This window comes from Nelumbo lutea, chromosome 4 (genome assembly GCF_056320005.1).
Source record: "Nelumbo lutea isolate HS-2025 chromosome 4, American lotus-T2T, whole genome shotgun sequence".
Taxonomy (NCBI): domain Eukaryota; kingdom Viridiplantae; phylum Streptophyta; class Magnoliopsida; order Proteales; family Nelumbonaceae; genus Nelumbo; species Nelumbo lutea.
Window position 1 is genome coordinate 85,182,980 of NC_142687.1, and position 72,089 is coordinate 85,255,068.

The 72,089-nt window shown below is 37.3% G+C and overlaps 2 protein-coding genes and 2 long non-coding RNA genes across 13 annotated transcripts in view; 3 read left to right on the plus strand and 1 right to left on the minus strand.

The window, feature by feature from the left end:
- Positions 1–10,319: 10,319 nt before the first annotated feature.
- LOC148861467 (uncharacterized) lies at positions 10,320–31,834 on the plus strand. 9 transcript variants are annotated; one of them, XR_016095080.1, is made up of 8 exons: positions 10,320–10,502; positions 10,593–10,675; positions 10,804–11,060; positions 11,806–12,483; positions 27,360–27,453; positions 29,885–29,975; positions 30,157–30,528; positions 31,092–31,834. It is a non-coding gene; the product is annotated as an uncharacterized LOC148861467 (long non-coding RNA). The 9 variants fall into 9 exon arrangements; XR_016095078.1 differs by having other exon boundaries at positions 29,885–29,971; positions 30,046–30,528; XR_016095079.1 differs by having other exon boundaries at positions 29,885–29,971.
- Positions 31,835–38,669: 6,835 nt separating this feature from the next.
- Positions 38,670–39,810, plus strand: LOC148861468 (protein LURP-one-related 12-like). Of its 2 annotated transcripts, none has more exons than XM_088986600.1 (3): positions 38,670–38,990; positions 39,119–39,346; positions 39,462–39,810. In XM_088986600.1, exons 1-3 carry the CDS (start codon positions 38,790–38,792, stop codon positions 39,591–39,593), a joined length of 561 nt encoding a protein of 186 aa, XP_088842726.1. In that variant the 5' UTR covers positions 38,670–38,789; the 3' UTR covers positions 39,594–39,810. The 2 variants fall into 2 exon arrangements, with proteins under 2 accessions (XP_088842726.1, XP_088842727.1); XM_088986601.1 differs by having other exon boundaries at positions 39,465–39,810.
- Positions 39,811–55,468: 15,658 nt separating this feature from the next.
- Positions 55,469–57,006, minus strand: LOC148861469 (dormancy-associated protein homolog 3-like). Its single transcript, XM_088984008.1, has 3 exons — positions 56,783–57,006; positions 56,452–56,619; positions 55,469–56,027 (listed from the first exon to the last, which is right to left on the minus strand). The coding sequence occupies exons 1-3, from the start codon at positions 56,895–56,897 to the stop codon at positions 55,936–55,938; spliced, it is 375 nt and encodes a 124-aa protein (XP_088840134.1). The 5' UTR covers positions 56,898–57,006; the 3' UTR covers positions 55,469–55,935.
- A 13,911-nt stretch (positions 57,007–70,917) lies between these two features.
- Positions 70,918–72,089, plus strand: part of LOC148861470 (uncharacterized) — a 3,283-nt gene continuing 2,111 nt past the window's right edge. Inside the window, exon 1 of the long non-coding RNA XR_016113449.1 lies at positions 70,918–71,055. This is a non-coding gene — a long non-coding RNA (uncharacterized LOC148861470). The remainder of the gene's footprint in view (positions 71,056–72,089) is intronic.

Below are 72,089 nucleotides of genomic sequence, written 5' to 3' on the forward strand. Positions count from 1 at the left end.
ATTTTAAATAAAACATTCCTTGCCCTCATCCCAAAAAATAGGAACCCAAAGTCAATTAATAATTACAGGCCAATAAATTTGTGCAATACAATTTATAAGATCATCTCAAAGATTTTGGTCAATAGAATAAAGCCTTTCTCAGATAAAATTATATCCCCATACCAAAGTGCTTTTATCCTCAACAGACAAATAAATTAAACATTCTTGTTGTTCATGAGATGTTTCATTTAATAAGAAAGAAAAAAAAATAGAAAACCGGTATGGTGGCTTGTAAAATTGACATGGAGAAAGCTTGTGATAGATTAGAATGAGACTTCATAGAAAAGTCCTAAAAATTTTGGATCCCTTAAAAATTGGGTGGGATGGGTCATTGGGTGCATCAGAACAACACATCAAATCCTAATAAGTGGAACCCCCATATAGGAATTTAAGCCTACTAAGGGAATCAAACAAGGGGACCCCCTCTCCCCCTACATTTTTGTTTGTTGATGATTGCCTCATCTTTGTTGAAACCTCAATCAGATCTTTGTTGATGATTACAAAGTCCTCAGTCCAATTTTCAATTAACACTCTCAATAGATTTCAAAAACTTCTAGCTAGGATCTTGAGGATTCCAACCCATTCAAATTCAAACTATTATCTTGGTTCCCCTATAATAAATGGGCATGTTACAAAGAGTACTTTCATGAGTTTGAAAGAAAAAGTATATAATAAACTAGTTGGTTGGAAGAAAAGCACTCTATCCATTGCTAGAAGAGTAACCTTATTGAATGCTACCACCAGCATGATGTCTCAATTCCTCATGAGATCCTTTAAGTTCCCTAAAAATATCATTGAGGAATTAGAAAGATGTCAAAGAAATTTCCTTTGGACAAACTCAAGAGATAAGAAACCCCTTCATCTCGTTAATTGTAAGAGGGCTTGCTCCCCAAAATGCTAGAGTGGATTAGGTTTAAAAAACCTTCACTTGGTCAAAGAAGCCAATTTAGCAAAGCTAGGTTGGAAAATCATCAATGATAAAGAGAACCTTTGGGTCAAAGCCATCACTGGTAAATATTTGCAAAGAGAATATTTTTTGAATGAAAAGGAGAAAAAAATTACATCATGGGCATGGAGGGGAATCCTTAAAGCTAGAGAGCTCTTAAATAAAGGATTAGGATGGGAGGTTGGCAATGGTAGATTAATCAGATTTTGGAAACATAGATGGACTATGGATGAGCCTCTCTCTCTCTCTGAGTTCACCCCCTAGGACAAAATGCAACTTTATGCAGTCGGGTGTAAATAGTTGGAATTGGAATTCTGCTATTTGGAACTTAAATTGCCCTCAAAAGTTGAAGTCTACATGTACCTTTTTTTGAATGAGAAGCTTCCTAAGAAATCCCACCTTCGTAGTAGAGGTTTTTACATAGATGGGGAAGAAGTATGTGTGGAGAGGATGAAGATTTGTTTCACATTTTTAAGAATGTAAGCATTCAAACCAGATTCGGAGAATGGTTTCCCCCACTATTATTGGCCCAAGTGATTATGATTCTTCTATGTTTGAGTAGTGGGACAAAATCACTAAAAATAATGTTGATGGAGGTTTCAAAAACAAAGAAAAGTGTGCATTTATATTATGGAATATTGGAAGAGTAGAAACCAAAAAACATTCAACAATGAAACTACCCCTCTCCAAATAACTCTTGAAAGAACCTTAAAAGCCTACAAGGAATTTAATGAATTAAGCACCAAAAATTCTTTAGTGCCTTTAAATAAGACTAGAAAACTTATTATGTGTCACCCCCCAAATGAGAAAACTATCAAAGTAAACAAAGATGCATCTCGATCTACTAGTGGGATGTGTTCTATTGAAACCACTGCTAGGAATCACTTGGGCGTAGAGTAGTAGACTGTAAAACTTATAAGTTAGGTACTACTTCCATCAATCTGTCTAAAGTGTGGCTGGTTTGGGAGCAGTGAACTTCACCAACAACCCCATCACAACCTAGCAAGATCAAGGGCATCAAAACAAGTAAAACAGGTCCACAAATAAGCCATCTCTTATTTGTGAATGATGTCGTCCTCTTTTGCCAGGCAGATCACCAACAAGTTAGAACTCTCACTGAAATCCTAAAAAAAATTGAACTATTCTCAGGTGCACTCCTACTTTAATTAAAAACCACCGTTATGCTCCAAATACTTGGGATCCTATAATGGACAGAAAGACAAACACAATGTCTCACATCAGGAAATACATGAGAGAATGACTTCAAGAATTTCAACTTGGAGCTCCAAACTCCTTTCCCAATCTTGGAGAACAACCTTGATTAAATAAGTTCTTTTCTAGTCAATTCTTGTCTACTCTATATATGCTCACCACTATCTTGCCATCCAAGACTCACTCTACAATAGAAAAGATTTCTTGAGATTATTGGTGGCATGATGGACATCATGGCTCAAAGCACACCATTTCCTAGCCTAAGTTATGCTTACCAAAAGGCATGGGTGGGTTGGGCCTAAGAAGTAGTCTTCACATGAATAAAGATTTATTTAGTAAGAACATATGGAGAATGTTTGTTAACATGTCCAAATATATACTTTATGGAGCTTAGTCATGAGCTGTAAGTATTTCCCAAGGGGAAGTACTTTTGGAGCCAAGAAAGGCCAAAAAAAGTTCTTTTTTAGTGGAAACAAACCCATGGACTACTGAAAGAATTAAAATCAAGTATGCTTTCCACAACCCATGGGTTCCAACAAAGGTTGCAATAGAGCTATTCAATAGGATGGTTTTTAGAACCTCTTTCTACTTACCTAACTCATCAATCCTATACAACTAAACAATATATTAGATTTATAGGCAAACACATAACTATAGACTCGAATCAATTGATCTAGAAAAATTGCCTAGAGATCAACTTAAGGTTTCCTTAATGTACCACCAATTGGCACTAGAAAAACCAGGAGTCTCTTGTCATTGTTTTTACTGGAGCTATATATGAAAAACTAAGATCCCTCCATGATTCCAAATCTTCATGTGGAAGCTTATATGGGATGGAATTCTTACAAAATATAAACATGTCTACCTATCAGCTGAGAATACAAGATATCCACTATGTTAACAATCAAAGGAAACTACATAAGCACCACCCTATTTTGCTCATGCAATTTGGTGTCAAGGACAAGTTTGGTTTAATCCTAATAAGGTGATACATAAGCCAATTCATAAAATCATCACTCAACGGTTAAAGTCACTACAAGATACGGTGGACAAAGCAACATGTCTTCACTTGTTTGGGAAGGAACAAACTAATCTTCAAAAACTCATTACACTCATCCCAAGTAGTGCTAACTTGAGATAGCATCTTCATATTTGTTGGAACTGGGTTTCCCCCTCAGAGACCCTCAAATGCATAGGCTCACTCAACAAACACCTTGCAAATTGATGGCTCATTTGATACCATCTCAAGTACTGTAGGATGAGCTTTCATCCTCCAATGCCTCTTAGGAGAAACTATTGCTAAGGGAAAAGCTTGTTGGATGGCTTCATGGTATGATACTGAGATAAGAGCCCTAACTATAGGTCTAGAAGTAGCTTCATGTATTATGACATGTACAATATTACATTTTACAATGATTCTAGTAGCAAGCTAGTGGATCTTTTGAAGTCTAAAAGAAAACCTACTAAATGCATGGGTAAAGAATCTGCATTGGTGTCTCTCAAAGAACCATTTAACATAAAAGCTTAAGCTGTTAAATGAGGTCCTTGAATAGGTTTTGTTCTCTAGCATGCCTCCTTACACGAGGGCCCATTAGACTTGAAGCGTGGACAACACAGGCCCACCCATACTTTGTGCTAGAACTTAATCAATTATAATGGGGTCACAAGAATCGAACACTAGACCATTTGGTCAAAGTGGCTCTGATAACATCTCAAAGAACCACTCAACTTAAAAGGTTAATCTGTTAAGTGAGGTCCTTGAATAGGTTTTATTCTCTAATAGTGTCACATTCAACGTCTTCTACAATCTTTTGAGTGTGTTCTTTTTGTATTTGTAAATAGAACTCTTAACTAAGCTACTCATATTTTAGCCTACATGGCTTGTAAAGGCCAATTGGCCATATGAAACAAACATGCTACTACCTCTACTCTACAGTTTATATTTCCTGGCTAAGTAATGAAGCTTCTTCTCTCTTTTGTCACTCCCCAAAAAAATAAAAAAAAATCAAATCAAGTAGTGGATATTTCTAATCTAATTGACTTGGTTTGCCCAAGAATTTCTTTGCATTCTACTAAATTGCATGTAACTAAGTCTTTGGAAGGAGTACAAATACAAATATATACAATGCAAATACATGTAAAATAATACAAAATACAAGGTTTTGCACTCTACAAATTTGTATTTGTACTCCTTCCAAACTGAGCCTAAGCAAAAAAAAAATGGAGGATTGACTGGAATTTTGATAAAAAAAAAAGGCAGAAAACATGGCAATAATGGACCAGTTGGGATACTCTCCTCCAAACCAAAATACATGTTGGCTAGTGGTTGCCCAAATACATGCACCCTACAAATTTGTATAAGTAATGCTAATTTATTTATGCTCAGTTTGGAAGGAGTACAAATACAAATTTGTAGAAGGCAAAACCTTGTATTTTGTATTATTTTGTATGTATTTGCACATTACATATTTGTGTTTATGCTCCTTCCAAACTGAGCCTTAGGCTCCATTTGGAAGGAGTACGAATACAAATATGAAAACCTTATATTTTGTATTATTTTGTATGTATATGTACTATACATATTTGTATATATACTCCTTCCAAACTGAGCCTTAAAAAATGAATTTTTGACAATTAGTTAATGAATTTTACAAGCTATAAGCACCACGCAGTGTTTGAGACAAAAATGTATAGCACAAAACCTCAAATCCATATTTCTAAACCCTAATATTTGCACTATATGTATACATTTACATTCTTCCCAAATAGAGTCATAATAAAATACAATTTGGTGAAAGATCAATTTTATGTGTAGTTTGTCTTCTTGACCTAATGGATACTCGCGATCGAACCCACTTAAGCCCATTTCTCTAATCAAGAGGGTTACCCAGCCCATACTTGACTCGCTTCATAAATGGGTGTGGGTTTGAAGTGGGTAGATGAGAAATTGCCACCCCTGCTCGCTTGCGAGCCTGTGAATAATAATCACAAAATATTTAATTCATTCCTAAACAATAATAATCACAAATTAAAACAACACTAATACAACATTTTTGCCGATATGTAGTGATTTTAGCTTTTGATACCTGACATCCCTTCCAAGAGCTATATCAATTCTCTATTCCAAAAGCATGAATAGATATGAACATGCCAATTCCTAAGCTGATTCTAGGCATTCTTAATCTTAGTTGGTTGGTCTCTAACATCTTTCTCAAGATAGTAAAACATGCTTATAACTATCGCAAGTTTCTTTTGGATATTTAGATGGACTGATCTCCTACATTCTCTTTCAGTTTATGACTACTCTTGCAAGACTCTTATCCAAATATCCATGGCTGACATCTATAGGAAAGATTATGGGTTCGTTTTTTTTTTTTTTTTGAAAAGTTGTTTACTTGCGTACGTTTATAAGTTTGATTCTCAAGTAAATTATACAATGGTTCTTTTATTTATAAAAAGTTATTGTCAAAATGGACAAAATTGTCTCAACACGTTATGTAAATTTTTCTCAATGAAAAAATTACCTAGGAAAAGTGATCATTCCATGGATCTTACATAAATGTGAAAAACAAATATGGGAAAAGCGATCAATGGGAACCCCATTCCCATTGACGTTCCCCCCTTTCAAAATCCGAGAAACAAACGAGGCCATATGTGGTACAAGTTCAAGAAGAATATAGGGTTTTTCAAGACCCCTATATTTGTGTCATGGTCTTTTTCTATTTAATCCACTGCCTCAAGATCCCTTTTAACAAAAACAGAAGAAGAAGAAGAAGAAGAAGAAGAAGAAGAAGAAGAAAAAGAAGAAGGGCCCTAATATGATATTACAACATTCTTTCAAAATGATGTATTTGGTTTTAGGTATGGGTGCAGCTTGATCAGCACCAACCCGAGCCCCGATTGACGTAGCCCACAATTTTACATGGGTTGGACTTGGATTTCCAATCCTTGGGCTGAGCCTTGGCCCAAAAGTTTGAGTTTTTTATTTTTCAGGCAGGGACCAAATCTAGCCCTTAAGTAGCTTGAACACAATCCAAGCCCAGCCCTATCCTTGGCCCGACTATGTACATATATATATGCATCTAGGGGTGCAACTCAAGTGGATTGAGTTGGATTTAAGGTTAACCCAAGCCCAACCCTAAAAGGTGCAAACCTCGGCTTGGGCCTAGCTCAACCCAGGGTTAAGCACAAGCTTATTAATCCTAGTCCACTAGCAACACAAATTGAGATAGTTGGCCTTGTGTGAGTTGGTTAGATTTGAAAGAATTTATGTATATATTTTTATATTATCATTTTATTTGGCTTTATAGCCCAATTTAAGAATAGAATTGATTGAAAATATGTATATATAATTTATACACATATGCATGTATACATAATTAGAAAAAAAATATTGTATATAAATATAATAAGCATATGTATATATATTTTTTGGCCGGGCTCAGGCTACCCAAGCACAACCCAAGTTTAGGTCAGGCCCAGGCCCAGCCTGTGCAAAAACTTGGGTTGGGTCGAATTGGGTTTGGGTTGGACCTGCCCAAGTTACACCCCTGTATACATCTACAAACACATATTTGTAATGCATACAACATATACACATATTTGCATTTTTTTGTTAAATTATACATATATGCGTACATTTATATTGAATTTTAGTGAGGGATAATGATTGACTAACTCGAGCTCGGCCTGAGTTTGTACCTAACATGAGTGCATAAAATTTCAATTCAGGCTGGGTCCGGATTGGACAATTTGCACTTGAACTTGGGTTCGGTCCTTAGGCCCAATTCTTAGTGTTGGGCTTCGATTTGGTTGAACCTAAACCCAACTCAACTCGTCTGACTTCTGAATCGGTTTTCCACTTGCCCGAGACAGAAAATTTTCTGTCCCGTCCAATACTATTAGACCACGTCATATTCTTCCACTTATTTTGAAATTAAGGCTGTGTTTGGAAATGATGCAAATTGAGTGTAAATCCCGGTTTAGGGAAAATTTGCACTTTGGTTCACTTTTGCCTGTGTTTGGCAACATTACATTTATGCATTGACAAATGACGGAAACACATTTTCCAATGCATATTTACATTGACAATAAGATGTAAAAGTACATTAATAAAAAAGAAGTAAATTTGCATTCAAATGGGCTTTTGATAAAAAAAAAGGAATATGCTTTATTGGAATTTGTATTTGCATCCATTATAGCTAAAAGTCTATTTGGTAATAAGGTAAATTTGTCGGTACAAAACTAACCCAACTTTACAATTTATATGGACCATTTTATAATCTACATATTTGCATTTACACTTATTTGCATCGCTTCCAAACGCAACCTAACAGAATTAGGATGCTAACGGACGGTGTGGGCTTCAGATTTTATCAAATTTGTTTAATCCCTCCTCCCTTTTTCATTCTATCATTGGCCGTTCCCGAGTTCTCTTCTTCTCCCTCCCCTCTCCACCCACTGCCCCTTTATTGGAGATGAAGCTACATCTGAGCCACTACAAATCTCTCTCTCCATCTCTTCTCTCCTCCCTCCCCACCGACACGCTAGGTCGCAATGCGAATCGCAACCCTCTCCCATAGGGATCAATAACTGATGTGTTATCATCCAAGAAAGACATGGGTGACTTACAATTGAATGAAGTCTTGGGCTTGAAGGCTCTTGAGTTGATGCAAGATAGAGTAAGCTTAGGAATGGTGGATGAGCTTTCACAGTCGAGCTGAAATGCTGGTGTTTGATTCAGTTTTAGGAAGATTTCTATCAAACACTTGATCAGTTCTTCTGAGAGACTATTTGGCTTTTCTGTGTTGGTCTCCTCATCTTCTAGAAGGCTTTATTTTTTGCTTCTCGCATTGCATCTTCTGGTATTTCAGCAAACTCATATGTTCACATATGCAAGCAATCTTATAAGCAAATGGAAAGTTGGAAATATAACAGATGGTAATTAATCCTCCATAAACAAGATATGAAGATATAGCAACGTCAAGTTTGGGGGATCTCAGCTTCAGCTTGGGTTGGTTTTTTCATTTTTGGCATAAGATATCTGGTGGGTTCCACATCCACCTGTACGGTGGGCCCAAAGCTCTGAATGTCATTCGTGGTGCTTAAATATAACTTAGGCTCTGTTATTATAAGAGCTTACCATTTAAGCTCGTGGAGTTCATGGTCCGGAATTCTGAAGTAGGAGCTACAGAAGCTTTTAGTTGTTGGCTTCTATAATCTTTTGCATCATAGAGTGGAGGTATGGGTGATATTTCAATGTCTGCCAGTCCTTTTAGGCTTTCTAACCCACAAACCAAATGTTTCTCTTTTTAATCGTCTTCGTCAATGCTGCTATACCCGCCATAGTTCATATTCCCTATTCTGTTTCTTTTCCTTGCGATGCAAATCGTAACCCTCCCCCGTAGGGATCAACAACTGGTGTTATCATCCAGGAAAGACATGGGTTGTGATTCGCGTCGCGACACAGCATGTTAGTGGGGAGGGAGGAAAAGAGAAGAGAGAGAGATTTGTAGTGGCTCAGATGTAGCTTCGTCTCTGATGAAGGGGCGGTGGGTGGAGAGGGGAGGGAGAAGAAGAGAATTCGGGCGGGAATGACCAAACGATGGAATGAAAAGGGAAAAGGGGTTAAACAATTTTTTTTTTGTTGTTTTTGTTTTTTTTTTTTTGAAAAGAGAAAGTGTATTATACACAACGGGGGTAGTACGTCCCAAAAAATCTGCAGAAGAAATAAGAAGAAGGGAACGGGGGAGGGAGTTGATCAAAAAATATAGGGAAAGGGTAGAAGAAGAAAGAGCTTCATGAGCAAGCAAATTTGCCACCTGGTCAACTTCTCTCAAAAATGACTCTCCTCCTCAAGCAATAAGAAATGATAACTTTCAAATTCTAAAGAACTTTCACCTTTTTGTTGAGGCACGAGATGACCAATAATGAATCATCCTCAATTATAATAGGATGCTCCCTATAGTTTGTCGCTTGAAAGTTTGCTTCCCATGCAGCCCATGCTTCTGCTTGGTTGATGGTATAGGTGCCAAGTTTATATGCTTTAACCGTTAGCACCTGATCAAGATGGTCACGAACAATACTAGCCACAAAACATATTCTATCATTGTTACGAGAAGCATCAAAGTTTATTTTAATAGTGTCAAATTTTAGAGCACTCCAAATAATTAGTTTCCACACTAGTCCATTCAGGCAATGTCTTTATCTTTGCTCCCATCAAGAAACTCTAAAAACATATCTAGAGCCCGTTCCAAAATAACTGGAATGGGAGTTGAAACATTATTGAAAGTTTTCGAGTTTCTATTTTTCAAGACAACCCAAATAACAAAAACTTGTTTTTCCTTTACTAAAAAAATCTTGTTTTACTTTTTACTGCCGACCCTTGTCCACCAATCACTTAAATTTTAATTCTCATTTGGTTCCTCCAGGGGAGTGTTTAATGTAAGCCACATTTGCTTTGTGTGGGCACAATTTTTAAAAATATGATCAGTATACTCTCATCCCCACAAAAGCTATAAGAGCCATCGATGTTATATCCTCTTTTTCTTAGATGACATTTAGTAGGAAACCTACTGTTAATATGGAAAAAGAGAAAAGTCTTCATCTTTGGGAGGCATTTGATGTTTCGAATATTATCCAGCCAATTAAAGGTACCATTTAGGTCAAGAATAGAAGAGCAATTCAACAAATAAGTTGTTTTTATAGAGAAAATCATCTTAGCATTACACCCCCAAATAATTTTATACTCAGATAGAATTAAAATCAATAAAAATTGTCTTAATATCTTGCCAAATTTAATCAAATACCTCTACCTTTATTTTTTCTTCATTGTAGCATTCTCTTCCAAAATCCATGTTACATGTGCATCTAATTCCATTAGTTTCAAAATAAGTGGGAGAACATGACGTCGTAAAACAGTATCGGACAAAAAATTTTCTGTCCCTTGGGGACATACGATCCGAACTCCATCAGGTCCCCGAGAGGAGCTCGGATCGTCTGTCCCCTGGGGACAGAATTTTTTATGTCCTAACCAATAAGATCCCAACACACCTCCCTCTCCCTCTTTTGTTTGAAACAGACGAAATCAAGACTTAACGACAGTCTGGACTCCAAAAATATTATCAAATTCAATTAACCTGCTTTTTTTTCATTTCCTTTCTATTCTCTTCTCTTCGCTAGTCCCTCCCCATGCTTCTTCACCCTCATCGACACACAACGAATCTCTACCGCTGTCAGAGATGCCGCTGCAATTTTTTCATTTCTTCTCTTCTCTTCTCCTCCTCAACCATCGGTGATGGCGACGGTAAGGTTCCTTCATTATTCTACATCATGAGAGAGGCTTCTACTTCATTGTTTGAAGGCAGCAAAACCCTGATTGATTTATCTAATGTAGTATCCAAATCTTGTATCCGCCTTTAAGATGACAACATCCCTTACAATGTCCTCATCTCTGATTCTGGAAACGGATTTCCCTAGGTAATAAACTTTGGCACCATTTTTTGTCTGTCCTCTGCTGAAGTTTATGGTTATACCATTCGAGCCTTTTTATCTAGGCACAATTTATTTGGGGTGCTGATTGACTTTGCTACTTGAAACAATTACAGTGTTATTTTAAGAAGCAGGCGCTTGGGAATGTGAATCCAGAGCTTCTTGACACTCATGATGAAGACAAAACTAAGTCCACCCCATATACACCACACCAACAATTCATATAACACCTCCACTAGCTTCTATGGGAACAGGCTCAATTGCAGCTCAACAGCAAGATGGCGGAGGTGATGGAGCTCGGTTGCAAGGTTGTCTTTAACTATGGCATGCGACTCAATTGCAGGGTTTCAACAGCAAGATGGCAAAGGCAATGGTAGGCATTAACAATGGAGCTTTTGTTAGGTAGCTTAAAAATTGAATCCGTTGAATTTCAAATCACAGATATACCAGTTCAAATTTCAGCTTTAATTAGGGCTGTTCACAAATAAATCCAAATCGACTAATTCGGCCCGATCAAACCTGAATTGGTCGGTTTTTCTTCATTATTTGTCGGTTTTGGGTTGTAAAGATAAACAAATCGATAATTCGGTTCCATTTCGGTTTTTGTATGTGAAAACCGAAATCGAACCAAGTTATGTGAGAAAATATATATTCTAAAAAAATATTTATTAAATATAGATATTTTAGTTTTAAATAATAAATATATATCTGGAAAAATATATATTCTGAAATATATTAGATATATATTTCTGAAATATATATTTCTAGAGATTAAAAAATATATATTTTGATATATTTGTATATATATTTTTATAAAATATATTTTAAAATATTATATATAATATTAGTACTTTGTCTTCACATACACTGTGCAAGTTCGGAATTGATTGAAACCGAAACCGACCCAAACTTAATAGATGGTGGGTTTCGATTTTATTTATAATTAACCCAACCAGGTCAAATCGATTGAAAAAACATTCGTAAACCGACCGAACCCAACCCATAAACTCCAAATACTGGAGTTTGGAGTCCCCCAAATCAGATTAACTGAAATATTCCATAATTAACCGAAATATGTCCGCTTCGACTTTTAACTACGACATGCGGCTCAGTTACAGGTTTACACGGCAAGATGGCAACGATAATGGAGCTTTGTCTGCAGGGTCGTCTTTTACTCTGAGACCCGGCTCGGTTGACAAGTTTCAATGGCAAGATGGCAGCGGCGATGTAGCTCGGTTTGCAGGGTCCTCTTTTACTCCGAGACTCGGCTCAGTTGATAAGGTTCAGCGGCAAGATGGCAGCAGCGGTGAAGCTAGGGTTATAGGGTCATCTTTTACTCTCAGACCTAGCTCAGTTGACAAGTTTCAACCGCAAGATAACAGATGGTTGCAGGGCTTTTACGACTGGTGAAGGGGTTTCTCATGCTATTGATGTCGGTGAGGGTGTTGGGGGGCGGTGGGGGGAAAGGGGAAGAGAATAGGAGGGAGGGAAAGAGAGCAGCTCGCAGTGGAGAGGATATTGGCTTTACATAATTGTTTTTCATAAATTTTGGTGTCCATCTTGCCGTTAAAGGGTTTTCTATCAGTTTCAAATTTGGGCGGTAAAGGCGACGTGTTCCAATTAGGGGATAGACGATGGGAGATCAAGACCTCCCCCTTCTCTCTCTCTCTCTTCATATTATGGCAGGAAGAAGCAGAGGCACGGCAGTAGTTTGGTTGCAGATATGAGCACAGGCGAGATTCCTCCCAATACGACCATCTACATCAATAATCTCAATGAGAAAATCAAACTCGAAGGTCAGTTCCTTCCCTATTACTCCCACACGACACACAAAAGGGAGTTCATTTCTGTACTCCACAAACACACAGATACACGACGCACAAAGGGAGTTTATTTGATTAAGGCGAATTTCTGTTTGTCTATGAAGGATGAAGCTTTCACCTTAGATTCTATTAGGTTTGTAGCTAGCAAGGTTGTCTTAGACTCCCGAACCTTCTTTCTCACTCCTTATTTGCCAATTTTGGACTATATTATCTAAATTTAATTTTCTACAAATTGCTTAAATTCCTAAGCTTGAGAAACTGTTCGCTGTTTTCTCTCAATTTAGGAAGGTATTAGAGGTTTTAGCATTCAAAATTCTGAAACTCAAAGGGCAAACTGAAGGGATGGGAGATCCATCATATGGATGGTCGAACCCGGCAGAAAAGTTTGGTTTCAAGGTTCATTCTTTAACCAAACTAGACCAAATGTGAAACCAAATTAAGGGAGGGATATACCTGATAGGGAATCCACGCAAGAATGCTCCTCCCAACGTAGGTGTTCACGCCCAAAGAAAGTACCAAATCCTCCCTCCACTGAAGATGACACAACTTAGGGTGAGGCATGATCAACAGGTAGTTCTTCACCAAGAACTAGTGATTCTTCAACAAGAATCGAATAGGACAGTGAACACAACTTTAGATTGTTTCTTCTGGCAAGAAACAATATCAAGATCCAATCTTGATCCAATTCAAGAACTAGAGATCGAATAGGGTGGGGCGGCAAGAGCAAAAGGCAAGAGCAGTCTAACTGTATTGTCTTCTCTCTGTATTCAATGAATGTGTCTTTAGAGGTTTGCCCTGCTCTCTTATTTATAGCCTTAAAGAGAAATTTTGCTAATCCCATTAGGAGTTTCCTAATCAAAATCTTTATTTGGATATGGACTCTTTAAGTCATAAGGATAATCATTTATCTTATCTGCAGATAAAGATCAACATTCATAATCAAATTAGGAGTTCCTTGATCCAAATCTTTATTTGGATCTAGACTCTTTTAGTGGATAAGAATAATCCCTTATCCTTATCTATAAATAAAGATCAACCTTCCTAATCAAATTAGGAGTTCTTTGATCCAAATCTTTATTTGGATCTAGACTCCTTTACTTATCTGCTGATCCAAATCCCAGATCCGCCCCTATTTAATTAATCTAATTAACCAAGTTCAGAATGGGCTTTAGGCCCATTAAGCTTTCAGGTTCACTTCCTTTTTAATGTCCCAAGGTCTTTTGTTTGAAAATGATTTTGCAGAAAGACCTTTAGTTTGTCGATCCCCAATTTGTCACTGCCAGTTATGACAATATCATCCACATAGACCACTAATAAAATCTTTCCAGCTTTTGAGTCATAGTTAAACACTAAGTGATCAACCTGGCATTGTTTCATTCCAAAATTCTTCACCACTTCACTAAACTTCCCGAACCAAGCACGAGGCGATTGTTTCAACCCATAAATTGCCTTTTTCAGTCTGCACACCTTACCAGCCTCCCCTTGAGCAACAAACCCAAGTGGTTGCTCCATATATACCTCCTCTATAAGGTCACCATGAAGGAAGGCATTTTTTATGTCAAGTTGAAATAAGGGCCAATCATACATAACTGCCAGGGAAATTAACACACGGACAGAGCTGATCTTAACCACTAGAGAGAAGGTCTCCATATAGTCCACTCCATACAACTGTGAATACCCTTTAACAACAAGTCTGGCTTTCAGATGCTCCGCACTACCATCTAGCAAGTATTTAACAGTATACACCCATTTACAACCCACAACATGCTTATCAAGGGGAAGAGTAGTGAGCTCCTACGTGTGAGTATGCTGAAGAGCAGAGAGTTCCTCCTCCATTGCCTGCCTCCACCCAAGTGAACTAAGAGTCTCTTGGACATTGTTAGGTATGGAAATAGATGACAATAGTGAAACAAACTGGCGATGTGAGGTGGAAAGGCGAGATACTGAAACAAAATTGGAAATGGGATGGAGAGTAGAACTACGTTTACCTTTCCGTAAGGCAATGGGTAGGTCAAGTCCTGAAGGTTCAGCAATAGGAGAAACAACAGGATCCACTGACAAGGTAGAAGCTGGAGGAGGGGCCGGTGTCGTTCGACGTGTATACATTTGCCAAATTGGTGGTCGTTCAGTAGGGATCTGCACTGGATGAGATGACGAGTCAACTCCAACAGGAGCACCCGGAACGGGATCACTGACCGGAAGAGGAAGATGAAGTAAAGGTGGAGACAAAGATGCTTCAGTTCCTGAGAAGAAGGGAACAGACTCAAAAAAGGTGACATCAGGACAAACATAGCACTTTTGAGTAATGGGATTGTAACACTTGTACCCTTTTTGAGTCCGAGAGTAGCCAAGAAAGACACACTTAATGGAGCGTGCATCCAACTTGTCTATTCCAGGACTCAGATTGTGAACAAAGCACACACAGCCAAAGATACAAGGTGTTAATGGAAATGGAGACAAGGTGGGAAACAAGATAGAGAAGGGAGACCGACCATGAAGAATAAAGGAGGGCATCCGGTTAATGAGGAAACACGCAGTAGGTACAGAATCACTCCAAAACTGTTTAGGAACACTCATATGATGAAGAATAGACCGAGCTGTTTCAAGGAGATGACGGTTCTTCCGTTCAGCGACCCCATTTTGTTGAGGAGTGGATGCACAAGAAGTTTGATGAATGATGCCATGCTGTTCTAAATACTGTTGAAAGGAAGTTAGAAAATATTCACGACCATTATAGAACAGATGATAAAGAAAGAGAAGCCATATCAACATTGCCAACACCACAGATGGGAGAGGAGGAATCATTGGCAAGGGTAACGGTTTGACATGTGGAAGTTTCAGAGAGAGAAGAGAACACACCTGGAGTCCCGGTCATGTGATCAGAGGCTCCAAAGTCAATAATCCAAGGAGAGGTTTTAGATGACAGGCAAACTATACCTAAGTGGGCAAGAGTAGCAGTAGTGTGCTGTGAAGTGGACTGAAGGAACCACTCATACTCATCACGTTGTACACTCACCATCTCCCTTCCGGAAACAGATGTAGATGTGGAAAGAGTTAGATCTGCCTGTTGATCATCACTGACATCACCCCCACCAGCAATAGCATGATTGGCCCATTTAGAGGGAGGGCGGCCATGAAGATCATAACAGAAATTTACGGAATGTCCTTCCCTGCCACAGTGTGTACACTTCCTTGTAGAGGTGCCTTTTTCTTTGCCACGGCCTCCCCCTGAGTCACGACCACCACCACGGCCAAATATGGAACCACCACGACTTCCTCGGGAGGCATGTCCTCCCCCTTTCGTACCACGTCTACCTCCTCTGACTGTTACAAAAGCTGATCTATCAGACTGTGTGGGATTCTCTATCTGTCCCAAAGAAATCCTGCAAAGCCGAGCAAACACTTCCTCAAGTGTAGGAAGGGTAGAGCCCCCCAATATTTGGGCTCTAACTGGTTCATACTCTGATTTCAACCCCACTAAGAACCTTGTGACATTTAGTTGTTCCCTCTGTTGTTGCTGAACCTTAACATCTGGAGTGAGAGGATGATAGACATTGAGTTCATTTCTGAGGTTCTTCATACTGGCATAGTACTCTTCTAGGGTTTTATTTCCTTGTTGCAGACCAAAGTACTCCTGATAGAGCTGATATACCCTTGTAGTATTATCTTGCCCTGAATATAGCTTTTGGCATGTTCCCATATGTCCTTAGCTGCTGTATCTAAGAACATGAAGTTGGCACCTATTTTGGGTTTCATACTGTTCCATAGCCATGTCTTGATTTGAGCATCCTCCTCTTCCCAATCATCAAACCCTGGAGAGTCATCCGGTGGTTTATCTTCTTTCACATGCTTCACTTTTCTCTTTGCCTTGAGAAAAACTTCCACCAACCTGGCTCATGGAACATAGTTCTCACCATTCAGTTTAATTGAGGTCATCTGTACACCTAGATAGTCAGAGGAAACCACCACACTAGGTTTCTGATCACTACAGCCATCTCCCATTGCTGCCATGATACTCTTTAATGCTGCCTCTAATCTGAATTCCCAATCACCAACTAAGTGTTGTTGTCAAGAGTTTGATGTTCCAGAACCTACAACAGTCCCTAAACACAATGATAGATACACACGCCTTTGTTCTTATCCACACCACTACCGATTTCACAAAATAAAAACACAGACTACACCGACATTAATTCAGCACATACTAACCACATGCAAGCTCATTTACAACTACTCAATAAAAACTCAACTAGCTGTCACACCACCACTTCTATCAAGAGTTTGTGCATTACAAGCACCACCACACAGCCATAGCTGTCACACACAATACAGACCTGGTTTAATGCTTTTAAGAGGGCACCACAAGACCAACAAAAACTCAACTAGTACCATTGCATTACACCTTGCACCATTCGGCCACCTACAGTAGCAGCCCTTACACCATTTGGTCACTGTAAACACAGCCTGTTCTTGCAATTTTTCCAAGAACCAGGGCAACAACCAACCTAGTTCTCTAGGTTCTGATCAGCCCTCTCAAGTTCTTAAAGATTTTCAACCCAGAAATACCAACAGCACATAGAGGAGAGATAACCAACCTTCGTTTAAGAGCTTCAGCCAACCATTCACTGCTGAAGTTGTTTTCTTAGGAAAGAAGGTTCTGTGCACCAGAAAAAAAAAGAGTTGTGATGTTTTAGGCCTGGGACGAACTACTTTTCTCCATTGACAGCCCAGAGAAGAAAAGGAGAGAACTGAAGCACGAACTGAAGTTGTCACGAACTGAAACATGTCACGAACTCACGCTCTAATACCATGTTTTTACTGTAGCTACTGTAGCTACTATAGCAACAGTAGTCCGAACCAGTAAGGAGAAGAAGAAAGAGAAGAAAAGAAGAAGAAGATAAAAGAACTATCGAACTTGATAGCTAAACCCTATCAATGGACCTCTTAATAGTGATTAGGCTTCTAATTAAATGTACAAGGACTAAACTGCCCCTAGTTAAGTATGGGACAGAGAATCTCTAATAAGACTGCCACATAAGCTCATAACTTAACCAAGGTGAGATGACTAATCTACCCTTATTCGGCTAACTCTAACAAGATCTGACTGGCAGTCGATATCAGTATACCCGACAATCTATAGTGAACTACCATCGAATACTAGACAAAACTCTTTTGTCCTTCGAAGGTATTTCAGTATGTTTTTCACAGCGGTCCAATGCTCTTGTCTTGGGTTAGATTGGTATCTACTTAACACACTCACGGCCTGAGCAATGTCTGGCTGAGTGCACAGCATGGCATACATGATGGATGCTCCCTACGGTAGAGGCATAGGGAACTTCCTTCATGCCCTCAATCTCCTCAGGTGTCTTGGGAGACATACCCTTGGAGAGAGTGACTTCATGCCTGAAAGGAACATTTCCTTTCTTGGAGTTCTCCATACTGTATCTCTTGACTATTTTGTCAATATAAGTAGATTGGGATAATTCTATTTTCCTCTTTAATCTATCTCTATAGAGTCAAAGTCCAAAAATATAAGAGGCTTCTCCAAGATCTTTCATGGAAAATTGCTGCGAAAGCCATACTTTCACCATAGTCAACATTCCTACATCATTCCCAATGAGTAGAATGTCGTTTACATATAAAACCAAGAACGTAACCTTATAAGTCCATATATGCAGCAACCGCAAGGTTTCATAGTTACAGGTCAGGAACACATGGTATGTAAACTTAATCAATCAATATATGGACTTAAGCAAGCTTCGGTAAGATCTCTATTCAAGAATGCGGTTTTGACATCCATTTGCCAAATCTTGTAGTCATGGTATGCTGCTACATCTAGCAGTATCCTAATGGATTTAAGCATGGCCACGGGCGAAAATGTTTCTTCATAATCGATTCCTTCTTTCTGAGTGTACCCTTTTGCCACAAAACGAACCTTTTAGGTCTCAACCTTATCATCGAGGCCATTCTTCCTCTTATAGATCCATTTGCAATCAATTGCTTTCAGGGGGCGGATCTACCAGAGTCTAGACTCCATTGGTCTCCATTGAGTCAATCTCATCTCTCATGGCATCTACCCACTTCAAGGAATCTATGTCCAACATATCTTCTGTATAAGTCACGGGATCCTTCTCCCTGGTCGTGGCTTCCACCAAGTAACTCTCTTGGTCATAGTCGCAACGAACTAGAGGCTTGGATGCCCAGGTAGATCTCCTAGGTTGGTTATTAACTGGAGCTTGTGGGACATCTCCTACTACTCCTGAGCTCTCCTCATCAAAAACAACTTCCTAACGATGATTGTTCAGGATGTAATCTTCCTCCAAGAAATGAGCATTTCGACTACAGAACACCTTCTGCTGTCCTGGGGCATAGAATAAATACCCTACAGAGCCTTTTGGGTAACCTATAAATAGGCAACGACTGGTTTTAAATTCCAATTTGTCAGCACTTGTTCTTTTAACATGTATTGGACAACTCCAAATCTTCAAGTGTTTCGCACTTGGTTTCTTATTGGTCCAAAGCTCATAGGGATCTTCGGAACAGATTTGGTTGGAACCCGGTTTAGCACGTATATCGTAGTCTCCAATGCGTAACCCCAAAAGGATATGGGTAATTCCGAGTGTACGAGAAGTGATCGAACCATATCCAATAAAGTCCAGTTCCTCCTCTCTGACACACCGTTTAACTGTAGTGTAGCATGAGGGGCTAGTTGTGATACTATCCCATTTTCCTTTAAGTAGTCCCTGAATTCATCAGAGAGATATTCACCTCCTCGATCTGATCGAAGGGCCTTAATGTGTCTTCCCAACTGTTTCTCGACCTCTTGCCTGAACTCTTTGAACTTTTCAAAGGATTCAGACTTGTGTCTCATTACGTACACGTAACCATATTGAGAGTGATCATCAATAAATGTTATGAAATAAACGTGCTGGTTACGTGTCCTAACATTCACGGGACCACATACATCAGTATGTATAAGGTCTAGCGTGCCTGTTGATCTTTCAAGCTTACCGTTAAATGATCGTTTCGTTATCTTACCCTGAAGGCAAGGTTTACAGGTTGGGAGATCTTCTATAGTTAGAAAATCCAAATGACCATCCTTTACCAACCTTGTGATACGATCTATATTAATGTGGCCAAGTCAGTAATGCCACAGGCACATGGGATTAACTGTATCACGGATTCTTTTCTTGGGGTTATTATCCGACGTAGTTTCAGTTATATTTGTTTCCAGAGAATGATGGAGAACATAGAGACTATTCTCAAGTTCTCCATATGCGAGGAATTTGTTATTCCTTTTGATAGTAATCACATTACTAAAGATAACAGAATAACCATTCACATACAGTTTTGAAACAATTGATGTAGGGTGATTTGGCCCGACCTCGTAGCACGGGGACATGTGGACATGACCTGGCATAAGTGACAACTCAGCGCGATAGCCTGGCCACAACTCGACGTAACAAGCTCACTGAGGCCTGACCAAACGACTCGGCGGGTGTGACAACTCACCGAGAAGCAAGGCCCAACTTGCCCCAAGCCTGAGGGTGGAGCGCCTTAAGCTCCCCCCGTGCAAAGGGACCCGAGCTCCCCTTGAGACCGAGCTCCTCCTAAGGGGCTCCGAGCTCTCCCTTCCTAAGAAGGGAGCACCCTAGCTTTTGGCTAAGTGTCCCTCGGGAGAAACACCTCTAGACAGCACCGTCGAAACTCCTGTTTGTACTTGCTTAAGGCTTGCCTCTAGTGCGAGCACCTCGGCGAACCTCAGCACCTCGATGCAAGGTAAACCAGCCCCAGGCGGTTCGGTGCAAAGTAGCTCAGCAGCCTACAGGGGAGATCCGCCTGACATCAGTACCTGTCGGATCCGGTGGCAGTGCCCGCATCCCTTGCCAGGCGGCGTTGTGCCTGCCGTCTCTAAAAAGCATGGCAAGTCCGTACCCTGCAGCAGTAGCCTGCAGTAGCAACCTGCACCTGCCACCTCAGCCTTGGCAGTAACGGCTAGGGTAGTGGCGGTTATGCCTGATGTGACTGAGCTCCGGTATAAGAGGACCCTAACCCTCACAAAGCAAAGGTATTGAAGCTAGCACTTTCAACACTCTTAACTCTGTGTTTTCTTTGAGTTTTCCTTAGAATTCTAACTTAACCATCGGAGTGTTCCCGCTGGGAGAGCTCCCCGGGAATCCTTCACGTTCCTCTTCATCTCAGGTGCCGTCTATCACAGCTAGGAGCCAAGTTTCATCCAGCTAGGAGTGCCCAGATCATGCTGCATCAGAAATCAAATTTCTTCTCAAATTGGGTACATAAAGACAATCTTTTAATATTATTATTCCTTCTCTAAAATACAATTCTATAGTTTCTATGGTTGTAGCTGCAACGCTTGCAAAAGTCCCCAAGTAAAAAATCACTTCACCGTCACTCAGCCTTCTTCTTGTCCTGAACCCCTGCAATGTGTTACATGCATGAGTAGAAGCCCCATAGTCAATACACCAGGAAGCAAAAGTCACCAACATATTGGTTTCTATGACAAAGGATTCAAAATTACCTTGTTTCTTGGTCTCCAGGTACTGAGGACAGTTCCTCTTCCTGTGGTTGATCTGTTTGCAGAAGTGACAGACATCTGATGCCTTGTCCTTCCTCCGTTTTTTAGGCTTGTTAGTTTTCTTCTGAGATTTCTTCTTTTCCTTCCTCTTCTTCTTGCCCGATTTGCCACCTTCAACAAGCATGGTAATGGGCTCATCCTTATTTATCAATTCTTCGGCCCTCCACAACATATTGCTGAGTTCCTGAAGGCTAACATTTAGCTTGTTCATATTGTAATTCATTATGAACTGATTGAAGGAAGGAGGCAAAGAGTTCAGGAAGGCATCAACTTTGGTGACATGATCTAGCCCAGATCCAAGAGCCTTAAGTTCATTGATATATCCCATCATCTTAAGACAATGGTCATGAACTAGTTGGTTCTTGGACATTTTTGTGGTCATAAACTGCCTTAGGACCTTCTGATGAGTAGAACGATTCTACTCTTCATACGCTGTCCTTAGACTATCCAAGATATCTTTGGACACTTCGTTCTGATCGAATTGTCGTTGTATCCGATTGTCTAAGGAGGCTATGATATAGCACCGGGCAAGTGTTTTTCTCTTCCCATTCTTGATATTACCTTCTGCGGGCCTCAAAAGCCCTATCACCCAGATGATTCGGAGCTGGGTTCTTAGCAACTTTGTCCAATTTCTCAGACATCAGAACTAGCATAAGGTTATGATACCAGTTAGTGTAATTTGGACCCTTAAGCTTATTATCGTCCAATAGTCTGGCGAATTGTCCGTTTGCCATTTCTAATAAAAGGCAAAGCAAATATTAGTCCACAACCCGATTTGTTTCATGTTATCTACATAAATATGGCTTTTAATCTATGTTCCATTTCCATTTGTTCATTTCTAAGATTTCCCTCCTATCTCAGTGACAGAGACTGTGAACTCCGTCTTTGGAAATGTGTGAAACCACATACAGTGCATGGAGCCAACTGTTTCAGCTGCATAACCCCACCACCTTCTGTGAAGGATCACATCCACTCATCTCATGAGTTTTCCCTTTGGCCTCTGTCGTACAAGGTTCATTGCCATTTTAGGTTAAACCTTTCTGTCCAGTGGGTGTTTACCCATCATATTCGTGAACGCCAAGGTACCGTGAGAGAGTCTTCCATTTTAGTATAGGCCCCTCCCACATCGGTCTATGACGCCCCTATCATCTTATGAAACAATCCAATAGATCCAACAACAAATGGATAGTCCAATTTTATGGTGCATCTCCTCATTATTGAAGGACCCATTTTCATGTTAATGATGGAAAGCCCTTAGAGAGTTCATCATATGAATCTCTCTATCACATGCACTCATATTTCAGTTGAGGGAATGAAATATTATGCCCTAGTTTTATTTAGGTCAAACCAAAGTGGCTCCCATTGACTTTCTCAAAGTCAGATTTAAATGGGCCCTAAACGGCTAGGGTTCCGCACGATTCCTCTTTGGGAGGAAGCTGATGTAGGGCCCACCAAACGGGGAGATCATCCAATGATCTTATGGACATCATGGCAATGATGTGCATTCAGCCATGGTGTGCAAAAGAGCCGTTATCGAAATAATCATGGGTCAAGTACTTATGGCCCATGTGCGTAGCACATCATACATCCATACATCACATGCATGAAACAAATTGATCCAATCATTTAAAATATCTGTAAAACCCTTATTAATTAGGTTTATCATATTAAAGTTAGGTTCATACATGGGTTGTACTGCAAAAAGCAATTCAGCCTTTGTAGCTAAATCAGGGCTGATTCAGTTTTATCATATTAAAGTTAGGTTTTTACAGAGGTGAGCCGAATTAAAACTTGAAGTGGGCCATCAACCCTCTGGTATAAATTGAATTAGGGTTAGAAAAACCAACCCCATCAAACCAATAATTCGGCCCAACCAGTTTGGACCAAATCTGGTGTAAGTTTGCCCAAATTTTGCTGTCCAATTCAAGATTTAATTCAGGAATAATGATCTGAAAAATAAATTAATTCAAGTTATCAAGAAACTGAAATCAGAGGGCTGCACTGTGATTTTCTTGAATATCTTGCAAACCTACAAAGAACAGTTAATCGTAGATTGCAGAATTGATATCTACAAAATTGTAGATCGCAGAGCTTGTTTCTGCGAAATCTTCTTCTCCTCTATTGTGCACTTCAACAATCTCCAAATGGAAATAAAATAGAAAAAACTAATTTTTTATTATTATATCACATTGAATTCCAATACAATTTGTCAAAAAAAAAAATTATTTACAAACCAAATTGAATATAAAAGAAATCGCAGGGTGTGCCATTCTTGGCACCAAAAAGATTTGTTCTCCATCACATGTGCAACCCAAATGTTTAAGAAACATTCATAGAACAATTCTATAAATATCACTGAATAATAAATATTTATTTTCTAAATCATCTGCCCATAATCTGGGAACCAATTCCCAGAAAAACGCTAACTGCACAAATCGGGTAGAACACCTTTTGCCCATTTGCGCAGATTCAAATCAGTTCTAATTTGGTTCAAGATTTGAACATGGCTCTGATACCACTGAAGGGATGGAAGATTCATCATATGGATGGCCGAACCCTGTAGGAAGTTTGGGAAATCCGGGAATCCTATTCCCAATTTAGAAAACTACATTTTCAAGGTTCGTTCTTGTAACCAAACCAGACCAAATCTGAAACCAAATTAAGGAAGGGATATACCTGATACGGAATCTACGCAAGAATGCTCCTCCCAACGTAGGTGTTCACACCCAAAGAGAGTACCAAATCCTCCCTCCACTGAAGATGACACAGCTTAGGGTGAGGCAAGATCAACAAGTAGTTCTTCTAGTGATTCTTCAGCAAGAATCGAATAGGACAGTGAGCACAACTTCTAGATTGTTTCTTCTGGAAAGAAACAATATCAAAATCCAATCTTGATCCAATCCAAGAACTGGAGATCGAACGGGGTGGGGCGGCAAGAGAGGAAGAAAAAGAGCAGAAGGCAAGAGCGGTCTAACTGTGTTGTCTTCTCTCTGTATTCAGCGAATGTATCTTTGGAGGTTTGCCCTGTTCTCTTATTTATAGCGTAAAAGTGAAATTTTGTTAATCCCATTAGGAGTTTCCTAATCCAAATCTTTATTTGGATATGGACTCTTTAAGTAATAAGGATAATCCCTTATCTTATCTGCAAATAAAGATCAGCCTTCCTAATCAAATTAGGATTTCCTTGATCCAAATCTTTATTTGGATTTGGACTCTTTTAGTGGATAAGGATAATCCATTATCCTTATCTGCAGATAAAGATCAGCCTCCCTAATCAAATTAGGAGTTCCTTGATCCAAATCTTTATTTGGATCTGGACTCTTTTAGTGGATAAGCCCATCAGGTATAATCCTTGATCCCTTATCCTTATCTGCTGCAAGATTAGCCCATCAGGTATAATCCTCAATGGTCTTATACTTAACCTCTCAGCCCATAATGATCAAACACTGCCCGACAAGAGAGGACCTCTTCCTCAGCTGCAAGGTGCAGTGCTGCACTCTCTACTCATATGGATCCCGGGAATTAAAACATTTTTTAAACATTTTGAAACCATTATATATATATATATATATATATGAAATCAACTACCAGCAATCTAGGTTTCCATCAGAGAGAGTGCATCCCCAATCATTCACTTTGTCCGACAAAGGGGTTTCCTATCACTATGATCATCCACTCAGATGAATTCTTGAACTGTCTCAACATACCCAGGTTTTGACCCCCTCTAAGGATCTCATTGATTGGCATATCAAAGATAGTCCAGTCCGACACCTAGTGCAATATCATAATCGAGTCTAGGGGTCAGGTGTAACATTCAAGTTTTGCCCATCTATCTCCAAGGTCCAAGGCAATACTGAAATTTTGGTCCGATTTAGGGTTCCAAGAAAACCCACACCGCATGTACCTCAGGTCTCACCCTGTCAGCTGAGACAAGCCACCCCAACTAACTTGGTGGTACATCAGTGTCAGCCTTGGTAGGATAAATCTCTCCAGATTTATCTAACGACTGTGAAGATTCTAAACTAACATGAGTCTCATATGTGTCCAGTTTAAGGGTATTACACAGAAATACACCAAAATAACATGAATCAAATATGTACTTTATTCATTTACAATAAATGTCATAATGTACTTCATGCTGATTGGAGCTAAGGGCATACACTGTCTAACACAAGCTTGGGTTGTCTTCGAGGATGTTTCTTCTGCCACCAATGCGCTAAGGCAAATGCAAGGTTTCCAGTTCTATGACAAGCCAATGTTTCACCTTGCTTTAATTAGTAATTTAATCACAACCATGTCATTCTTTGATACGAATCTAGCGTGCAAAATCAACATTCCTTTTCCCTTGAAGGAGTTTTTTTTTTTTTGTTCATAGCTACTTTCTATGATAGAGTAACATCTGAATGCCTTTTGAATACACTACTGCAATCTGTGAAAAAGCTTCATTAGCTTTGCTTGTTCTGTGAACCGTGCTGGATATACATGATCAATATCAAATATTAAACATGGCTAACAGCCAAAATTTGGTGACCAATGTGAACGAATGCTTGTTCACTGGTAACTGGTCGTGCGAACCCCCCCAAAGGAGTGCACATCGAACCAGAAAGGAAGAAAGCAAGAAAGAAGGGGAAACAATGAAGGTGAATTCTTAATAAGTGAATAATCTAATGAGTCATTTATTTCATTTCGTTCTTCATTTCCTCTCCATTTTCATATATAATAAGTGAAGAAGCTGGAAGGGTTGCCTCCCCCCAAGTAATGACACTAAGAAGTTTTAGAACTTAACTACTCGCAGATGTGTAGCAACATTGAACCTTCAATGCTTTTACAGTTAAATAATTATGTTTGGAGAATTCATGCAACCCAGGGATGCTGCAATGAGCTGATGTTGTAAACAAGAAGTGTAGAATGAGTCTAGGTGAATCAGCAACTGTGGAACAAATTCATAAAGCTTCTTTAAACAATCCAGGGGAGAGTAGAATAAACAACCAGAGTATGCTTTGGAATGCCAAATACAGTGGTAGTAACAAAAAATGGTCCAGAAACAGCAATACATCCTTCAACAACTATTCCAAGGTGACAATTATCACTTATCAATGATAACAAAGTTTTATGGAAGGCTGATTTGCTACAAAAATAGGTCAGCAAACCAGACTGCAGAGAGGTGGGAGGGGAGGTGGTAAATGGTGGGAATATTATCCCTCCAAACATTTTAAACAGCAGTGAATCATGTAAAAAAAATGATTTGTTTCATTGTTTCTGGAAATATTGGAGCAGGTGATTCTTCAACACACAGAAAACTGCACCTCTGAGAAGCCCTTACCAGATTTGGTATTACTTGATTTTTTTTTTATTTCTCCATGAAAAGTCCAAGGGAAAACATCTCCCGGGTCTGAAAGTCTCAGAATAGTCACCATCATCTCAGAAGTCTATCATTCAGAGTACATTAGGTCTGGAAAGCCTCAGCAAAGTGTTTGAATGTGAAAGTTCAGGGGGTCTTCGTCGCAAATGAAAGTTCGAGGGCCTAAGTGTCACTACCTCTAAAGTACAGGGTGGTAATCTGTAATTTACCCTAATAAATATGAGGTAAAATTGTCCTGAGAAACACATATAATACATGAAGAGATTTTTCCCCCAAGAAAACACTTATAAAGATGTGAGCTCTTTTAATGGGATCAAATAGATTTTTCCCCTCAAAAGTTTTTTGTTCTTAGTAAAGGGATTATCATGTATCTCCTCAAAAATGAAAAATTCATGATGCTATTGATTCACTGATGATGCAACTGCCTTGTTTGCCATGGAATTATTATTTATCTCAGGCTCTTCTCTTTCACGTTTTTAACATTTTCATTTTGAACTGAAACACAATTACACTGTTATCATGTTCTTGCATGATTTTTTGGCCATATTTATGTTTTGCTTCAAATATGTCGATTGCATTATTGGCTTTGTTACTGATTGAAGTAGTTTGTTATTGATATTTTTGTATCAGTAGAAGCTGTCCTCTCGTTATTCTTGGTTTAGAGTTTTGTTTTGGTAGTTTAAATGCAATTGAGTATGCCACTAGCATACATGTTTTTCTTCATTTTTGTTCTATGTATCAACTGTTTTTTTTTTCTTTGGTGAAAATGTATCAACTGTTCTAATTTATGTGAGTTGGTTTTCTTCTGTCATATCTACTTCCCAAGGCATGTGGAACTCATTTTTTGAATACACTACATAAAATGTGATTGATGATCTGTGGTAAATGCAGAGGATATAGTATGCAAAGACAAAACCTGATATTGTAGCAAAAGCTGATGGTACCTTCGTTCCATGAGAAAGACAAAAGCGGCATGAAGAAAGAGGTATAGTGGTTCTTTCTGTTATTATAACCCACTTTAGCTAATTTCTTTCTCTTACAAAGTGTTCTCTGTCATACACTTATGATATGATGCCTTCAGTCATCTTAAATCTGTTAGTTCCCATTGACACATTTAGGAGGAAGCTTGACATCTTTCACTTCATGCATCTGTAACTATCTGTGGTGTCCTGAGCCTGACTTTTTGTCTGATGTTTTGGTTGATTGGTATTCTAATTTCTTCCCCCATCTGTTTACTTGTCTTCATTGCTGTCTTTTGGCACACATTATTATTTCAAGAAAAAAACTTTTTTGGGGAGGGAATATCTTCCTTAATTGCTCTTGATATGCTTATGATTGTTTGAGGAAAATTTTTCAAGGGATGTGATTCAAGATAAACCATGTGATGTTTGGAGCTACTTTCTTGATTTCCATGTTTGTTTTGGGCCATGAATTGGACAAAATCCATTAATGGTTCCATGCATCACATCAACCAATTAAGTCATGGGCTTGGTATTTGATGCTTCGAGGCAAATTATTGGATTGCAATTTTGGGCCATGAAAGTGACTGAACTGAATGACCTATTGCTTTGCCTTTTCGTGGCTAAAAGAGTCATGTAATAAAATATTTAGGTGTATAGTGATCAACCCAAGATGCCATTTGCCCTTAGGGAGCTCACAGCCTATTTAACAATTTATTTGCTGAAAGACAAAGAAGCTAGTCGTTTAGTCAAGCTGTCCAGCCACTCCAACCATTACTAAATGGCCTCTAAATGTACAAGTGTCTCCAAAAGGAACAACTTCTCTCACATGTACAACTTCATTGCAGACTCTGCATGTCTAGGAAGGTCATGTTGTAGAATTGTTCTAGTGTTCATATGCCATATAACCAACTCCAAGGACCAAAAGCATTTTTGTATAGTTGAGTGCAGACTGGTGAAACATAGTTTTTACCTTTCCCTCTTTTCCTTTCTTATAGGTGAAGATGTTTTTACTAGGTATAGTAGTGGAGAAGCAAGTTTTTTGGTCTAAAGATTAAGTAGTGCTTAAAAAGCCCCATATACAAGGATTTTATTTGAGACCATGTACAGTACAAAATATACATGTTCAGCTCTATACATTAAAAGAACTAAAAATAATTGATCCCATTGGCTACCAATGATTTATCCATCACATAGAGAAAATATTGGAACTTATCCTTTCTTCTACAACACTAGAATGAAAAAAAATCTTGGTTTTCTCAAAGACCAGTAATGCAAAACCTTGATTTTGACTTTGGACAAATCATTCAGTAATGCAACATTCTGGAAATCATAATCATATCGTAAATTGTAGGGAAACTGATAAAATAATTGTAAATTGTAGATAAGGTTGAATCAAATTGAATAGTAAACCATTTTCCAAATCATGCAATTATTTTTGTTGTTTTAGAAATCTATCATACTATTAATTTATCAGAAAAAAAAAAGAAAAAAAGAAATCTATCATCATATTAGAAAACACAGTGATTTTACCTCATTTTTATCCATATTTACCATATATGCACTTAATAAATGGAGTTTACTATAGGGATGTTCATGGGCCGCTGGGCTGGACCGGGACCTCATGACTTTTTTGCCCTCTTTCCTGATGAAACATTTCCATGTTGCTTCCATGATTCTCCAGTAAGCCAATTTGAAGAGAATTGGGAAGGGACATTTAACATTGTTATTACCAAGATCTCCATGCTCTAAGTTTGTTTTGGAAAATTTGTGCATCATAAATTGTCGATCAGTCATTACACACTCACTTCTAGCTTCCCCTACAAATCCATTTTGTCACATAAAGTTCCATCTGAAGTGGGGGTATAAACCTTCCATCCTGGCAAATGTCTAATGAAAGTCTATCCCATCAGAAGGGGGTATAAACCTTCCATCCACCAGCTGTTCTTTTTGCAATATTGACCAGGAGACTGCAGACCATCTGTTTTTGTATGGTCCTATAAACATGCAAATCTGGGCTCATTTCCTAGTCAATCTTTAGCTAAGCTGGGCCTTTCCAAAATCCACCCATGATTTCCTTAACAGTTGGCATATTGATGAACTAAGCAGAAAAGAATGAATTGGCTGGATTACTTGGCACTTGATACCAGTTCCTGTAGTCTATCTGGATGGAAAGAAACTGCAGAATACTACATAATTTTCAAAAACAAATACTCCCAACTTGATGAATCTTCCATAATATGGCAGCAAAGAGCATCTCTGTGCCAACAGTGTTATACCAGGCATTTTACTGTTGCAATTACTATATTTTTTATATCTTTTTAAGTTTACCAGAGATGTACAATTATAGTCCCTTTTGTCCAAAAAGAAAAGGAAATGTAAGAATATTTGAGATTGACTTGGCTTTTACATTTTAATTAAAATCTTTCTATAGATTCATTTTCTTCATCCATGCAGCTGAGTAAGTGAAGAGAACAACATGATGCCAATCAAGGTGGGATGGATGTGAATTCTGCATATGCCGGTGCCTATGGTGCATCTCCTGTAAGTATGTTTTATCTTATCCATTTTCCTTTTTTCCCTAGACACTACTTTTCTTTAGGATGCGTTTGTTTCAGGTGTAAATTCAGTTTTACACCAATGAAAAAGTTGGCGCTGGTTCAGTGATCCATGGAAAATAGAACAAGGTGGATTTAAATTTTTACGCTGATGATGTTTGGCCGTCACAGTGTAAAGTGAAAGGCTTCTACTCTGTTTCTGCTCTAGAACTCTCCCTAAAGGATGTTACACATTTTGCTTCGAGAAACTCTAGCTGAAAAACGGATCAACGATCGATCAGGAAAATTCAGCAAGAACTGACAGAGAGAGAAAAATAAAAGTTCTAGCCTACTGAGAAGCTAAAACCGGAAGTTTCGCCTTAATGGATCTTCCCTGGTATTCACGATACAAAAAAAGTATTTAGCTCAGCAAACAACAGAAATCTTTGAAGCAGTTTAAAGGACCAGATTAGTTTATCAGATCTGAATGGTTTTCAAATGTTCTCTCCGGCTCTTTTTTTCTCACGCTTCAAAAAAAGTCGAAACGGTGCACAGAAGAACCAGGTAGAACTTACTTTCATCGCCAATTCTGCTGCGATCACCCTAAGTGGAGTTTTACGATAATTTACAGTATAAAGCAACACCGAAAACAAACGTTTGGTAAAATTACATTCTAATTTTACTAGCGTTTGGTAAACATGTAATTGTACACCGAGAATCGATGTAAGATTACATTTTAATTTAAATTTACATCGAGAATCGATGTAATAAATATATCGACGTATTTATTACATCGTCCGCTCGCTTCTCCGGTTCTCCCCCCCCCCCCCCTTTTTTTCTCTTTCCACCGCTGCCACCTACCTCGATGTTTTCTCCGGTATCCACTGCGCCCTCCTCACTGAACTCTTCAGTCTTCACTCACCCTTGAGAGGAGACCCTCACTCATTCCCACCTGTTCCTCCTCTTCTCCCCTCCTGAGACGGAGCATTTAATAGAATAAAACCAGCCACAAGAAAGTTTTAGCTTTTCTTCTTCTTCATTCGTGCTCTGTTTCTCACAAAACCAGGGCATAGAACATTTCACAGTTCCCTTCTTCCTATTAATCATCTCCATTGTTTCTTTTGCAGGTAAAAAAGGCTACCAAAACGTGTGCAGATGCAGGGTCTCAAGTCTCAGGTAAAAAAGGCTAACGACCTTCCTTCGGCAGTGAATGTGGTTCAGCTTCTCAAGCAATGGACTGTTACCTGTTATATTGGTTGCCTCGCCGTCTCCGGTGACCTACTCTATGCCGCCTCGGGTTCCGTTAAGTCTCGCTTTTTCGGAAAGGAAGGTCTTCACCGCTCACCAGGACTCTGAGATCCGAGTCTGACAGCTAACCCCAACCAAACGACATCAACTCGTGGCAACGACATCTATCGAAGAACTACGTCCGCGTCAGACATCACAAGAAACGGGTATGGATTGAACACGCTGACGCTGTCTCTGGCCCCGCCATCAGCAACGGTTTAATCTACTCCGTTTCCTGGGGTAAGTGCCTGAAAGTATGGCGGGCGTCGGATCTCCGTTGCTTGGATTCCGTGAAACCCAAGGCAGATCTCCACTGCAACCAGCTGGAGAGGAACAGTTGTTCGTTCTCTCTTTCTCTCTTCTTCTTCTTCCCCTGCTTCCCTACTCCTCTGTATTCATCTGTAGATCGTCTTCTCCTCTGCACCATCTCCCGCTGCAACAAACCGGAAACGTAACCAAACAGGACAATTGTAAATCGGCACAATGGCCGGTTCGTATTTTACACTCTTACCGAACCATCGTGTATGCATTTTGGAAATACAAATATGTGGAGTGCAAAACCTTGACTCTCTTCTCAAACAAACTCCAATTATTTTCTTGATCTTCTGGTGTAAAATCTTTCTTATTTTTGCATGTCCATCTTACAAGCTATCCATTTCGGAATCATGTGGAGTCATTCATTCTGAACTGCCTAGGAGGAATCCATTTGTTAACGGCTGAAAGGCCTGAAATTGCACAATTGAAAGATTTATTGCATTATCTTTTAATTATTAAAATAATTAAATAATAAAATTTTCAGAGGTATAGTGATCAACCCAACTTTAGTTTCAGCCATTAAAGTAGCCACGTACTCTTTTTTTGACAAAGCAATAAACTTTTAAGGCCCTTAACCTTTGAAAATTAGGGCCATCTTCCATGAATGATGAATTCATTATAGGCATTTGGAATAAAAATAAAAAATGATTTTACCTTTTTAAATCCAAAATCCTTAATGACTTATTTTTTCTATTTTTGATTACAATCTTCAACTGTAAAACGGTACTACAATACTAATAATAAGAAGAAATTCACCATATATAAGATTCAGAGGATAGTCGGCACTTAAACCGATCTCTCTAAATTGATTTAAAAAAAAAATAAAACATAAAAAAGCACTGATACCGGCGTATTAGCCTATATTGATATTTAGAACCTTTATTAATTACCAGAAATCGAGATAAGAGTGCCTTCTCCGGTAACACTCGAACAATAACTAAACCCAATGGATTATTCAAGAGTCAATCAAATAAAGCATGGGAGAGCCTTCAAAAGAAAAATCAAGTAGATAAAATGTGAAACAGTTCAGCCTCAAGTAGATCATGAGATTTCCGTTGGGAGTCAGTCGAATGCAATGGGAGGTTGTGGGATTATGTGATGGTGACAATGATCACAATGGGATGAACCTTATCAAATGGCTTCAATGGATCATATCGTATGTTTGGCATCAAGGAGTTCTATTTCTTTCAAATGAACGTTTTGCTTTCATTTCCTACCATTTTGTGTTTCTCTCTTATTTTTCTATCAAACAAACTGATGCAGCCAAAACCCACCGAGCTAATTTATCTCGAATTCACATCGGTGCTCCACACTTCCCCACAGCTCATCCCATCCCCATTCCTAGTTTGGAAGATGTTCTCAATGCATTTTGAGATGTCCATGTAGGGTGCCAATCTGAACTCGATCGTTTATTTTACCTTGGACTTGGAGTACAACCTCGTGCATACATTGGACCTCAACAGCATGTCGTGCTCCCTTCGGATGAATTGACCTGCTGACTTGAAGATCCATCGTTACTTGGCCCTTGGGAGTAAGACAAATGGTGCAAGTCCGGATCTCCTGTCCACGAGAACTCTGTCCACGTTTATCACAGCCACACATAGAGAACATCTCATCCTCTGCATGGTATCATGCAGGGAGAAATGTTTCCAATTCACGGGGGTAGTGTATTGTGGGTAGGCGTAGGCAGAGTTTTTATGGACAGGAGATCCAGAGTCCAATCTCGAAGCACCAATACAAGCACATTCAATGTGGGCCTACCACTGATTATGCGCATATAACGTGTCAACCATTGAATGCCAAGTGGACTAAGATTTCAACCACATGGGAGTGATATGTCCATTTATGAATAAGACTTTTCTACAATAAATTAATGTGAATCCCCATCTATTCCAATACACCATCACCTTACACATCTTCACTGTGTTCCTCAGCTTGTCCTCCATCTTTCTCATTTTATTGACTTGATCATTGGGAGTCTCTTCCTCTAGGATATCACTTCGGGGCCTCCAATGTTCCTTTATGATTACAAGTTCGTTGCCATGTCTGTGTGAAATTCCAACTTTTTTTTTCATTTACCATATTGGACAGCACAACGTAGTTCTTTATGGGGTGTAGTCTCTATCTATCTATCTTTAAGATAGCCACGCAAAGGGAAGAAACGTGGCGGAATCATAGTTACTAGTTGTGAACTTAATTGTCTTCCTCTTATATTAGGCATTCGGTAAGAAATTACTGTGACCATGCATGGTATATTCCCAGTAGCTGAGGTGGTCCTTCGAGTCCCTTGGATTGTGAAGATGCGAGATCAAACCCATGAAACTACCAAATGGGATTTTCTGTCTAGGGTGTCAATCGACTGGTTTGGATTGGATTCAATCCGATCCAAATCTTATCAAATTGGATTTGGATGGTTCATTACAATTATTGGATTGAGCTAATCCAAAATAAATTGATTCATATTCTTATTGGACTAAATTGAACCTAAACCAAATTTCCAATAATCCAATTATGAGGTTAAACCTTTATCTAATTTGGAATAGATCAAAATTAAAATTAGCATAAAATCACTTTTATAAAAGTACTTTTACAAAAAATATTTTACAAAAGTAAATGAAAAGTACTTTTATGAAAGCACTTTTACAAAAATACTTTTATGAAATAACTTTTATAAAAGCACTTTTATGAAAGCACTTTTACACGAAAGCACTTTATAAAAGCACTTTTATGAAAGAACTTTTATAAAAATACTTTTGTATAAGTACTTTTATGAAAGCACTTTTGTGAAAGTACTTTTATAAAAGCACTTTTACGAAGCTTTTTTGAAAGAACTTTAAAAAAAGTACTTTTACAAAAACACTTACAAAAGCACTTATGCGAAAGTACTTTTATAAAAGCACTTCTATGGAAGTACTTTTACAATGTACTTTCATAAATGTGCTTTTGTAAAAACACTTTTATCAAAGTAGTTTTATGAAAATACTTTTACAAAAGTGCTTTTTCAATGCCAAAAGGGTATTCTTTTGCAATTTACATTTCTTCATGTTAATATATTTTTGCAATTTTTATATGTTCTCTTTTTTATATATATAATTTTTGATATTTCATTTGGTTTAGATTGGATCTAATCCAGTCCATTTACATTTTAATGAATTGGACTAGATTTGCTTTATATTGGAATTGAACTGGATGTTGGGAAGAAAACAAGTTTATCCACAAACTATTTCTCTCTCAAATAACCAAACTTGTAGATATTCAACTAGCACAATCCCAAGCAAAATATCAACCAAAAACAATCCCAAATAACCAACTGTGAAATAACCAAACTTGTAGATATTCAACTAGCACAATCCCAAATAACCAACTGTGACCAACAATGAGCATATCATCAACATACAACAATAAAATAATGAAATCATTATCAAAGAATTTCTAAACAAATACACAATGGTCAGAAGTAGTCTTTCTGTAGCCGTGTTGGATCGTGACAGACTCGAACTTCCTGTACCATTGTCTAGGAGCCTGTTGAGACCATACAAGCACTTTTTCAACCTGCAAACAAAATTCTCATTTCCTTTAATTACAAAACCCTTAGGCTGCTCCATATAAATTTCTTCCTCCAAGTTACCGTGGAGAAAGGTCGTCTTCACATCCATCTGCTCAACTTCCAAATCAAGACTAGCAGATAAACTCAACACAGTCATGATGGATGACATTTTCACAACAGGTGAGAAAATTTCTTCAAAATCAATACCTTTCTTTTGATTGAAACCTTTGACAACCAATCTAGCTTTAAATCATGGTTGTAAAGTGTTTTCCTCTGTCTTCAACCTGTAAACCCATCGATTCTTTAAAGGTTGTTTTGCCTTAGGCAATTCTACCAATTCAAAGGTGTTGTTGTCATACAAAGACTTCATCTCATCTTTCATAGCATTGAACCACTCATTTTTGTTTTCACTTTCAATAGCCTCATCATAGCATTCAGGTTTCCCCATAATCAGTCAAAAGAACATATTGGTTAGAAGGATTCCTGGTGGAAGGCTATCGGTCTCTAGTAGACCTCCGAAGTAAAACATCAGATAGAACAGTAGAAGCTTGGTGTTGTTCAACTGCATCATCATCTAAGGAAACATCAAAATCCTCTATACAATGTTGATCATCATCTTCCACATCATTCTCAACCACATGTGGCACATGTGTCAAAGGAACTAGGTCAACATCAATCAGTGTTCTGTTCATCCTTTCTACAAGACCATTCAACTGAGGAGTCTTATGAGGTGTTTTCTGATGTTTAATGCCCTGCTGTCTGTAATACACATCAAATGGACCACAATATTCATCACCATTATCAGTGAGAATGCATTTAAGTTTCATTTTTATTTCTCGTTAAACTAAAGCCTGAAAAACTTTAAACACGTCAAGCACCTAATCTTTAGATTTTAAAACATAAACCCAAAGTTTTCTTGAATGGTCATCAATAAAAGTAATAAAAGAAAGTGCACCACCATGTGTTTAAAACATAAACCCTAAGTTTTCTTAAATGGTCATCAATAAAAGTAACAAAAGAAAGTGCACCACCATGTGTCTTTACCTTTAATGGACCGCAAACATCTGAGTGTACCAATTCAAGAAACCTACTTTTCCTGGACGAAGGATGACTCTTGAAAGAAATCATTTTTTGTTTCCCAACCAAGCAGTGAACACATCTTTTCAGCATCACACCTTTCAAATCTAACAAAATATTTTTCTTGGCCAAACAGTCAAGCCCTTTTTCACTTATGTGACTAAGCCTCTTGTGCCATAATTCTGATAAGTTGTCACCAATAACTACATTCACAGAATTTGCAAAGATAGAAGCATTCATCAAATATAAGTTAGAAACTTTGTTACCTCGGGCCACAACCAGATTTCCTTTCTTGAGTTTCCATTCTCTATTGCCAAAAAAGTTACAGTAACCATCATCATCAAGATTTCCTGCAGAAATCAAATGTAAGCAAGCATTAGAAGCATACTTAACATCATTCAATACCAACTTTGTTTTGTTGTTGGTCTCTAAGCAAATGGTTTCAATGCCTACTACCGGTACAACTGCACAATTCCCCATCTTCAAAACCCCAAAGTCTCCTAAAATATAAGATGTGAAAAAAATCTTTTTCTTGAAGTCACATGAAATGAGGCACCACTATCAATCACCCAATTTGTCTCATGATAGGTAGCATTTATCAAGTTATCATCATAAACAATAACAATATCATCATCAGTAGCAGTAGCAACATGATCATTATTTTCATCTTCCTTTTCCCCTTGCTTATTATTAGCACCCTTATTTTCTCTTTTCCACTTGTAACAATATTTCTTTATATGCCCCCATCTTTCCACAATAATGGCACTCAAGATTTTTGTGTCTCGATCTTGACTTGCTTCTACTTTTATCGAATTTTATGCTCATAACTCACAATTGATCAATCACTCCTTGAAATTCATTTAAATAATCAGCCATGGAGTTTCCTTCCTTATATTTGATCTGCATCATTTTCTTAAAATAAAAAAAAACAACTTATTATTGTTAGTCTTAGAGGCATATAAATTCTCAAGTTTATTCCACAATGATCTTGCACGTGTCTCATGTTGAATATGATTATATACATTTTCATCAACAAAATGACGAATAAATCCACATACTTGTTCATGTCCAAATGTCCATTCTTCATCACTTTTGGATTCAGCCTTTTCAGAAGCAAATACAGGCAAATGCAAACTTTTAACAAACAAAAGATCCTTCATCTTACTCTTCCACAAATGATAATTTGTCATTCAAATTTATCATTCTACTTGTGCTAATATCCATAGCTACACCAAACCAATCAACCAAGCTCTGATACTACTATGTTGGGTAGAAAACAAGTTTATCCACAAACTATTTCTCTCCCAAATAACCAAACTTGTAGATATTCAACTAGCACAATACCAAGCAAAATATCAACCAAAAACAATCATAAGCCAAGCAAAGAGAGACACACGATATTTAACGTGGAAAACCCCTCCAATGTGAATGATAAAAACCACGGGGCCAAGAAGACCCAACCAAAATCTCCACTAATAACTTGACGTAACAATTACAGTAACTCAAACACTACAATATGCTCGCAAACTTAGAGCAAATACAGATTCTCAAACATATACACAAAAATACCAAAAACTGTGAAAAGAACAGTCAAAAAATCTCATAAACGTGGCTATTATTCAGACCACAAAATGGAGACCTCTAGTGCTCCAAATCAGATCTCTACCATTAGGTCCGTGAATTCCGAACAAGCCCACCAAATTTCAGCCAAATCGGACCACAAATTACACTTGATCAGAGTGTTGATGAAGAATGCCGCGAGCTGTTTTCTTTTCCCAACCAGCTGCAAGTTTCTTCTGTTCGACCTCAAATAACCAATGATTCAGAAATCTGATCAAAGATCCAACCGTTCAGAATGAGGAATAATGAGTCATCCACCTACTGTCCAAGTTTCAATTTGATCGGACGGTGGATCAGAAAGTTCCGGCTATCTAATGAACGCTACGCGCTAAAAATCTACAACACAATTTTTATGATTTCTCTCTTTTTGCTCTCTGTTTTCAACACACTACATAGGTCAGATATAACCCTAGTTTGAAGACAAAAACAATGGGCCGAAAGAATATGAACTGTAACATGGGTCAATGTGTCATAATAGACTGAACCCAACACTGGATTAGGTCAATCCATTTATAAATGGACTCACATTGTACTGCATCGGGTTGGATCAAATCTAACTACCAATTGACACCTCTATTTTTGTCCACACTCTACTACTCGTTATGAAGTTGTACTGAACTGCAACCGCACATTGCCATCTTGAATTCTGTCCCCACCGCTCTAAATCACCATGAACGTAGAATAACACCGAAGGAAAAAATCTGTACGGTGTTAGTCACGTTTCTCATCATGGATCACACAAGTTGCTGTCGTGGTAGCTCAACCCAAGAACCAAAATAAAAGTTGCTCTGTGGTCCTGTAGATACCCACTACGCCGGCTGCCCCCCAAATAAGAAATCAAATGTGTGTACAACGTGCTAGCTCCATCCTCTCTACCTCTCTCTTGCCTCTCTATATAAATTTAAACACTACTGGCCCTAATCCAACCAGACGACGACCAACCAGCACAAGAAGAAGAAGAGGAAGAAGAAGAGTCATCATGTCAACAACATCTTGCCCAGCTCGCCTCACTATCTGGCGTAAGTCCTTACTCTTCCATGGTAATGGCTACGCTGTGTTTAATAACTTGGACGGTAGGCTGGTCTTTCGAGTTGACAACTATGCCTGTGATTGGAGGGAAGAGACCTTCCTCATGGATTCCTCTGGGAATGTCCTCTTCACCATCCGACGCTGCAGAAAGGTATTTTTACATCTCAAAGAATCATTCAACCTAAAAATTAAACCGTTAAGTGAGATCTTTGAATAAATTCTATTCTTTAACATTGTTTATTAATTAATATATATACACACGATACGATCCCATGGCAGAAACTTGGCATCTCAGGGAGTTGGGAAGCATTTAGGGGTGATAAAGAAGAGAGATTTGGAGGTCGCGATAATCAAAAGCCCCTAATCAAGGTCACCAAGGTTCTGGGGAACCCAAGTTGCAAGATTACAGTAGCAGCAGGAGACGAGTACCATATGGAATGGTCGCCCAACCAGGGATGGTCTAAGATTTACCGATCAACTACGGGTCTCATTTCGCCCGTCGCAGAGGTACTACTTACAATTAATTTCTTGTTTATATGGATGATGATGCTTAATTTAATTTATTACTGTGCACAACCAAACCAAAGTGATCATCGATTAATCTCTGTGACGCTTCCGGCAGCAGGTTACAAGGAAGTGCGATGCAGCCTCAGAGTCCTTTCTTGGGAAAGATGTGCTTACCCTCACCGTCCAACCGGGAGTCGATCAAGCTTTGATAATGGCTATGGTTATGATCAATGACGCCATGAGATGAGATGATGAATTTCTTGTAGGACGACAAATTTTCATTTTTGACAGCCAGTTCAGTTAAATTGATCACCAATTTGTTCTGATGACCTTTGTACGTAACTGATATATGAATATATCATACAGAGAGAGAACGAGCGCAGTGATGAGACAAAATTGTGTAATACACTAATACAGTTTATAATAAACTGTTGTTAATGAAGGATGGGGTCGTTGTTATCTCAGAATATTCTCAAATATCGTACGCTTGAGCCCTCAGCTTCTTTCTCAACTCGACTAATAAAGGCATAATCAAAACAATCGGATTTACTGCCCACAACTTTATAGAGCTCACTCTGCGCCCCACAGCACATTCCCGCCTTGTATTAGAAATATGTCCTGATGAACCATGTATCATCATCTCATGTACTTGTCATCGGGAGAGATATTCCCAATACAAGGCCAGGATGTACTGTGGGGTGCAGATGTGAACTCCACTTCATCGCTTTAAATTGCAGTCTGTATGTGAGATGTACGGCTGCAGTGTAGTATGGATAGGGTGTGATGAGACTGGATCTCTTCCTCACGCACATCCTACCATGCATTGGTAACATCTCTCATACTTAATTAGTTATTATTCACGGGAGATCTTCCCAATGCACGGTGAATGTGCCTGTGAGACACCCATTTGTGAGGAGCAGATTCCGTTTGGGGTGTGATCTGATCACTAATTAAAATGGTAAATTATAGATATGTACCCTGGGGGTAGCTGAACTTTCAGGTGTTACATTTTAGTATCTTGAATTTTTGGAAACATACACTTGAGTGAATTCTATTAAAACTAAGGTTTCATTGAGGATAAAATTATAAAAACATTCATGTTCAGATTTTCTTTTTTTTTTTTTAATTGTTTTCTGTAGTTCCATTCAAATGCTTTTATTCTTTGTCAAAAATAAGTATAGAGATGGATTTATATGGGAAAAGAATAAAATAAAAGTTCAATGAGCAAAAGAGAATCTAAATATGGACATTTTTTTTGTAATTTATATATTTCTAAAAGTTTAGGGTACTAAAATGTCATACTTGAAAGTGCAGGCCTTAATGTCACTACCCCCAACCTACATGGTATATATCTATAATTTACCCTGATTTTAATACACTATGTTTCAGGGGTGAGCATGGGTCTGGTTAGATTTTGGTTCCTTGGTAAGGCTTTTGGAATCAGAACCTACTCTATAAAAGTTGGTTTCAAAGTCAATTCTAGCTTAGGTAAGTTCCAAGGTCTATCCATGGAACTTATTCTTTATTTATTCTCTCCATTAAAAAAGACATATTCTTTAAAAACTTGATATTCAAAATATATGATATATAATTTAAAACTTATATATCATCTTTATTAATTAAATCAACTAATTAAATATATATAGTTTATTGTAAAATATTAATATATGGTTCAAAACTGATTATACACATTTAAATATTAAAATGAAAACAAATGATCAAATCACTTAAGTAACTCAACGGTCAACTTAGACCATGGCCTTTGTGACCATGAGTACTTAGGTTCCAAGAATTTAAACATGTAAGCCATTCTCATGTCGCCAGTCACCCTGAAAAACAGAAATTCAGCTTTAATGTGCTTCTAGAGAACCCAAATTTCCTGCATTTACTTTGGTGTGGGACGTGTTGCACTTCCAAAATTTAATTTTCTAAACTTAAAAAGAATGAAAAAAAAAAAAAAGGAAATCATTTTCTAGGAACAGATTGTTCTATAGTTAACCCAACGAAGATGCCATTGACAAGCAATTTGCAAGAATAAAACATTCTTCAATCAAGAGGCGGAAATCATTTTATAGGAAACGGGATTTCATCTTCACGGTTTTGTTCTCTTCTTCTTTGGGCACCATTAACAAGAGAATCATGGGAAATTGTTTTGCAAGGGTGTGAGTTTTCAAAGACAGCTTATAGTTTCTTTCCACAAAAGTCCTTTTAAGAGTTTTAATCGTCTCAAACGGGTCCCAGAGAAATTTTTTGTAGCTTGATGTTGCAAAATATCGTTGTTATTGCTTCACTTGCAAAAAAACTGCAGTGTCAAGAAACACATGAAATCAAACAATTTCTTGTAAATGGCTTTTGCCTTTGGCCGAAATATGAAGAAGAAAGAGAACTTCAAATCTCATGTTAATGGCGCCCAAAGGTTATGTTTGGTTTGAAGGAAAAGGTAAGTAAAGGAAGAAAAATGTAGGAAAACCTTTACAAACTCTATCACACATGTAAGATAGAGAGACATATGACGTGGTTGAATCTGATTGGATGTGTAGGCCAACAGGCTACAGCCACCACAGCTTGTGGACCATAGCATCAGTACTCTTTTCTTTTTCAACTAGAAGACTACATCCCTTACGTACCTACATTAACCAACACCACACATCCATTAACAATGCCACCAGCGGCTGCTAATTAAAACCAGTCCAACTCAACACGCAAATGCGTAAGATACCTTCTAAGGCATCCGCAGCCCGACGCTTATTCTCTTCTTCTTCTTCATATCTCTTCGCTATCATGATACCTTCTAAGGCATCCGCAGCCGACGCTTATTCTCTTCTTCTTCATATCTCTTCGCTTTCATGACGACGAAACATTCTTAAACTTTGCTTTTGCTTTGTGCAACGTGAATCAAATTTCAACGGTCTGGACATGATTATAACGATTCCATTGATTTCAGTTGGATGATGCATTGAAACTAATAGAATTCACTGTTAAAAAAAGTCAAAACATATTGATTAAAACCACACAAAAAGAATTCACTGTTAAAAAAATGAAAATAATAGCATGACATATATATCAATCTGAAAAAATTTACTGTTTGAGAATAAAAACCTATTTAGGGACCTTACATAACAAATTAAGCTCTTAAGTTGAATGGTTTCTTGAAATGGTATCAAATCATGTTTGCCCAAGTGCTCTATTGTTTGATGTAGAGGTGTAAATCGACCCCATAGGTGGCCCGCATAAAGTGCAAGCCGTCACACCGGCCCGTAGGCCATTCCGAGTCGTGTCGCCCTCCCTTGGGATAACTTGGGGGTCGGCCAGGCATGGCCCCCACGGCCCAAGCCCATACAGGCTGGGCTGGTCTGTGGGCCAAGCCTTGGGTCCCAGGCCAGGCCATGGATTAGGCCGAAACTATTTATTTTAAAAAAAATGAAAAAAAAAACTTAAAATTTTTAAATTTATATGAATTTTGATGTATACAATTGCTTATATATACAATAATTAAATAAATTAATATAATAAAATTGAAAATAATTGTTTATTTATATAAATATATTATATATTATATATAAATAATATATATGGACTGTGTTGGGCTAGGCCACGGGCAGCACGGCATGCTCGGTCATGCCGTGCCATGCCAGTCCAACCCTGGACCTAAAACCCTAGGCCCAGCATGGCCCACATGATCATGTCGGGCCTGTCATAGCCCGTGTGTCATTGTACCGGGCTGGTCCAAAGTTAGGTCAGGCCGTGAGCGGCAAGGCCCAATTTACACCTCTAGTTTGATCCTCCTTTGTCCCCTTTATAATTAATTAAATTTTAGCACAATATGGGATATTTCAAACAATCAAATCCAACTTCTTTGAAATATTTTGATAAATATTCTTCCCCATCATAAAAAAATAGCCATATCAGCTAGGGGTGGATTCAAGCCGAGCCAAACCAAATGCTTGGCTATTCGAGCTTGGCTCACTGAAATAGTGTTAATCTCGATCTCGGCTCGATTCAAAAACTTGCAAGTTCGAAATCAATTCGGCTCGAGCTCAACTGCAAGCCAAATTTTTTATAAAAAAATTATACATATAAAAATAATTTTTTTTATTTTATATACAAAAATTTAAGAACTATAAAAATTATTTACTACTATACATAAAAAATAAAAATATTATTATAGATAATAAAAATTATATATATATATATATAATAAAAATAAGGAGTTCTAAAAATCACAGTTTTAGTGAGAAAAAGAAGGAATTAGGTTATTCATCAAGTACCTTATTTTCCATGCATTATATAAGTGATATGTGACTTTATCTATCATGAACATATATGCCTATATTCATAGTTTGGTTGTTGATGTGGCTTGTGGAGACATGTATATAAAGTTTCCTAACATTCCCGCCCCCATTAACCAATGCCTTGTCCTCAAGGCTGTTGCTATGAAATTACAACCTTTCCCCAGTTAGGTTTTTGGACAAAAAGGTACGTAATATCATTAAAAAAAATTAGGTTGTGTTCGGTTACATGAATATCTATGATGTCTCGCAAATTCACATTAATACAAATGGTTATGACGAAGCTTCTTCCCATATTCGTCGTTCTCAACCATAAGTAGGATCTTCTTATCTGTCATGCTGTGTCACCAAATCGCTAATCTGCCCATCTGTAAGAGCTATATTGCCTATTCTCTTCTCTTCTCTTCTCTTATCTTCTTCCCAAATAGGACCTTTTTCAGCGTTTTATCTACACACTAGTATGTATTATCAATGGAACCAATATGTTGATGCTAGACTGATGTGAACCCACCGTTAAGCATAGTTAGTGATTAACATATACCTTTTTTTGTGAGACTTATTTGTCATAGTTATTCTAATTTATTTTCCTTCTAATTTTATTTCACAATGATCTTTTTAATATTTGAAGGTAATAATATGATAATTTTTTTAACATTGAACCATTTCCATTATTTTTTATTAATAAAAATATTTGAAGATAAAAAACAATTGCTTTAAAATTATTTTTGTTACATTTTTTGTGAATAAAATGATTTTTATTTATTAAATAAATTTATATTCTATATATTTTATCCTCTAATATTTGACATATATGACAAATACATTTTTTATATTTACTAGTAATTATATATTGGTCCTATTATTATTATTATTATTATTATTATTTTAATTTGTTTTAATCTTAAAATATAAGAAATTTTCATTCATGGTTGATTGTATAGATTATTTCAGAAGTTGTATGTGATATGTATGGTGCAGAACTCCCATTTAATATCAACTAGAGATAGTGTAGTTCAAGAACAAATAGGAATGGTGCAAATTGCTCTACCCATTCCCAAACCCACTTATGTATCCCTGATTCCAAACCCGTCTAGCTTTTCCTCTCAATTTCTCAAACTCATTCTGTCCCAAACCCATTAAACCCCTTGACCAAACATTTTCTACTAAAAAAAGTTTCTTAATGGTTATAATGTGACTTGAACCGAATCAATTAATGATAGCGCCAAATCTCTTAACATTACTTTAAGCCACTAAGACATATTACCTTTTGTGTTATTTAATGAAATAAAATAGATTTTATTATTTTTGTGTTCAGCAAAACAATCAATACATATATACATACATACATACATATATATGATTAACAATTCCAACTAAAAATTAAAAGAAATAATCTTTAAAATTAACATTTTATAACTAAATGAAACAAACAATTTATCAAATAAAATTTTACATCAAATGGTGATTTTAATCCTAAGAAATTTATACAAATAAAATATTAATAATAGAATAATTATCTTAGTACTTAAAGTTTATAAATTTGTGCATGATATATAATATAATAGGTTCATATTTATGCATCCTGCGTATCAGGTATCGGATACCCTAAAGTCAAAACCCAAACCCGTCCCAAACCAATAGGGTTTTAATCTAAAATTCTAAACCTGTCCCAAACCCTATAGGGTTTTGATAAATGGATCCTATTAGGGTCGAAACGGGTTGGATACCCAAAAAAATTCTGCAAAATTGCCATCCCTAGGAATGAACATATAACATTTGCAAAATCTTCAAAGAAAAGAATTAAAGCTAAAAAACAAGAACAATTTAGTGAATACTTGGGAGAAAAATCAACATAACCTCCTCTTCTAGTAATACTCTCTCCTTTTATAAATTTTTTTGCACCCTTATGCCACCTACCAGAAAGTTTCCTGATCTAATAAAACACTACTTATTAAAATCCTACTAAATCTCTTAAAAAAAAAAGTCCTAATTGAAGACAAATTTAAAAGTCTTGTTGTAATACTAACTTGGTAAATATGAATCAAAATAGGTAGATAGATATAAAATCCTATAATGAAGCTATCATGGTAAATACGAATTTAATTGGATTGTCAAAAGCCAACCTAGTAAATATTTACTCATTTCATCTGGGTTAAATCTCGTACTGCATCAAATAGAAATCTCATATCTTGTTAACCACAAAGATATTATCCTTTCAAAACCAATATTAACAGTGTCCAGAGTTCACTTTTTTCTAGTGGACTAAAACTGAGAATCATGGCTATTGATGTATTTGTGTCCCCACCATGACATCATTTCATCTAGGAAAGTTGTCTGAAACTTTTTGCATTTCTCTTAAACTTATCATAACTTTTCAAAATCTCCAAAGAACCCCATGTGAGTAATCTATTGTTAAGAGATAAAAGGTTTTAATAAATTTCCAATGATACTCTCCAAATATTCCATGTACATAGAACCTATAATGTTGGGAGCATCGTTTGTCGAGATCGGCTTCCATCAGGGCAAGCCCATGCTCACACCGTCCCAACAGCCTCTTATACCCTTGCATCGGGAACATCTTCCATGAAATAAAGCATATGAGTGTGGAGATATTCCCAATGCAAGGCTGTAAAGACTGCTCGAATGGGTGTTGCCCTGATATTGTCATGTTCTTCCTCCTTACAACTATGAGGTACCCCTCTCTCTCTCCCCTTTCCCCTCCCTCTTCTCTACCTAGCAGGACATAAAGGACCCGTTTCCTGGTCCTAGTCTTACTACATAGTGGGAGTTATTTTCTTGTCCAGAAGATTTTGGATGAGGAAACGAGGCCCTTTAAATATCCTTTCAAGGAGGCTTCAGATTTCACTAAATGTGAAGATTCCAGTTTCACACTGTGATATATCACCCGTGGTGTCTTCTCTTAGGCCCCAATTGCAGGAATAGGGCTCTAGAATCAGAACCGAAGTGGATTATTCCAATTCCAACTGTTTGGTTGGGTAGAACCGGAATTCTATTCTCATTCTTGCTGGAATGGTATTCCTCCATTTGAAGGAATGGCCATTCTCGGCCTCTCCCTTGGAAATGAAATCTCTTTCATACTAATTCTAATTTTCATTCTCATTCCTATCCAAACCAAAGAGATTATGGGAATAGAGGATTCCAATTCCAACTAACCAAACGGACCCTTAAAGTAATGAAGACATCCCACTTGGTTTCTAATGACATGGTTAGGACTATCACAGACCTCAAGTGGCTGCACAATTAACAATTGTGGCGTGCAGATTTCTTACCGCAAGGAGGGAAGCCGAGAAAAAAAAAATGAGACTGGTTTTCCGGCACACGAGGTGGAAAACGAGGTGACAAATTCCACTCTAACCTTGCCGATCTTGAACCATCTTGGTCCATTGATCAAGAGCATCTCATGTTAGAAGTGAAAAATCAGTGTACCAAATTACTTCTTTTACTACTGAAACAACCATCTTGATGGAGAAGAGGTAGGTAGAAGGAATGGACGTAGTTAGGATTCTTGAACCACACGTTTGTTTCATGTAACCCACTTGAGGAGTTAATTGATTTAGTAAAGGATTTTTGGATTTTGTTTTTTCAAGTCTTGAGAGTTTTCATATATATCATTATATATAGTCTATCATTCATAAAAACTAGAATTTTATGTTATGTTGGCCATTGTTCTGGAAAATCCTGATCACACAAACATATTTTCTTTAATAACAACCCAGAATTTGTTATGTTGGCCATTGTTCTGGAAAATCCTGATCACACAAACATATTTTCTTTAATAACAACCCAGAATTTGTTATATTCTTAGTATGTTTTTATTTGCTTTTGATTTATGAAACTTGGATTATCAACAAGTCATAGTGAGATTCTTAGGATATTAGGCTGCGATTTGGACGAGTGGACATGTATGAATCAAGGTTTTCAAAATCAATCAGATAATGAACTGATCAGCGGTCTGATTTCCGAGTTGAACGGTAGATTTTACTCTTTTGAAAAGGTTCATTGAACAGTAGATGTAGATTTTACTCTTACTATGGTAAATATTCCCATACGTCAATTCCACACCTCTAGAATGATATCCTGCTGGCTGCTGAGCCATAATAACTCGATCCCCCACATCAGCCATGCGAATTGCAAAAGTTCGGCTCAGTTCGAGTCAAGTTTTTCATGAGCTGTTCGAGCTCAGTTCATAAATTGTTCAGTTCGGCTTAGTTTCAATTGAGCTCGAGTTCAAGCCCAATTCATTGGTTTGATTATTAAACAAGTCAAACTCGAGTTTATTAGAGTTCGGTTCACGAGCCAGCTTGAATATATCTATAATTATTAATTATTATAATTTTTAAATATCAAATAAAAAATATTTTTATATATAATTCTTTTTATAAAATATTTATTTCTCAAAATCAAGCTCGAATCTGGTACTATTTAACTTGGCTCGGCTCGAATCCAGCCCTATTTATGGCTTATGCCCGACTAGATTTCCACTCCTTTTCAAAGGAGGGATTGAACCGGATTTGGTCCAATCCAATCCGCCCCAATATGAGTCCATTCGGTTCACGAGCCAGCTTGAATATATCTATAATTATTAATTATTATAATTTTTAAATATCAAATAAAAAATATTTTTATATATAATTCTTTTTATAAAATATTTATTTCTCAAAATCAAGCTCGAATCTGGTACTATTTAACTTGGCTCGGCTCGAATCCAGCCCTATTTATGGCTTATGCCCGACTAGATTTCCACTCCTTTTCAAAGGAGGGATTGAACCGGATTTGGTCCAATCCAATCCGCCCCAATATGAGTACATTCAGTTCACGAGCCAGCTTGAATATATCTATAATTATTAATTATTATAATTTTTAAATATCAAATAAAAAATATTTTTATATATAATTCTTTTTATAAAATATTTATTTCTCAAAATCAAGCTCGAATCTGGTACTATTTAACTTGGCTCGGCTCGAATCCAGCCTTATTTATGGCTTATGCCCGACTAGATTTCCACTCCTTTTCAAAGGAGGGATTGAACCGGATTTGGTCCAATCCAATCCGCCCCAATATGAGTCCATGACAATCCGACGAATACTCATGACCATTTTGGACTAGTTTAATTCAACGTTTGAATCATAAAATCCGTTCAAATTTGAAAAACAAGGAGGCATGGCCTTTGAAATCTACTGTGATTTAGACCGTTTCTTCTTTTAAAATAAACAAACATTTTTATATGGGACATATACAATTGATGGCTGACGTGGGGTGTTATCATTGGTTAAACAGCCCAATTACAACCATCAAATTCAGCTAAATCGGGACTGGCATATCGGCCAAAGGTCGGACTAGTTAACTTGGGAACCAATCAGGTAATTGATTCTATTTCACCCTAAAACTGTTTTTGCCAAAAACCGTTAATTCAGTCAGTGAACTGCCAACTAGGTGATCAATATCCCGACAATGGTTTTTTGCTGTTTGTTATTATTTTTATTATTTTTATTTTTTATTTTTTAAAGTCTGAACAGACTGTCAATTTAAATCAGACGATCAAACTGTTTAACCTGGGAACTAGTCCCTAGAATGATTCCATATCCAGTCCAATTTTTAAAACCTTGATTTGAAGCACATCTAGCATATGTAGCTCCACTAGAATGAGGGCTAGGGATCTTCTACCACTAAAATGCTATCAATACTGTCCCAACCAGCCACTGCAGGCGCACATCGGGAACATCTCCCTCATCATTCATGGTGAGATGTTCCTGATGTATGGTTGCAATGGCTGGTTGATACGTTGTTAGCGGCATGTGTTGGTAGCTTATCTGAACTCCACTAGAACCTGCATATCCATTTAAGATTGTTCACTACCTACCATATAAATTGGGCACCCAATTTCAAGAATTTACATTCATTGGGGCTTGGTCCCTCGGGTCACATGGGGGTGTAAATAGATTGAATTTGAACCGAATCAAGCAATACCTGAATTCAAACCCAATTAGAAAATCCAAAATCCAAATTCGATTTGATATCCGATGGATATTGAAAATTAATATTTGAATTCGAATTCAACCAATAAATTATTTTAGGTAATTAATAAATATTTCATTTACATAAACCATATAAATATATAAATTATTTATATGATTTAATTATTTTATATATAAATTATATAAAATATTTAAATATTTCATATATTATATATAAGAATTAAATAACCAGTCGAACTCGGATATTTATTGAATCAGATCAAGTCATATCTGAATTCGAATCCGATTAGCTATTCAATATGAATAGGATATCCAATCGATTAGATATTTGAATTATCCAAATTCGATTCAACTATTTCAAATCTCAAATTCGAAATCATATTTTTAAATACTGCTGACACCCTTAATCAATCCATTCAAATTTTGATAAATCTCAACATAAGCCTGTCCAAGTGCACTCTTATGAGGGATAGGGACCTCGTCCAAATGGACATGGCCCAAGTACAAAAACAGAAGAGCATGAATCTTGTCTTAGCTCGACTCTTAGTTTATTTGTTAAGGCTTAGTTTGGAATGAGTAATATGTACGGTGCAAATACATATAAAATAATACAAAATATAAGGTTTTGCACTCTGTATGTATAATATGTATAACATAAAAAGCATACAAAATAATATAAAATACAAGATTTGCACTCAACAAATTTGTATTTATACTCTTTCCAAACTTGAATCCAAGGGGGAAAAACATTGGATAACAACCCAAACAGATTTGAGAAAATCTTTAATTTTGTATGATAATATGGGTTACGTGGAAAAAGTAAAAAAAGAATGGGAAAAGAGTAATTTCTTATATGAACGTTGACATAACAATTTTGGTAAAGTAGTTCACTATGAGAGCAACTTCATACCAAAATCCAAACAAATCACATTTAATATCCACTAAGCACCAGACTAGGAGAAAATGTGAACGTGTGGATAAGATTGTTTTTGTTACTAATTAGTCAAATAAAATATTGTAAAAAAGATTCTATGAAAACCTCATGGAAACCATGAGGACAGCCAACAGCATGGGAATTCATATCTTAAAAACTAATCTTAATCTCCACTTCCTAAAAAGATGGAAGAATAAATGTATTTAAAGACTTTAAGGCCCCGTTTGGTTTATGGGAATAGGGGTCTAGAATTGGAATGGACTATTCCGATTTTAATTGTTTGGTTGAGTAGAATCAGAATCTCATTTCTATTGGAATGGCATTCTTCCATTTGAAGGAATGGCCATTTTCTGCCACCCCCCCCCCCCCCCGTTGAGATTAAGATCCTATTCCTACTAATTTTAATTCTCATTGCCTATTCAGACAGATTATGGGAATTGACCATTCCAATTCCAATTCTTGAGGATATTCCAACTGCAAATCAAACGGACCCTAAATTTTGACAGGACAAAGAATGGGCTTTAGTCTTAGATAATGGGCCTCTTTGGACTTAATCTAAGAGGGACACGGAGTGTATCAAAACTAATTGAATCCATACTCTACTATAGTGGAGTGGGTCCCACCAGAAAGTCACCTCATGGCTCACAACTTCACATCAAATAAACATTGATAATGACTTTAAATCTATATTCATCCTATGGGAGGACAACCCCTTTTTAAAGGAACATCCCATTATTTTTCTTATTGAACTAAAGCTTGAAAGTAGGTAAAGGAAGATTATATCAACATTTCAAGGAATAAAAAAAAAAAAAAAAAAAAAAAAAGGCACGCTTTCATATTCTAGTCTTTAAAACAAGGTTCAAAATGTCGAAAGGTATCAATGCTTATCATATAATTATATATATATATATATATATATATATATAAGAGGAAGCTTATATCAATGCTTATCAATTTTTAGTCATGAAACATTATTATTTAAGAGGTGTAAACTTTTTAAATGATAAGATATGATGTGACACGAATCTTTGACAAAATATCAAAACTAAAAAATAAAAAATAAATAAAAGAGTTTCAAATATTGAAATTCTCACTAGTATCGATACTTACAAACATGGTGTTTATTTTCCTAATTATCCCAGGTGATAATTATTTCCCCAGGAATTCTTTTATTTTCCTAATTATCCTAGGGATACCTGATGTATCAAACTTTGTTGACTTTTTTGTTAGTAATATAAGGCACTGTTTGGCTTACGAGAATAGAGATTTTGAACCAGAATTAGAATGGGCTATTCTGATTCCAACTGTTTAGTTGGGTGAAATCGGAATCCTATTCCCATTCCTGCTGAAATGACATTCCTTTATTTGAGAGAATGATCATTCTCTGCCTCTCCCTTGTGAATGAAATCTTATTCTTGCTAAATCCATTTTTTATTTATATTCTTATCTAAATCTAATATATTATGTGAATGGGCCATTCCAATTCCAATTCTATAAGATTCCGATTCCGATTCCAATTCCAATTCCGATTTTAACTACGAATCAAACAAACCCTAATTATTTTATCTTCATTTTAAAAAAAGAATAAAAATTCATCAAAATTCAGTTGGGTGTTGAATGGTCGAACTCTCAAACATGAGAGTGGAAGGTTACAATACCGGGAGAACTTTGATCACACAAAACCCCTATGGTGAATTTCGATGAATGAATTTTTCATTGGCTAGCATATGCCATATAAGTCATTTGACATAAGAGATCTGAACTGATTGGATTCAGTCATTAATTCAAAATTGTTTATACGATTCAAACCGAGTTGCAATGGGTCATTATAAAGTAAGTTTTGTAAGTTGTTCCCATATTTTGCAGTAATTTAACTAGTGTAAGAGACATGTTAATTTAACTTATACAGCTTGCACAGAAATCAGCAAGTATCTTAACACTTTCTTTATATAGTATTAGTGTAAGAATATTGTGTGTGACATGTGTGTAATTAAGCATTAATCATATATGATATATCGTATTTCAATTTAAATTTTACCTTTAACCAATATATATATTATATGTTATATAAAATCACTTATCATAAGGTACTTTCACAAAAGATAGTGGAAGGAAAGAACTAGAGATATAAACGGATCAGATCGGATTGGAATCAAGGTATATTTTAATTCGATCTAACATTGTTTATGTCAGATCTGATTCGATCGGATCTGATAAGACTCGTTTTGAATTTGAATCCTATCGATCTTCAAATCCAATTCGACCCAACTTGTTTTCTTTAAAATTTAATAAATTAAGTATTTTTTAATTATTTTTATCATATATATACATGTTTTTATAAAAAATGAATGATATAACAAATTTATAAAAATATAATATAAAAAATATATTTATAAATAAATAAATAACATATATACATATATGTATTATATATTTTTATATTTATAAATATATAATATATATCGGATCGGATAGGGGGTGATCCAAATCCAATTTGATTTCTGATCAGATCTTATTATATAATCCGAAGATCTAAAGAGGGGTGATCTGAGCTCGACTAAATAGGATTAGATCTCGGATTGGATCATGATCCAATCCATTTGCACCACTAGAAATTACAAAAGATGGTGGTCATTACAAAGTCACCAAGGGATGCACTAATTCAGTACCCGAACTTTCAAGACGTGTCAATCCAACACTTGTCGTTAACCAGCCATCAGTTATATATATATCACATGATGGCGTTTACAATTTAAAATTTTTGAAAATGTCAAAATTTCCCTTTCAAACACTATTCATCATCTTCTTCCTTAGGAATTAAGATACCAAAGCAATGGTGAACAACCCCAAGCCCGTCGAGGTTTCAACACTTGTCACATTCATTAGCTGGATATCCAAAGAAATGGTAAACAACACACTAAGTCACAAACGACTAACCTCTAACCCACTTAGCGCACTAAAAGAATATAAAAAAAGAAAAAACTATTGAGCTTGCTCCAAAAGACTTAACACGGTTTTTGGGTTTTCCTTCGATGATTGGGAGAAGCTAATCGATTGTTTTTAGATGAGACATAGTAATATAAGATGGGTATTGATGAGGGGCGATTTGGCCTACTAATAATATGAAGACACGTGGCATTGTTATACAGTCAAGCGATGACTCGGCACCACGCAAAAGCACCCTCAACATCTTGAACCCACTTGGCAACCTAGGATTCATCTCGACAACCGAGCTAAGAACTGGCTTGGGCCACTCAGTAGGATGACAAGCCCACATGTGAGGTGACTCGCTTATGTCAACCTGATTAGAGCTCGGTTAGTGATTTGCTTGATGTGTTAGGAAACCTTCTTAAGCGAGTTATCATCTCCAACTTCTCTAGGATCATGATGCCACATTGGAAGAGCCAGTTATCACCCCCACAAATTCGGGCACGACTGGATAAAAACTACCCGCTTACGCAGAGTCCATCTCTATGCATGGAACCACCTCCGAACCAAACGGGCCAGAGATCTCGAACACGCTTTGGGAGTCTTATGATGGCTTGCCTATATAAAGGCGTCTCATTCCTTAGAAAAGGTAGACGTGCAACTTAGTTCTTACAGTTCTGTAACTCTTGCTTTTAGTTCTCTCAAAACTCTTCAATGACTTAAACATCCGAATGCCTACCCCGAATAAAACAACACAAACACTCTGATACTGTATGAACTTGCTAACTCGGCATCTGAATTGTTCGCCAGCAGGGAGCTGTAATCACTGAAATGTGCGGGATTCTCATTGCGTTTGCCCCGTTTTCTTTTTCTATGTTCAAGCTTTCACTTCGACTTCTTTAATAAAGAACAATTTGTAATTGCATTAATTTTCGCTGCGGATCCCTCTATTTGTATTGTTAAACACTAACAGGTCGATCCAAATGAATGGAATTGCACACAATTGAGAGAATTACACAATTGCAGATCCCTCAATTGCACACAATTGAGAGAATTAATTTTCGTTCCTTTTGTTGTGAAATTGGTTCTTAACGAGACCCTTTTTGGATTTTGAAGTTAGATCTCTGAGGTTGTATGGGCTTTTAATTCATAAATCGGGATAACTGTTTTAACTTTGGAAAAGGATTTGAGTCTTCACTGCATGGGGTTGTTGAATTTTATATTGAAGAACCCTAAATTCCGGCCCATCTAGAATCGTATTAGTCTTAGACCAGACTTCAATCGTACCAGTCTCTATTAGTCTTGGACCAGACTTCCATTTCCATGCATTTGGAGTTTGGACTATGAGGCATGTACGCATCTTGGGTCTGGTTTCCCAACTTTTACCACCCAAAGCTAGAACTGTTCAAATATTCTTAAACCCATTTGGCGGACGAAGGGACATCAGTGATGTATTTACGAAGAGAGAGATTTTCTGAAAGCTAAAATGGCGGATGAAGGGGCATTTCAGAATTATCAGTGATGTATTTACGGTGATAAAGAAAATTGATATGCGATGGTTGATAAAGAAAATTGATATGCGATGGTTGATAAAGAAATTTAACAGAAATGTCAATGATTTATAAATCTTCCCTCCGGATCTAAAAAACCCACAAGCTGTTCCTTCAATACCCGAAGGAACAGCTAGAGGATAGCAGATCCGATCCCATAAATCTTATAACTGTATGGATAGATGACCTGTTCATTGCCTTTTACTTCATCTATTCGTTTACAGTTTGTATTTTGACCCAAAGTCGTTTCAACTTTCAACTTTCAACTAATATCCAATTATTCTTCCACCACTTTAATTTACTTTGAGTTTGAGGCCAAGCCAGATTTACTATTAATGGCCTTTCGTAGCAGGCGGAGGGCCGGAGTATAGTGGAGTAGGTGTAGGTCTGTCCCCATACAATATGCAAGTGGGGACGATGCATGTCAAGACTCAAACACAAAGTTATCGCCATTAGAATAAGAAAAACTGACAAACAGTTCTCATGAATTCAACTCTACAGACACACACACCAAAAAAAAAAAAACAACCACCACCACCAGACCAGATCCCCCCTCTTCTTCTTCTTCTTCTTCTTCTTCTTCTTCTTCTCTTTTAATTAACTAGCAGAGAGCAGTACACGGTGATGAGCACACTAAGAACAAACTTAAAAAAAGGGCAACAACCCGGCACACGACACGATACAAATGCAAATTATATACACGATCGACCGAGGACCGACTGACCGCCGTGCATATAATACAAGCCTACACACAGTTTCCGTAAGTAATACATAACCTACTAATCGTAACTCGATCGCTTGGCTGATTTCTCCTTCATTGCAGCACCAACACATAAAAGCAGTAGCTTCCGTCGTTACTGAATACCCTAGTACATCGATCACATCTCACACTCACACATCACTACTCCTCGCTCCAGTTTCCCTCCGCCTCTCGTACGCGTCAGACATCGATCTCCGCCGAAACAGGTTCGACTCCCGGCTACCTGTTCATCATCGGTCAAAACTCCCTCAGACTCATACACAAAAAGACAGATCAGATTCATTATCCGTCTTCTTAAATCCTAAAACAAAAAATATACATGTATTCCCTGCCTGCGCATCTTATCCAACTTACTGAAACTCAACCAGAGTCGGGCAAGTGGCCATGTCTCAGTTCACTCTCAGACTCACCAGCCTGAGGCCCTGAGTGCCTAACCTAACACAAAACAGACGGGATCTTATTGCGTTGACAGGGATATTTCTGATATGGGATCGTCTACGTCTACCATCAGATGACCAAAATACCCCGCTTCATTATATCTAGATCTTTCTAGATTCTCCATTCTCGATACCCCACTTTGCCGATTACCATAAGGGGTATTTTCGCCATTTGAGCCACAAAAGAAGGGAACAGACGTACAGACTTACCGGAAAACGGAGATACCGGAGGAGTAGATCCGGCTGGTGAAACAGGTGGCGATCCGTTCCCAATGGTCAAGTTTCCAGGAGGTTTTATAATCGTGATACTGCGGGTAACCCTCATCGCCTCGTCAGTTGACTCATCACCGTAGGATCTACCGTTTCCGCCATCAGCTTCTGCCAACAAAACCAAAACGAATTAAACCCAAGCCACAAAGATCTGAAACGTTGAAATCATATTAATGAAAATTGCAGCTTGTCTGGATTCAATAATATCGCCGGGGAAATTTTAGAGAACGGATAGATTACTTGAAATTGAAATTAGTGGTTGCATGATTACCCTTGCCGATGTTTGGCCGGAAACTGAAGGTAGAGTTTTTCCGGAGTTTTCCTAGGCCGTTATCCGGCAGAGGACCGGCAAGGGTGTCATCCCATAGCTTGTCCAAAAGACCCATGGTGGCGACCTGTAGCTCCGAGATTTCCAGAAATTAAAAAGTTAAAAACTCCATAACCACAGGGGAGAAGGAAGTGAGTGAGGGTTATACTACACGGATATTTAACGACAAGCCAGGCGTTAAACGTCGAGCAAGTCTCAGGTGATGAAACGCATTCACACCGTCGATGGGAATCTGAATGGGTACGTGGCGAAAAACTTGAAAGTAACGTGTTTGGATAAGATCGAGATGACAAGCATACAATTTCAGGGCGCCACGTGGATTCCATCTGTACGAACAGAGAGCCTCGTGATGCAAAGGATTTCTCCCAAGAAAGATGGAGGCACCGTGGTGCCCCCTCCCTATATCCAAAAGAAAATGATTTGCCCTTTCATTTGGGTAGAATTACAAAACCCAGTTATACTTTTCTCACTCGCGGTTTGACGTGGTCAAATTTATGACCACGTGGCAGATCTCAACAGTTAATATTAAATAGCCACCTGTAAAGCTTGGGCCCAATTGGAGATTTACGACTTTTTATAGTACACGTGGCAAGTAAGAGGGGTAGATTCTTTCATTCTTCTAAAAATTTAGGATAAGGATATTTGAGGCGGATCTTGGCACGTGTGACTCACCACGGGGAGATTTGTAAAACCTGAAAAGATTTTTCTTTTTTCTTTTTTCGGATGGATAAAACCTGATAAGATTCAAGAACTTCTACAGGATCCCCTAGGGTTCTTCTGATCTGTTATTGGGAATTATCGTCGAAAACGTTCATTATCGTCTGGTCAGTCGTCGCTGTTTGAATAATCCAAGCTTGTGAATTGTGATGGGTAGGTAGGTCCTCATTTGTCTCCTCAGCTGAATTTGTGCAACCGATCCAACCTGATATAATATATCAATTACGTAAACGATAAACCTTCTAGTTCCAGAGAGAGAGAGAGAAGAATAAACATCAGTCACTGTTACAAACTTCTTCAGGCGATCCCCTGAACCTAATACGACGGTTTCAGCTTCCGCTTTTCCCCGATGAGGCGGAGGAACTAGATGACGGTGGTTTTTTGTAAGGTCTTGGAGCGGTTATCGTCAAGAGGTGGAAATCTGGAATGCGGGAGGTGAGGACAGAGGAGAGAGGACGTAGGTGCAAAACGGATATGATAAGGATTAATTGTGTTCCACTTCTAACGATCGATCGATCGATCCACATATGATATGCATCCATCTTTTCAAGTTTTTGATAAACTAATAAAAAAACTAGAGATATGTAGCCCAGATTGTTATCAAATGCTTAATTATGTAATAAATTTTGCGGATAAGGTTTCCAGCTTGGTGTGTTCTTCAAAGTGCCAAAACCACATGGTTGTTTTATTTTGTTTTATATCAACTTGCTTTTCTTTATTTTCTAGGTGAAACCTGACCAACCCTGAAAGTGGATGGTCAGTTACAGATACATGAGAGAGAGAGAGAGATAGGAAAATGAATTTCTCCCGTTGTAATCCTGTATATAATTAATATAGATAGATAAATAAAAAGTACGTCTACCCTTCTACGTGCATTCTTGCTAAGGGATATCAGGCTATATACATTGGATTTGACTTCTCATGGAAAAATTAGTAATATGGGTGTTAGAGTATCTCAGTCACGACAATATTAGGATAGACTTGCGACTTTATCGCATGACTTGTACATGAAATCAATTCGGCTGGATTACTGGGTTATTTATCTTGTAACTATTTTCCTTGTTGAACTCTAATTATGTACATAACTATCTCTTTGTAATAAATCATTTATTTAATACATGAGAGATCGGTTACAATTCAACTGAATCATTCTCTCATCTTTGTTGTCCTGTATTTTCACTTATATGGTATCAAAGTTATCTTACCAAACGTCCATAGCTTCTGTGACAAGCACCACTGCTCATACCATTCAGAATCAGATGCAGTGTGGATCGACCAGTGGTCAAACTATTATGGTTGTCTCACTTTCCAACTCTATGTATGTGGTTTCAGGACCGTACCAATTTCTTGCTTTGGAGTTCACGAACTACACCACTTTTCTTAGAAGATAGAAGCAGTCAAGGAGTCGGCTGCAACAACCCAGATTATACAGCATGGATCAAACAAGATCAGTTGTTCATAAGTTTACTATCTTCTTTAACAGAGCCTGTATTGGCTCAAGAAGTACATTGTAAGACGTCCAAAGAGGTATGGAATCAACTTCATGTCATGTTTTCCTCCTCAAGTCAAAATTTGAATCCATGATTTGAAATTAAAGTTAGCCTATCTGAAGAAAAGTACTCTCACTATTACTGATTATGTTCAAAAAATTAAAAGTTTACCTAATGCATTGGCTGCCTCTGGACATTTCCTTACTGATGTTGATCAAATTCATTATCTTCTTGGTGGTTTACCTGCCAAATATGATACTTTTGTGGTCTCTATAACTATTAGACTAGATAGCCTTTCTTTTTCTGAAATCCAAAGTCTATTACTTACTTTTGAAAAGCGCTTAGAGCGCCATTCTTCAATAATCAATCATCCTCTTATAAGCCTCGACAGTTCAATAACGATGGTGACTCTGATAACTCCAAGAAAGCTTCATACAATCATAACAATAGCTGAGGCAAATCCAATCATAAAAACACCATAGTAGTTTGCCAACTATGTGGGTATCTTGGCCATACAGCAGCTACTTGTCACCATTATTTGGAACTCACTACCAATAAGAATAGCAAGCAGGCTCATACTGCATCATCTTCAAGCTCAGTTCGTGATGACAATTGATACCCTGATTCAGGGGCAACGAACCATATGACTTCAGATCTTGGGAACCTCTCTATTCACAATGAATATCATGGATCAGACCACATCACAGTGGGAAATGATACAGGTCTAGCAATATCTCACATTGGTTCTTTTGTTTTGCATACTGACGCAGGGTCTCTTATTTTGAATAATATTCTCAGAGTCCCAAATATTTCTAAGAACTTATTCTTTGTCAGCCAATTTTGTAAGGATAATAGTGCAACTTTTATTTTTGACTCTACTGTCTTCTTTGTTAAGGACAATGCAATTGGGAAAATTCTCCTTCAAGGGATGATTAAAGGAGGGCTCTATCAACTCAAGTCCAATTGCACAAATAAAGCTCCATCCACATTCACTGGTGAGAAAGTATCTGTTTTAGTATGGCATCAGCGACTAGGACATCCCAGCAAGAGAGTTGATGCTCACATTTTATCTTCATTTCAGATTCCAGTTTTGAATAAGGACATCTCCTTTTGTCTATCCTATCCTCTAGGCAAGAGTCATACCTTGACATTCTCTGCTAGTAGTTTTGTTGCCAAGTTTCCATTAGAACTATTGTTTTCTAATGTCTGGGGACCAACCCTAGTTTCTACAAGACATGGTTTTCGATATTATTTGATTTTTGTTGATGCCTTCAGCAAATATATATGGATTTTTCCTATGGCTTCTAAAACTCAGGTTGTTTCTATCTTTGATGTTTTTAAGAAGAATGTGGAGAACTTATTGAATACTTCTATCAAAGTACTACAAACAGATGGTGGTACAGAGTACAAGCCATTTCTACCTATTCTCTCTAGTTCAGGCATCACTCATCGTCTCTCATATCCCCATCTTCATGAACAAAATGGGGTTGTAGAGCCATATTGTTGAAATGGGTCTTACTCTCTTAGCTACGGCTTCAATGTCCAAACATTACTTGTATGTTGCTTTTGAGACTGTAGTTTGTTTTAATTATCCGCCTTCCTACCCCAATACTACAGATGAAATCTCCTTTAGAATGTCTTTTTGGAAAAGAAACTGATTATAATATCTTATGTACATTTGGATTTGTCTATTTTCCACATCTCATACCCTATAATCAATCTAAGCTGGACTATCGCTCCAAATGTAGCTTATTTTTTTGTTACAGTCTATATCACAAATGGTACAAATGTTTGGACTTAACATCAGGCCGTCTCTATATTTCTCGGAATGTGGTTTTTTATGAGAATAACTTTCCATGTGCTTCTTGTAGGCCCCCTTCAGTGCCTAGTTCGGCTACCAACACTTCGGTTGGCCCACCTGTTGTTACATATTCGTTCTCTTCTCCTAAACACATTATAATCTCTACTAGAATTACCCTCACTAGTCCACCTGTCGTATCAACTAATGTTGGTTTTACTGAATTGACTAATCCATCATCAGCTCCATCAAATACAACACCTCGCTTAATTGCACCAACTCTTAATAATGATCCCATGGTACAGACACGGGGTAAAAGTGGTGTTCGCAAACCAAATCCACCGTATGTTTTAGAAGCTTCTGTTGACTCCGACATCGAACCCTCTTGTTACAATGTTGTAAAGAAAGATCCCTGTTGGGTGCTTGCCATGAAGGAAGAGTACAAAGCTCTGTTAAACACTAATACATGGGATCTTGTACCACCACCTCCTCAAAAGAACATTGTGGGAAATCGTTGGGTTTATAAAATAAAGAGACGTCCAGATGGGACCATTAACTTTGTTGAGACTTTTAGCCTAGTTGTTAAACATACCAATATTCGGTTAATACTCTCTCTTGCGATTTCAATATGGCAGGACTCTTAGACAACTCGATGTGAGCAATGCATTCCTTCATGGCTACCTTAGTGAAGAAGTGTTTATGAAATAGCCCATGGAGTCTGTTGATCAAGCATGACCGCGTTTTGTATGTTGGCTTAAATGTTCTCTTTATGGTTTGAAACAAGCCCCACGAACTTGGTTTACCCAATTACGGGACCATTTGGTTCATCTTGGTTTTCTTGAATCCCAAGCAGATAGCTCTCTATTCATGCGACAGACTGGCACTGATGTCATCTTCCTTCTTTTATATGTGGACAACATACTAATCATCGGATCCTCTACGTCAACACTTACTACTCTCTACCACTTTTGCTCTCTGTGACCTTGGGGAAGCTCATTACTTCCTAGGGTTAGAGCTTCATCGTACTACGGATGGTGTGCATCTCTCACAACGTAAATATATTCATGATCTTATTAAGACTAAGATGCATGAGGCTAAACCTGTCTATACACCTATGGCAGCATCTACCCGGCTTGATGTCACTCATGGTTCTCCTCTTCCAGATGCCACTGAATATCGTAGTGTGGTAGGGGCGCTACAATATATTACACTCACTCAATCGGATATCAGCTTCTTTGTTAATAAAGCTTGCCAATTTATGAAGGAGCCTACCAATGTTCATTGGAGTGTTGTTAAGTGAATCCTTCGTTATCTTAAGTCAACAAGTGACCATGTGATTTTTTTCATCCATCACATGAATTGGCTCAAGAAGCCTTTTCTGATGCTGATTGGGCTAGTTGCCCAGTTGATCATCGCTCCCAATGAGGTTTTTGTGTTTACTTAGGCTATAATCTGATTTCATGGAGCTCTCATAAATAATCCACGGTTTCTCGCTCCAGCACAGAGTCCGAATACCGTAGCATTGCCTCCATTGTCGCCAAACTTCTTTGGCTCCAGATGTTACTACAGGAACTTGGATTGAAGCTCCCTCGACTGCCTGCCATCTGGTGTGACAACTTGAGCGCCAAGTTTCTCTCATCCAATCCTGTACACCATTCTCGCACCAAACACATAGAGTTGGATATTCATTTTATATGGGAGAAAGTTGCAACGGGACTTCTCGTTATCAATCATATCCCCAGCCATGATCAAATTGCAGACATTCTTACAAAACCTCTTCCATCAACTAGATTCCATGAACTTACAGTCAAGCTTACCGTCTCTAAGAGACCACCAAGCTTGCAGGGGGATGTTAGAGTATCTCAATCACGATAAGATCAGGATAGACTTGCGACTTCATCGCATGACGTGTACATGCGATGAACTCGATCTTGTAACTAATTGGGTTATCTTATCTTGTAACTAGTTTCCTTGTTGAGCTCTAACTCTATACATAGCTATCTCTTTATAACAAATCATCTATTTAATACATGAGATACCAATCATAATTCGATTAAGTCATTCTCCCATCTTTATTGTCATGTATTTTCACTTATAATGGGTTCCAAGTCTAAAGGATCCCAAATGTTCCACTGTTAACCTTTCATCTTTCAACTGGATACCTAACAACTATGGTTCATATATAGTATTGATATGTTGGTATATATCAAGAGTTTCCAATAGGGTTAGGGATTATTTTGGTGGGGCAAAGACAAGATGAGGATTAATAAGAATCCTCAACCAGGATCGGGGATGGTGAATCAAGTCCTTGCCCCACTTTGACTCTAATAATATATTATTTATATTATAATTTTTTATTTTAGGGATTCAGGTCCCCACGAATAACCCACTTCCATTAAGGATCAGGAATGGAGGACAATTTTTTATCCCAATGGGGATCAGAGGCAAGGATAGGAATTTATTTCTAAAGGTCGGGATGGGGAATATGATCCCTACCCCATTTCCATTCCTAACAATATAGTCTAACCCAGAAACATGGCTTTCAAAACTAGACCAGACCTGACGGTCGGATAAAAAAACTAGGAATCGGTCAAGTGACTAGTTCTATTTTTCCAAAAAACCGAATTTTCCCCGAAAACCATTGATTTTGGTCAGCAAACCACTGACCCGTGTGGTTAACCGTTCGTTCTCTAGGTCTGTTTTAAAAACCTTGCCAGGCAATTCACCATTATCTATGAATACTCCCCTATGCCCCTCATTTTCTATCTAGTCAGCCTAGTTCCTCTTCCTCTAAATGTAGTTGTACATGATCTCAAAACCACCTACCCTTGCGATCTTCTTGCATATTCTTCTACCATGTACTAGAATCTTCATGTAGCTGCCAAGGTTTCCTTGATAGCATGAATTGTTATCTTTGAGCACGCTCTCATCTCAGCCAATGTTATTGACACAATCCCAATGGTCTAACATTTAGATTGATAACTTTCCCTTCATGCTATGTTTGGTTTAAAGGAAAATGTAGGGAAAGGAAGAAAAGAGAAACCTTTACAAACCTTGTATAAACTTCTCTACCTTTTCCTACAAACCAAACATAATCTTAAAGTCCCTAGCAATGCATCCAAAATCATAGTTGTTTTCCTTATCGTTAGAGGCATCAAAGTTTATTAATTACATTTACAAATGAACATATCGCAGTGGATATTAACATTCGAACATATAATTAAAAGATTTTAATTATAAATAACATTTTTATGGATTGAAAAATCACAATATGTTTAAATATAAGCCTTTTTGGATGAAAATATCCATACAGAGAGATAAGGCAACCAAACTGCAGATTAGCTAGCTCATAAGAACCACAATAGAGATATTTTGGATGAAAAAAGAAATAACTAGATTGGGCCCGCTCTATCTCATTTCCCTTCTTCCTTAGTTATCAAAATTTTAAAAAGAAAAAGAGAAAAAGCCTGTCTCAATGGGTAGTTTAATTAATTGAGGACAATGAAACAGAAAATTGCCGCATTTCCCATAATATGTAGTGCAAATGGCAATAGAACCACATAATAAATAAGATTTTAGGCTCTATTTGCTTCGCAGTAATAGGGGTCTGGATTCGGAATTGGAATGGGCTATTTTGATTACAACTGTTTGGTTGGGTAGAATCAGAATTCCATTCTTATTTATAGTAGAATGGCATTTTCTCATTTAAGGGAATTGTCATTCCTTCCCCTTTTCTTGAGAATGAAATCCCATTCTTGCTTCCCATTCCTGTCTACAAATAGACCATTCCAATTCCAACTGTACCAAATGGATCCTTAATCCTCTCATTCCGTTTTCTATTTTATAGGACATTTTTTTGGGTAATTAGGAATACGGAACATCAGACAGAGTGGGGCTATTAGTGTTGACCTCATGGTTTTCAAAACTGGACCGGACTGGACGGTTGGACCGGAAAAACCGGGAAACGGTCAGGTGACCGATTTCGGTTTTCCCCAAAATTGGATTTTCCACAAAAATCGTTGATTTTGGTCAGCAAACTGCTGACCCAGGCAGTTAATTGTTCGAACGGTTTTGACCGGTTTTTTTTTTGTCTAAATTTTTTTATTTTTTTGTCAAAACGGGCCGATCGTTCAGATAATTGAATTAGGTTGGTACCTCATTATGTATTTATGTTATCTCAAAGCCTTTTGTCATAGGAACAACTTTGGTTGGGCCTCAACACGAACCCAATTGAATGAACCTGAGGCTATGTTTGGAAGGAATACAAATATAAATTTATAGAATACAAAACTTTATATTTTGTATGTATTTACACTGTACATATTTATATTTGTACTTCTTACCAATATAAATACATATAATGCAAAATCTTATATTTTATATTATTTTGTATGTATTTATATTATACGCATTTGTATTTATACTCTTTCTAAATCTCATATAGACATAGACTCTAATTCTGACACTTGAATTATTGGTTGGGTCAGGGTAAATGTAGGGCCGCCTCCTTGAGAAGGAAGGAAAAGTTGGGCCATGGGTTATTATGGCCTCTGGCAACAGACAAAGAAAATAGGCTCATACAATTCTTCTCCAACAAAAAACTAAAATACTAAAGTCAAGGATAAATTTGTATTCATATGCCTCAAACCAACCAGCACATGTGGGCCGCCTGGACTTTCATGCAGAGGATTCAATTATTGAGTTGACAACCTGGTCTTAGCCCAGGTTAAAACCGTGTATCACAGCTTTCGATGTATTACTATGACTCAATAGTCATTCACCATCTATTAGACCGTGTTTGGTTTGAAAGGAAATGTAGGAAAATTTATACAAATCTTACTATCGAGTGGTTGAAGCATATAAATCACTTGAGAAAATTAGAGTTTGTGCTTGGCTATTTTGTTATGACTCTTATCGAAGAATAGCATTAATGACTTTTGCTTATGCTAAAGCCAATCTTTTACCTGTGTGGTCTCTATTATAATGTTACAATCCATTAAGGATTCATTTGGTTTGCAGGAATAGGGGTCTCGAACTGATCATTCTGATTCTAATTATTTGGATTAATGGAATTAGAGTGTCATTCCCATTCCTGGTGGAATGGATCCCCCATTCCATTTGTGGGAATATGTTCATTCCCTCTCCTTCTTTTAGAAATGAAATCTCATTCTAATTTAATCCAATTTCTATTCTGATTCTTATATGAATCAAACAAATTATAAAAATAGACTATTTTGGTTTCAATTCTAACTGTGAACCAAATGAATTATAAGACTTGTTATGACGATGATGGTGATAATAATACAGTTAATATCCAAAATTGCAGGTTCAAAAGCAACCCAAACAGACGCTAGTCCTACCTAAATATCCTCTACAGCTGCCTTTTGGGCTGATAATGATGAATATGGGAAGAGAGGTTGCTTGAAAAGGTGCGGAAAGTTTTCTGGCATCTCTGGAGCCATCAACCATGGCATATTAAATCAAGTGATATACAAAATATATGTCTATTGATGTTTCAAAAATAAAATGCATACATATTATTGATGTTTTGCTGAAAGGTACTCGTGGAAATTAATTTTCATATTGTAGGAGACGAGAATTGGTCTCAATTCTGATCAGTCCAATTTTGGGAATCTTTGTTCTTATACAATTATGCAATTATGTTCTTTTCTATTCATAAGGTTCTCTGCAATCTTCTACATACACCTGATTGATTATCACATTTATGATACCTATTCAAAATATCCAATTGTCATTATATTTTTGTCTCTTAAGGTTCATTTGATTCATAATCAGAATCGGAATTGAAATTGGAATCTGAATAGGTTTTTCCTATATTTGTTTGGTTCAGATAGGAATGGGAATGGGATTCCGATTCCGCTCAACCAAACAGTTAGAATCAGAATAGTCCATTCCGATTTCGATTCCACTCCTATCCCCACGAACCAAATGGGGCCTTAATTCGGTTATGTTCTTTTATTCCAATACACTGTATGACCTAAAAACTGTTTAGATGATCGGTTCTGTTTCACCCCTAAACCGGAATTTTACACAAAATTGTTGACTTAGTCAACAACCCACTGAACTGGGCAGTTGAATTTTTTACCCGTTCATTCTAAATAATGGTTTTTAATCATTTTTTTAAATTACAATCGACCATCCATTTGGACCGGATGGCCAAATCGACTCCAGTTTTGAATCAGTTTTCAAAACATTGCTACCTACCCTCAAGCTGAGCTGGGATCTCCTCCCAATGTGTTGGAACGGTATTTTGTTGGAGGAGATCAATCACTCTATCCACAATACAGCAAAGCCACACATCTCAACATACAAATACACATTTGTGGGTAGAGACTTCTGGCAAGGAATCCCGTGTGTGAAGTGAGACTCTAAACTGCCATGTAGATTCACTTGGATAAAAATGGTTATTACGGATACCAAATAACCATGGTTCGACTATGATAAGCCAATCAACCATATTATAAAAGGGTGATCAATCAGGTGGTATTCATCAAAATTCAAGGGGTGTTTTTATTGGTCAAAGCTAGCTACTTAGGTACTGTCTTTCTGGTATTATAAATTTTTTTAACCGTTTTATGAAAATTATCTTTGTTTGCTGTGCAAATTTTGTTTGTATTGTGTAAACGAATGGAGGAGTGCAAGTGGATTGAGTGTAAATTTGCAATTAAGGCTGCATTTGAAAGCAATGTAAATAAATGTGAATGCAAATATGTAGAGTGTAAAATGGTCCATATAAATTGCAAAGTTGGGTTAGTTTTGCACTGACAAATTTACCTTCTTACCAAATAGATTCTTAGCTGTAATGGATGCAAACATGAATTCCAATAAAACATATGCCATTTTTATCAAGGGATAAGTAGACTATACTCCCCCAGAAATCTGAAATTACAGCCACCTTCTAGTATGCTAGTAGCCCCCCTATAAACTGCATCCTGCCTGTGGATTTGGCATCAATCCACAGTCAGGATTCGTTCCACCCTAGGGTGGAGCTAAGATTTCTAGGGGCAGACTGAACGGTTAAAACCCATTTTACCAAAAGCCCACTTGAATGCAAATTTATTTTTTTTTTTATTATTAATGTATTTTTACATCTTATTATGCAAATATGCATTTGAAAATGTGTTTTCTGTCATTTATCAATGCATAAACATAATGTTGCCAAACACAGGCAAAAGTGAACCAAAGTGCAAATTTACTCTAAATCAGGATTTACACCCTATTTGCATCGTTCCTAAACAAAGCTTAAAGCTTTTTAATATCTCTCGATTTGTTAATTCTTTCGCAGATCCCATGTAGATTAAAGGGTTCTAAATTTATACTGAGAACTTGGAAAAAAAATGTGAAATTTCAAAATCAAAGCCTTCACATCCACTTCAGGACAAGAAGTCCACATACATATATGGCGTGATTGTCATTTGGATAAGATCTAGGAGAGTTACTCAACAGGTCCTATCTACCTCACCATTTCAATGCCAATAGAATATTAGCAAAACCCCCATCCGGATATGAATCTGACAAGGTGATGAAGAAAGAGTATTATAGGATTCACATTCAAAATAGGATTAACTGAATGCAATAACTGCTCAATAAGTTGTGGAATTATTGACAAAGCCCCACACCAGTCATAAAATACACGAGACCCACAACTATTCAACCTCTTATTATGGGCCCATGTATTTTTTGACTGGCTGAGGCATTATCATTGGTTCCACAGTTTGCTATACAGTAATTCTATCCGGTTAAGCCAAATTCTTTACGTTCACTCCTTTAAGCTGTGTTTGGTTTGAAGGATAAAGTAGGGAAAGGAAGAAAAATGTAGGGAAACCTTTACAAGCCTTATATAGGTTTCCCTACTTTTTCCTTCAAACTAAACATAGCCTTAGGGTCGCTCTCTTCGGGCTTCTTTTAAATTTCTAGAAATAGTTGTATTGAACAAGATTATTAACGGATCCAATCTTGATTCGATAATTTTGATGATCCATTAGTAATGGTCCAATCCAACAACCTTAATGGATGTCTAGATCCAACTTAATCGAACTTCATTTGGGTTAGACCCAACCCAAATAATGTGGTCCTGAGTATATACCAGAAAGACAGAGACCCGAAGAAAGTTATTTCTTTAGGATCGAAGAAATAAGTTAGCAACTAAATGATATTGCCCCGACTTCATATGTGCAAACTTTGCATTACAACAAGGCCCCATATTCATTTTCTGATAAGTTTTGGAATGAGAAAGTTGACAACTTTTTCATGTTCTTTTTCATATAAATGTAAAAAGCACTTTCCTCTGGATAAGTTTTTTTGGCCATTTATCCATAAAACGACCACGGTTCTCTCAAATGAGAAAGCTCCCACCTAGAAGGAAAGATGCCAATATTAATGAGACAAAAATGCCCATTAAAAAGACTTTAAAAATAAGAAGGTTCAAGGATAAAAATAGTAATAGAAAAAGTTTGATTGTGCAAAAAGGAACACAGATAAGTTTACTTACATCCATAAGTATTACTTGGGAGTTGGGAAACATTTATCTATGTAAATAACTTACCTAAAAAGTGAAAACAAACAAGGTTTAGACCACCAAACTGAAATTTGCAGTTTGGTTCAGTTTGGATGTAGAAATGGTTTGGTTCGATCAGTTTGTGGTTTTTTAAATTATGATTTATGATTTTAGTTTGGTTTTTTAAAATGCAGCCAAACCAAATTGTAAACCGTAATAGGTTGTTTGGACATTGGGTTAAGCTCAATATAATGGTCCAACCCATATTAAAATCTGCACCCAACTGAAATAAAATGTTTTGGTTTGATTTGGTTTGAAAAAATTCTCAGATTATATTTTACTGGTTTGATTTGAGCTCTTCAAACCACACTGAACGGGAAGATGAACATCCCTACTTGCACCTTCTAAAGATATTTGTATCATTTCATATGGCTCAGTTTGGAAGGAGTAAAACTACAAATATATACAGTATAAATACATACAAAATAGTACAAAATTTAAGGTTTTACACTCTACATATTTATATTTGTAGTCCTTCCAAACTGAGCCTATAGAGCTTCTGATGAATCATATTATTGAACCGATTTGAATAAGTACTATCAGATAAGACACGATTTTGATATTCGAAAAGACTAAACGACTCAAATTCAAACTTTGAAACCTAATATGTGTATCAAATTTGGATAACCTCAATATCATTCTATAATATTTTCATTACTCATATTGTGTACATATATCTTTGATTAATGGATTTGGCTATAGTGGAAATACTTATACCTAGACCTGGCAATTGGGTTGGGTGGGTCAGGGTCGGGGTCGGGTTGAATTTCGGGTTGGGTTGTTAAATGCTAGACCTTAACCTTAAACGTTCGGGTTAGGGTTGACCCATGGGTCAATTTGGGTCATTCCAAAAAATAATTGAAATTTTAAAAAATAAAAAAAAAAATTACATAAAAAATATCATAATTAAAAGAATTAACCTTAAAATTCCAAATATAAAATAAAAAACTTAAACATTTAACAATTTAAAGAATAAACAATAAAAAGTAAAGACTAAATAGAAAAAACTAAAGAGTATAAACTTCTAACAATGCATAAATAATCCCAATTAGACTCGACAATCGGATCAGAGAGTTGACCCATGACACAACCCAACCTTTTTTGCAAATCGGGTCAGGTCATTTTTACATTCGGATTGCTAAATATGATACCCTAACCCTATTTTTTCGGGTTGGATTGGATTGTAGGTTGGATCAACTTTTTGCCAAGTCTACTTATACCCAATCAACTGGTATAAGGTAAGGAATCATATGATAGTCATCAAAACTCATGAGGGTTTTGATTGGTCAAAACTCATTTGCTATAGTGGAAATACATGTACTCTTCTGGTATCATGTCTTCCGACATCATAGATTTACCCTTAATTTTATTATATTATTACCAGGGTATTAATTCATGAATTGGTGATATCTCATGTTTAATTTAAACTGTTCCATTATTAATATTTTCTTTTTTTTTTTTTGAACAATAAAACTTAGAAGAGTCAGGGAGGGCATAGAGGAGTTGTGATAGGCAACGAGGCAGCAGCTGCTGAGTGATGACTTACAATACTACTCTTAACTCAAGTTAATGGATGAGAATGATTGGGTTCAAGGATGAAGATAGGATTCCTCTTTTGTATTTCTTATTACAAGTAAGAGACGGGTTTCTTTTCTTTTTTGTGGTTAATTTTTCTTTATAATATCAAGATTAAAAACATGGGCTTTTATGGGTTTCTCTTTAGTGTTAATAGTTCAGTTCTTATTTTGAGTTCTGATTTTGGGTTTTCACTTTCTCAGTAATCTAATGAAGAAGGCGAATACCTACCTATTTTAAGGCCGAATTCAGTAAGAGATAAATCCTGTGTTCGTTTACAGAAATCCAAATAAAGTTGCAGGCTTTTTGCTGTCCTGGTTGTGGATATATGATTTATTGTTCAAATCTGGCTGTGGTTCATGTTTTGATAATCAGGACTCAAATTGCAGACTGAAATTAATCCTGGGCAATATCCTTCCAATAGGGAGGAGGGTTAGATCAGGTTGAGGTTCAGGTAGCTTTTAGATTGACCCGACCATTGACAGTCACTATTCAAATCATGAAAGACAAAAAGATTAACAGAGACACTGTGTTTAATTTTGTTTTCATGGCTGCCGTGCCGGACACTGTCACTCCCGTGATATTCGCTGGCTTTAGCCTTTATCTAAAGCTATTTTGTCTTTCTTTATTTCATTTGAAATTAATTTCTCTTTTCAGTTCAGCTGTCAGTCCATATCTCCCTCCGGCCGGCTTTGTCTCACCCCGGCCACTCTCTCCATCTCCAATCCGGGTTGAGTCATTCTGTGTACCTCTGTCATCAAAACTCAAAACCCCTCAACCCCTTATATTTTAGAAACAAAGTAAACCTCCTGTGATTCTGTGAAGTTGTGATTCTGCGACACATACATGAGTTTCCTTTTATCAGTAAAATCTATCTGGGTTGGCTTGGATTGGATTGACCACCAGAATCTATGTTCTCCTTCAACAATACAAGTGTGTCTCGACGGTGAATGCCCCAAAACCATCCATCAACCCATCATTCTTCACCCACACACGTAATTAGGTACATTGCAGTATTGCATCTCCCTCTACACCGGTCGGTCCCACCATCTCATCAATCTTTACCGTTCAATCAATTAACTATTAAAGCAA

What these genes read in the sequence shown, in the direction of transcription:
- LOC148861469 (XM_088984008.1), bottom strand. Translation starts at nt 56,897, where the DNA reads ATGGGTCTTTTGGACAAGCTATGGGATGACACCCTTGCCGGTCCTCTG. An exon ending in CCGGCCAAACATCGGCAAGG is followed by an intron (nt 56,620 to 56,782) that starts GTAATCATGCAA and finishes TTTTGTTGGCAG; the next exon opens with AAGCTGATGGCGGAAACGGT. An exon ending in TCCGGTATCTCCGTTTTCCG is followed by an intron (nt 56,028 to 56,451) that starts GTAAGTCTGTAC and finishes GATGATGAACAG; the next exon opens with GTAGCCGGGAGTCGAACCTG.
- LOC148861468 (XM_088986600.1), top strand. Translation starts at nt 38,790, where the DNA reads ATGTCAACAACATCTTGCCCAGCTCGCCTCACTATCTGGCGTAAGTCC. An exon ending in CCATCCGACGCTGCAGAAAG is followed by an intron (nt 38,991 to 39,118) that starts GTATTTTTACAT and finishes ATCCCATGGCAG; the next exon opens with AAACTTGGCATCTCAGGGAG. An exon ending in TCATTTCGCCCGTCGCAGAG is followed by an intron (nt 39,347 to 39,461) that starts GTACTACTTACA and finishes CGCTTCCGGCAG; the next exon opens with CAGGTTACAAGGAAGTGCGA.